At 42.2% G+C, this 72089-nt stretch overlaps 1 protein-coding gene across 1 annotated transcript; it reads left to right on the forward strand.

The window, feature by feature from the left end:
* The first annotated feature begins 26329 nt into the window (after window positions 1-26329).
* LOC139354406 (eukaryotic translation initiation factor 3 subunit J-like) lies at window positions 26330-28760 on the forward strand. Its single transcript, XM_070998634.1, has 2 exons — window positions 26330-26417; window positions 27624-28760. The coding sequence occupies exons 1-2, from the start codon at window positions 26330-26332 to the stop codon at window positions 28250-28252; spliced, it is 717 nt and encodes a 238-aa protein (XP_070854735.1). The 3' UTR covers window positions 28253-28760.
* Window positions 28761-72089: the final 43329 nt, after the last annotated feature.

Raw genomic sequence — 72089 nt, forward strand, 5'->3', positions numbered from 1 at the left:
TCTACCTAAAAATTCCAAAAGAATTTGAAACGATCCTAAGTAACGACGACCACAAAAAGTATGCTTCAAATAAAGTCTGCAAAATACGCAAGGCGCTGTATGGTCTCAAACAGTCTGGAAGGCAATGGTATCGAAAGCTTGACGAAAAGCTACAGAGCTTGGGACTACAGCCGCTAAGTTCTGATCCTTGTGTGTACTTCATAAATAAAACGAGCATGTCGTTTTTAATTAATCGTATTAATTTACGTAGATGACTTCGAATGACGTCGAATGACGAAAGTGCACTTACAGAATTAAAATCAAAGCTTGCAGGCATGTTCGATATGAAGGACATGGGATTGCTGAAGTATTGCCTTGGGATTGAGTTCGAACAGAACCTTGAGAAGCACGAAATCAAAATGCATCAGCAGTGTTATGCAAAAGAGGTCATCAAACGGTTTGGCGTGGAAAACTCCAATACAGTGTCAACACCATTGGCCGCAAATGAGAAATTATCAAAAGATATGGCGTCGAATGATCAAGAAGAGTCTCCTGAAATTAAGGACCTGCCGTATCAAAGGCTCATTGATGTATCTGGCTGTATGCACCAGGCCAGACATTTCCCATGCAGTAAGTTTACTAAGCCAATTTAACAGTAACTTTACTCAACAGCATTGGACAGCAGCAAAGAGGGTCCTCCGATATCTCAAGGTAAGTACAAAAAGAGGACTCACATTCAAAAAGACTGGCAAGAATCTTTTTGGCTATGCGGATGCCGATTGGGGATCAAACATCGACGACAGACGATCATTCACAGGCTTTGCATTTATGTTTGTCCTGGAAACAGCGCACAGTGATAATCTGAACGACCGAAGCCGAGTACATGGCTATATCCGATGTTGCGAAGGAAGTCGTTAATCTAAAGTTGTTCCTGAAGAAAACTTTAGGTACGCAGGACGTTGTCGTGATCTTTAACGATAATCAAGGCGCAGGTGACCTGACCCGAAATCCAGTATTCCACAACAGTACAAAGCTGTGGATATTCGTCACCACTTCATTAGAGAGCTGGTTGAAAACAATGAAGTAATCGTAGAATACATCCCGACTGAGAAGATGCGTGCCGATGAATTGACAATAGGTTTATCTACATCAAAACACAACGAATGTATAATTGGTTTGGGTATGACTACTATGTAAAATATGAAAATTGTTCAACATAATTATGAGGGGAAGTGTTAAAATATACCAAATTTAAGTTTACATATAGCGATAAGAACTCATTGTACTCATCCCTAATAGTGTAGTTCTCTAAGTCTTTGCCACCAGCGGTCGAATACTGAATAAAGTATATATATATCTTACTACTCGATCCCTCGTCTGATTTACATCAGATATCTTGCAGTGACTTTATTTATATTTCTGGTAATGTCTTTAAGCTCTTCGATGGTTATTCTCGATAACGCATTGTTGTACTTTTGTTACTTTCACCCTTTGTAAACGATCTTGATGCGTATGCAACTGGGAGTTGGAGTCGATTTTTGTTTTGAGTTTAAACTGCGTCACAAGCTTGCTTACTAGCATCTGTTATTATGCAAAATTCTTTGCTGAAATCTGGGTATTGTAACAATGTTGGTTCTATTAAAGCCGATTAAAGACGTTCGAACGCATGCTGGCAGTCAGCTGTCCATTCAAAGTTTACATTTTTTTTTGCATAACTTAGTTATGTGACGAGAATAGTCGGCAAAGTGGTTTATGAAACGTCTGTAATAATTGCAGAATGCAACAAATCTTCTAGCGCTGTCCGCACCGTGTGGGACTGGATAATTTTTTATGACGTCGTATTTTTTGTCATCGGGTAAGATTCCTTTATCAGTGCCTTTATGTCCTAGAAATGTGACTTCATGCGTGAAAAATTATAATTTTTTAGGATGTAGCTTGAGGTTGAATTTCCTAATTTTTTCAAAAACATCGGTTAAGTTTTTAAGCATATGTTTTTCGGAACAACTAGACTATTAGATCATACATGTAAAGGAATGCTTGAAAAGGATCTAGTCCAGAGAATACTATAGTCATCATTCTCTGAAAACAGTTTGGCGCTATTTTTAAGCCGAATGGTAATCGCCATTGCTTGTTGAGAAGGACGTTATATCTCTAGAGCTTTTTTCAAGCTCGATTTAGTGAAAACCTGACATAAGGTCGAGGCATGAAAAATATTTTGCTCTACCTAGTTGGTCTAAAACGTCATTAATTCTAGGTAGTTATCAGAACTTATAAGACAATAGTTTTTTATTGATCTGACGATAGTCAATTACTAATCGCCATTTATTTTTATCTGAGTCCAGGATGGACTTTTTCGGAACCAATAAGAGTGGGCTGTTATATGCAGATACAGATGGTTCCACAATTTTATCTTTTATTAATTTTTGTACCTGGGCTTGGACTTTTGCTTTTTGACTGTGGGGACTTCTGTAGTTCTTGATATAAACCGGTTCTTTATCCTTCAATCTTAGCTTTTGTTTATAAAAATTATTTGTACTCAACGAGTACAATCCAAATACTTCGCTATGTTGTGTGCAAGTTATCCAGCTCATGATCCCAATCCTTACCCAATTTATAAACAAACTCTTCATATACAATTCTTAGCTGAGAGCGCCTTCCAGCTCGAGCGCCCATCCGCCTTACCCAAGTCTTAAACAATTTCTTATAAACAATTCTTAGCTGGGAACCCCTTACTCAGCGTTCCCACAGAGTCCCAATTAGCTCCCCCACTTCAATCGAAGTTCATTATTATGATTCAAACTAAGCTGGGTCCAGCTAATGTAAACACAAGCATCCGGTCAACACCCGGCGAGCCCCAAAACTGCAGCGTAAACCGTTTAGCAATCGAGCAGATAATTTGATTTGAGTCCAACCCTTGTCCAACTCTTAATGAGTTCCCCAATTATTTTAAACCGAGGTTTGTTTATCAGATAATCGGCCCTTGGCCAGGCAGTCCGTTCTTGCATCCGAGAAGATCGGTTCAATAGAAGAAATATTGTGATCAGTAGAGTAAAAGTCGGTATTAAGGAAAAGTTGTAAAGTTGTAACTTATTAAATAAAAAATAAAAATATTTTTTTTTTAAATATTCGCAAGTGAAAAAATTAAGTGGCGCCCAACGTGGGGCCACGCTTAAATTGTTCTAATCAAAAGCTCTAAAATAAATCACTAACTGTTTTAAAGTAAAAAGGAACTTGCGTGGTCAAATAAAAACCTAACCATCCGAAAAGAAAAAAGTTCGCGTTGAAAACAAAGGAGGAAATCAATAAATGAAATAATCCCCTTTGCCTACAACAATCCGCTAATTAGTAATCGACATAATAAACCTGCTGTTCAACAAAAAAACTAAACGGTCTCAAAAAATACTTCACAAAATTAAACAAAAATTGTAAAACTGTGAAATTGAAAGTTGATACAAAAAATTTCAACTGAGAAATAAAAGGCAAATACAATTACAAATCCAAGAAGGAAGAGCTGAGGGCAATCCCTCGCTAAATAGTGACGATCAGAAAACAAACCGAAGGAAGAGCTGAGGGCAATCCCTCGCTCAAAATTAACAACCAACAAAAATAAATTGAAGGAAGAGCTGAGGGCCAGCCCTCGCCAAAACAACCACGAAGGACGACCACAGCAGGATCATCAAGGAAGACAGAAGACCTCATATTAAACCCAGGAAAAAAAGAAGACAATTAGTGAGCGTATACTGTTTATTTTTTTATATTTTATTTAAGTACTATAAGAAAAAATTTTAAATAAAATCAAACAAGGTGGAAGACCTAACTAACGATTTTGAAGGAATTCTCACCATGCCTCTACCCCAACCTGCAATGGTTTCTAGCAGGCAAGCTAATAACCAAGTGAGCGATTTTATTGCACATATTGTAAATAATGAGTTGAGTCCTTTAAGGAATGAGATCGTGAGTTTAAAAGCACAACTAAATCAATATATAAAAAAGGTTGAAGATTTTCTAGTAGAAGTCATTGACCCAAATTTTAAATGTGAAACTTCATTCGAAATTATCAAATAGGCCAGGGAATTTAAAGGCGAAGAAGAGGGAATCAGCAGATAGCGAAGGATTCCATAATGGATTGTTATGGGTTAGTTAAAAAAAAACTAACTCTTCTAATAAATAAAACCATTATGACTTACGGCAGATATAAACCATTGACTGCTGAAATTAACGAAAAACACAAAGAGACAGCACTAAAGGTATTCATAACTGGCCTCAACGGCCATATCTCAGACGTAATATTTTCTATGAATCCACCAGACTTACCGAACGCTATGGTAATAGTACAAGAACTAGAAAGCAATAATTTGAGGTCTCAATTCACAAACTATTTTACATCATCACAGCGCAAGAATTATGAGTCAAATTTATTCGGGTGCCAAAACTCAAATAAAAATCCCAGGCAAGGTAACCATTATAACTATAATAGCAATCAGAGGAATACTAACAACTTGAGGTTCAACCAACCCGATAGCCAAAATAGAAACAATTATAATCAGAATAAAAATCAAAATTTAAATCAGGGCAGACAGTATAGTCCTCAATATAATTCCCATAATCAATGGAATTCTAATAAAGCTCAACAAAACAAGCCAGAACCGATGGAAGTAGATGTATCTTTACAGATTCAGAATAGGCCCAAGTACAATCAGGGTTATAACAGTTAGAGGAACAACAACTATAACCAGAATAAATGGTATCAAAATAAAAAGCAGGAGACACAAACAACTCCGCAAAATAGTGCGCAGAACAAAAGAGAACCAACCGGCTAATAAAACTATGCTATTAAATAATATCGAAGAGGACCATTTTTTAGGCCAGAATCCGGAGTAGGACTACCCTACTTAACAAGATATGATAGCAAGATAAATACAAAACTTAAAATTTTAATTGACACAGGAGCAAGCTCCTGCTATATCAGAATAGGGATATATAAAAACAAAAACGAGCTTCCTATATATAAAAGAGTATCTACGGTCAATGGATATTCTATAATTAAATATTATCACATGGTAACGATCTTTGATACTCGTTACACATTATATGAAATAGATGGGTTAAAATCAGACTTTCTAATAGGGTATAACCTATTGAAAAAAATAGGAGCTGTAATAGACACAGAAAAAGGAGTAATAAGATATGGGGGCAAAGAAGAAAAATTAATTTATGATAATGACAGCTCTTTTAACCAACTTTCCTTATCCGAAGAAAAAACCATTCTTCCATTAAAGAAATTTATTATACGAATATACTTTGATGAAAAGGCCAAGGTCTGAAGAGGCAAATCAAAGCAAAACAAGTTTGTGATTTAAATATCCTGAGCACGCCGTCGTTGAAGTATCTGACAAAACTACAAGCTTGGGATCCAAAAATCCTGAGCACGCCATCGTTGAAGTATCAGACAAAATTTCAAGTTTGGGATTGAAAAATCCTGAACAAGCCGTCGTTGAATTATCCGACACCAATCAACCAAAGAATGGATTCGGAAAATGAGATAATAAATATTATCAATAAAGAGCACTCGAAAATAAACATGCAAGTCCCTTTCAGGACTTATATTCGCGGTGAAATAAACACCGAAAACGACAGAGCTATTTATAGAAAACAGTATCCGTATGCTCTATCGGCTTCAGATTTTGTAAACTCTGAAGTTAATCGCATGTTAAAAGAAGGAATTATAAGACCAAGAAAAAGCCCTTATAATTCTCCAGTTTTAGTAGTACCAAAAAAGGGTTTTAATGAAGATGGTACTGCAAAGCTCAGATTACTTATAGACTATAAGAACCTAAATGAAACAAGGAAGAACGCTATAGTCGAGTACCTCGACTATCAGATACCGGTAACTCAGCTAAATGGAGATATGCAAGCAGCAAAGCGAGATTAAAATGCGCCACCTACCGGCGGTATACAGATTTAAGCGTTATGGGCGTTAGAGTGGGCGTGGCAAATTTTAAAAATTTTAAAATTTTTTATCTAGCATGAAAATTGTGGGCGTGAGAGGTTTAGGTTTGTGGGCGTTAAAGTGGGCGTAACAAACTTTTTTTTAAGTCAATCGATAGGTATTGATGAGAACAATACATTTCAGCTAAAATTTGTATTCTAGCATCAAAAGTGTAGGAGCCACAGTTTTGGGCGGTTTGTGGGCGTTAGAGTGGGCGTGGCACTCTGCTGAAACAAACTTGCGCTGCGTAAGAAGCTCAGGAATCTGCACGCCAAATATCAATAGCCTAGCTCCCATAGTTTCCGAGATCTCAGCGTTCATCCGGACGGACAGACAGACGGACAGACGGACATGGCTAGATCGACTCGGCTAGTGATCCTGATCAAGAATATATATACTTTGTGGGGTCGGAAACGCTTCCTTCTGCCTGTTACATACTTTCCGACGAATCTAGTATACCCTTTTACTCTACGAGTAACGGGTATAAACACCGGACAGATATCCAATGCAAGATCCTTCGGTGATTTTGTCAAACCTTGGAAAAGCAAAATACTTTTCCACGATCAACTTGGAGTCTGGGTTTCACCAGGTTCTCATGAAAGAGACAGACATTGAAAAAACTTCATTTTCTATATACAACGGAAAATATGAATTCTTGAGAATGCCATTTGGGCTATCGAACGCTCCCAGAATATTCCAAGGTGCAATGAATGACATTTTGTATGTATATATGGATGACATTATTATATTTTCTAAAACAATAGAACAACACTACAAGGACATAATCGTCATAATTAATATATTGCTGAACGCAAATATGAAAATTTCAATTGAAAAATCAAAGTTCTTCAAATTAGAAACCACATTTTTGGGTTAGGTTGTTTCTCACAATGTAATCAAAACAGACCCCGAAAAAATATCTACAATTTGTAACAGGCTGGCTATTATATATTGTAACAGGCGTGCTAGTTTAGATGCAATACACTAGTTCTAAGTATTATATTGTTATACTCAAAGTTATATGAACAGGGCAGAGTATATGAGTCTGCTCTGGTCACACTATTCGATCCTCGGGAGAGGAGAGGCTCTCTCAAGAGAACCTGAAAACGGGGGTTGAAAAGAGAGTTGCCTGCGAGCAGCGAGTTAGTTCAAAACGAGAGTGCGAATAAAGAAGACGTGGAACTACAAACCGTTTGTGAACTTAATCCTGATACAATCTCAGAAGTGGGATACCGGAAAAAAATCTATAAAAACTTAAACAGTGAAATGGATACCCAAATTAGTGACGTGTCTGTGACACAACTAAAAAGGTGGTTGGAACTCCTTAAGTTGCCGACAACTGGATCCAAGGCCGAACTTTTTTCGCGACAGCAGTGTTCCGCCGGAAAATCGGGGAGTCGTCCCTCAAGTCGATCAGGAAGTCGGAGAAATTGTGGACACGGTGACTACAGACTCGGAAGACGAAAATATCGAGTCACAAGGTCCGATGGAGCCGATTTGTGGCTTAGAAACCATGGACAAGTTGCGCTTGGAAATCGAGAAGGCCCAGAAATTTCTAGAATTTCTGCATAAGCAAGTCGACAGCGTTAGTTCAGCCAGTGGAGCCAAAAGCCACAATTCACAGAATTTTACGAAGTCGGACGGCGGCGCAAGCAAGAGTTCGGAGAATTCCAAGAACGGGCATGAACGAGATGGCAAGTCAAGCAGCGGTTCGGAGAATTCCGAGAACGGGCAAGAACGAGATGGCAAGGCAAGCAGCGGTTCGAAGAATTCCGAGAACGGGCAAGAACGAGTTGGCATGGCAACCAACAGTTCGGAGAATTCCGAGAACAGGCGAGAGCGAGTTGGCGAGCGAAGCAGCGGTTCTACGAAAATTGGACAAGGAAATTTCGAGAAGGGCTGAGTTTTCGTCAGCTGGATTTAATCTAGCCAAGGAAATTTTGATGGACTTTGCCGAGAAGATTCCTGTACGATCCTGGATCTCCCAATGGGACAACATATCCTCGTTGTATGACCTATCGGACACCCAGCGAAGAGTGTTGCTGATCAGCAAACTAAAAGGCAGCGCTTTGGAGTGGATGCATGCGGATCCTTCTCGTTTTGTTAAACCAACGAATGAGTTGCTGCAGCAATTACAACATGCTTTTGGTGGTAACGAGTCGAAGGCAGACATAAGGCGAAAATTTGAAGCGCGTCTGTGGCAACCGAATGAAAAATTTGCGATGTACTTTGAAGAGAAGAGAAGGCTGGCCCGAGATGTCAACATGGAGGAGGACGAGCTACTGGATGGACTAATTGTTGGCATACCGACGATTAACTTACGCACGCAGGCCAAGTTACAGTGCTTTGAGAATCCTGGAAGGATGCTTAGAGCTTTCGCTGACATAATGCTGCCAACAAGGGCTGCTGGGAGCAACAAGATGCAGTCTTCGAAAGCCGATCAGGCGAGCAAGGAGACGCGTTGCTACAACTGCAACGGAAAGGGGCATTGAGCTCGAGAGTGCGCCAAACCGAAGAGAACACCAGGGACGTGCTACGGATCATTTCATCAACGGATGTCCTCAAAATAAGAAGCAAGATGTCAATTACTATGTAAGGTTGTTTAAAATTTTTTGTTTTGAAAACCCTAACCAGCCAATTATTACAGAATGTCTAATAGATTCAGGAAGCCCAGTATCGCTAATCAAACATTCGGTTGTGCCGAAAAATATTAAATTAGATCCACAAAATGAGACTTACTTCGGATTAAACAAAAGCTTATTGAAAAGCGAAGGAAAAATATTATGTTTTAAATTGAAAAAAGAAATAAACATTTTTTTTAATTTAATTGTTGTGGCTGATGAATCTATGGGTTGTAATATTGTGCTGGGTAGAGATTTTATGAAAGCCTGCGATTTGGAAATTAATTTAGAAACTTTAAATATAATAACTGTAGAGAGTACTGAGACCCAAGATAATAGAAAAATTGGGTCAATTTATAAGGTGCCTTGCAATTTAAGAAAAGATTTGGAGTGTGAAGGAAATGAAAAGTTAGGAAATGAGATCTTAGAGGATAAAATGTTAGATAGTGAAATATTAGGAAGTGAAAAGTTAGGGAATGAGATGTTAGAGGATAAATTGTTAGGCAGTGAAATATTAGGAAGTGAAAAGTTAGGAAATGAGATGTTAGGGTATGAAATGATAGGTGGTGAAAAATTAGAAAGCAAAATTTTAGAAGAAACTTTAGAAAGTAAAATTTTAAAAGTAGAAAAGCAAACAATTTTTGATAGTTTTGAGCAACAGATGATGGAAATAATTGTGGTAGAAGATTCGGAAAAGGAAAGTGTCTATAATATTGGTGAACAAGTTAGCTATATAGACCAAAAGAAATTAATTGAATTAGTGGAAAAAAGGTATGTCCAGGTAAAGCGACCTGAAAATCCAAATATTAAATGTGAAATGAACATCGTGTTAGAAAATTCTAAGCCATTTAGTTGTGTACCTAGAAGACTTTCGTACAGTGAAAAGGATGTGTTGCAGAAAATGTTAGATGAATATATTAAGGATGGCATTATTCAAGCTAGTAGATCGGAGTATGCCTCTCCGATTGTATTAGTTAAAAAGAAGTCGGGAGATCTTAGACTGTGCATAGATTTTAGACGCTTAAATAATATCATGGCCAAGGATAATTATCCGATTCCCTTAATTGATGACCTGTTAGATAAATTAGATCTTAAAAATGGTTACTTTCATGTGTTTGTTAACAAAGAGTCGGTAAAATACACATCGTTTACTACGCCGTTGGGCCAATTTGAGTTTTTACGTATGCCGATGGGGCTTAAGACTTCTCCACAAGTATTTCAAAGATTCGTCAACGATATATTTTCGGATATGATAAGACAGGACAAGGTTGTTGTGTATATGGACGACATTTTGGTCGCCAGTAGGAACATGGAAGAACACTTCGAAATATTAGCAGAAGTATTTAAAAGGTTAATGGAAAATAAGTTAGAATTGAGAATGGACATATGCAAATTTTTACAAGACAAGGTCAAATATTTGGGGATTTTGATTTCATGCGATGGAATCAAAGCTGATGATAGGGGCTTAGAAGCCATACAAAATTTTCCAGTTCCGACTAAAGTACAAGCAGTCCAAAGTTTTTTGGGGCTCTGCTCTTATTTCCGCCGATTTATTAAAGACTTTTCAATAATAGCGAAACCTTTATACGATTTAGTGAAAAAAGATAGGGTATTTAAGTTTGAGGAAGATGAATTAAATTGTTTTTCACAATTGAAAGCGAAATTGATGGAAGCGCCCGTTTTAGCTATATACGATCACAGAGACGAAGTTGAGTTACACTGCGATGCCAGTGCTTTAGGGTTTGGGGCGGTACTTCTTCAACGAAAAGCAGACAAGAAGTTGCATCCCATATTCTATTTTTCAAAAAGGTCAACAACTACAGAAGCGAAATACCACAGCTTTGAGCTGGAGACTTTAGCCATTATTTACGCATTAAGAAGATTTAGGATATACTTACAAGGCAAGCGGTTCAAAATTGTAACGGACTGCAACTCCCTTACGTTAACATTTAATAAAATTGATTTGAATCCAAGAATAGCAAGGTGGGCTTTAGAGCTTCAGGAGTTTGATTACGACTTAAAGCATAGGGCAGGTAGTCAAATGCAACACGTGGATGCACTGAGTCGTTGCAATAACATAATGGTAATAGAATCGAACACGTTTGAAACTAATTTAATAATTTGCCAATCAAAGGATGATAAAATACAAGAGATTAGGACAATTTTAGAAAATAGTGAGCACAAATGGTTTGAAATGAGGAATGGTGTTATATACAGGAAAAGTAATGACAAGAGGATCTTATTTTATGTGCCGAACCGGATGGAGGATGAATTAGGCCACATAGGAAGGAAAAAATGATAGAAGCAATTGGCAAAAGCTACTGGTTTCCAAACATGAAGAGTAAAGTTTCTGATCATGTTCAAAATTGTTTGAAATGTATAGCATATTCTCCAAAGGTAGGCAAAGGTGATGGATACTTGCACAGTATCCCAAAGGGCAATAAGCCTTTCGAAATCATTCATATAGATCATTATGGCCCTGTGGATAAGAGTAGATCGAAGATGCACATATTAGCTGTTGTTGATGCGTTCACAAAACTTGTTAGGCTGTATACGACCAAAACAACGAATACGAAAGAGGCAGTAAATGCAATGACAGATTACTTTCGAGCTTATAGCAGGCCCAAATGTGTTATTTCAGATCGCGGAAGCTGCTTTACTTCGACAGATTTTGCTAAATTTATGGAGGAAAATAACATAAAGCATATTAAAATTGCAACGGGATCGGACCAACGGCCAAGTTGAGCGAATCAATAGAAGCCTAGGACCTATGATAGCGAAGTTATTGGGATAATGTCATTGAAAAAGTAGAGTATTCTATGAATAATACAATTCACAATAGTATTAAGCAGCGGCCTAGTGAAACGCTGTTTGGCATAACTCAAAGGGGGAAAGTTTGTGATGAGTTAAGGGAAAGATTAGAGGAGAGTAGTTATGAAATAGAGGGTAGGAAAACGTTAGAAGATATTAGGAAAGAAGCTGAAGAAACACAAGTACATTCGCAGAGGAAAAATGAAGCATACTACAATGCGAGAAGAAAAAACGCAACCGAATTCAGAGAAGGTGATTATGTCATGGTTAAGAACTTTGATAGTACGGCGGGTGTAGCGAGAAAACTTATTCCGAAGAACAAGGGACCTTATGTAATTGAGAAGATTTTGAAAAATGACAGATATTTGATCAAAGATGTTGATGGGTTTCAGTTATCTCGAAACCCATATCAGGGTGTTTGGAGTGTTAATAACATTCGACATTGGATGAAAAATAGTAGTATAGTATAATAATGAATTGTATACATATGTATATGTACTAGATTGTAAGCAATAGATAACCAAATATTTCAATTGTAACAAGGAAGAACGCTATAGTCGAGTACCTCGACTATCAGATACCCGTTACTCAAAGGGAAATGGAGATATGCAAGCAGCAAAGCGAGATTAAAATGCGCCACCTACCGGCGGTAGACAGATTTAAGCGTTATGGGCGTTAGAGTGGGCGTGGCAAATTTATTTTTGGATCAATCGATAGGTATTGACGACAGCAATACATTTCAGTTAATTTTTTATCTAGCATGCAAATTGCGGGCGTCACAGGTTTTCGCGGTTTGTGGGCGTTTAAGTGGGCGTGGCAACTTTTTTTTAGGTCAATCGATAGGTATTGATGAGAACAATAGATTTCAGTTAAAATTTTCTATCTAGCATCAAAACTGTAGGAGTTACAGTTTTGGGCGGTTTGTGGGCGTTAGAGTGGGCGTGGCAGTCTACTGAAACAAACTTGCGCTGCGTAAGAAGCTCATGAATCTGTACGCCAAATCTCAATAGCCTAGCTCTCATAGTTTCCGAGATCTCAGCGTTCATCCGGACAGACAGACGGACAGACGGACAGACGGACATGGCTAGATCGACTCGGCTAGTGATCCTGATCAATAATATATATACTTTATGGGGTCGGAAACGCTTCCTTCTGCCTGTTACATACTTTCCGACGAATCTAGTATACCCTTTTACTCTACGAGTAACGGGTATAAAAAGTAAATTATAAAATATCCGACCGCTGAAGAGAGTGGACGTGTCTTGTGCGAGCTCCGCGAAAAGTGCAAGAAAGTTGATAAATTAAATGCAAACAAAACACAAAAACTAAACAGGTTAATTTCGAATAAGAGAAAAGACGCTAAAACCCAAAGAAATTTAGGTTTCAACCCACAAAATCGGTGTAATGTCTTAAACTAGCACATAATTATTTTATCTTATAATAATAAATAAGTGCCACGCTAATAAAAGCTCAATGAGCTACGAACAGAATAAAGAGCGACTCAGCTCCGCGAGCCGAAGAGACGGTTACTTTTCGTATGTCTCAACGCGTGATAGCGAAGTGCAAAAAACGACCCTACTGTCGGTCGATAGCCAAAGAGCACGATCTTGCTCACCATGCTTACTTACGGCTACCCCTACTCCGACGGCGTGGAGTCAACAATGCAAAACCCCCCCACCATCAGTTTCGACCCATCCGCACTAAATTTGTCAGCAACAACTACAGCTACGGCAAAAAAACCAACGACAACCACAGCTACGACTATTATTTCGGAATCGACTGCAACCGCAGCTCTTAATACAACGGCAACAAAAACAACGACAACAAATCAAAACCAAAACAAAATTCAGCAAGCGGGTCCGGCCATACAGACCGGACTAGATCGGTACATCCAAATCAAGCGTAAGCTTAGCCCGCAGAACACCGCGGTAGGTAACAAGTCAAAAATAAACCGTGTCCAAGTAGAAGATACATTACCCGGGAGATCCGACAGCAATCGATTTGCGCTTCTAGCAGAAAATGAATAAGGACGGGCTCAGGAGACCCAACCGAAACCTAAGCCCCCACCAATTTACATTAGGGAGAAAATCTCGAACGCCCTGGTCAACAAAATTGTTGCGCTGACCGGAGACGGAAACTTTCATGTTGTTCCGGTCACAAAAGGGGATATCCATGAAACCAAGCTTCAGACCAAATCTGAAGAACATTTCCGAGCAGTATCCAAATACCTGGAGGAAGCTAGGAAAAGCTACTACACGTACCAACTTAAAAGCAGCAAGGGCCTGCAAGTGGTAATAAAAGGAATCGAGCCCGACGTAACCGCCAAGGAAGTTATCGATGCTCTCAAGGAAAAAGGGTTTTCTGCAAAGAACGTCAGTAACATTATAAACAGGAAAAAAGAGCCGCAACCACTCTTCAGGGTCGAGCTGGAGCCAGACAGCAGAGTCTTGAAGAAAAATGAAGTGCACCCCATTTATAACCTGCAATACTTATTGCACCGAAGAATTAACGTGGAAGAGCCACATAAAAGGAACGGCCCAGTGCAATGCACAAATTGTCAGGAGTATGGACACACCAGGGCATACTGTTCGCTTCGAACAGTCTGTGTAGCTTGTGGAGACTTCCACAATTCGGCTAACTGCCCTGCCAACAAAGAAGACCCCAAAAAGAAAAAATGCGTTAACTGCCAAGGTAACCACACGGCAAACTACAGGGGCTGTCCGGTTTACAAGGAGATGAAGGACCGCATGCGAGAAGTGATAGCAACGCGTCATCAGAATACCCAAAATGCGTACACTTACTCGCGTACGACGCCGGAAGTATTTTTCGGCACGGCTGCAAGATCCTCCTTTGGTCAACTAAATACCCAGAAAGGATTCTCATACGCCGATGCCCTTCGATCGGGGACGGAAAACCCACTCCAGTCTAATCTATTAAAAGCTCAGCAGATCCAAGAACAGTCGCAAAGCACTCTGGAAACTATGATGGTCACCATGCAACAAAGTATGATGGAATTCATGTCATTCATGAAAACGACCATGCAAACACTGGTTCAAAACCAGAACATGGTGTTACAGCTACTTGCAGCTAAGCAGTCCAAATAATCAGATGGCAAATCTACGAACAACAATGTGGAACGCCAATGGCGTTTCACGGCACAACCTTGAAGTAACACAGTTCCTGAATGAAAATCATATCGACATTATGCTACTGGTAGAGACGCACCTCACAAACAAATACAACTTCCAAATAAGAGGCTACACTTTCTACCGCACAGACCATCCAGATGGTAAAGCCCACGGCGGAACCGGCATCCTAATCAGGGAACGCATCAAGCACCACTTTCACCAAAGGTTTTCAACAAATTACCTGCAAGCCACGTCTATCAAAGTGCAGTCAGGCAACGGAAACCTCACCATAGCCGCTGTCTACTGCCCGCCTCGCTTTACAATTTCTGAAGGACAATTCATGGACTTCTACAACTTGCTTGGAGACCGCTTTATAACTGCAGGGGACTATAATGCCAAACACACGTACTGGGGATCACGCCTTGTGACTCCCAAAGGAAGGCAATTATACAATGCAATCATAAAACCGAACAACAAATTAGATTATGTTTCCCCTGGCAGCCCCACATACTGGCCAACAGACCCCAGGAAAGTTCCAGACCTAATAGACTTTGCGGTGGCAAAAAACATTCCCATTCCAAACATATAATAAGCGCCAAAGCGCTTTCGGACCTGTCGTCAGACCATTCGCCAGTGCTAATAACTCTTCTTCAAAGCACAAGAACCACAGATCACCCCCTCAGGCTGACGTCGCACAGAACCAACTGGTTAAAATATAAAAAGTATGTAAGCTCACACATCAATTTAACCCCTCACTTCAACATCGAAGCGGACATCGACTGCTCTACCGATGCTCTTGAAGAAGTATTCGTGGAGGCAGCCACTATCTCAACACCACATGGCAGGGACGCGCAAACCAACCACTTCAAAACTAATCTGCAAATTGAACGGTTAGTCCTAGAAAAGAGGCGCCTGCGACGTGCCTATCAAACCAACAGATCGCCGTCATCAAAACAACGTCTTAAGGAAGCCACTCGCTCACTAAATCGAGCTCTAAAGCAAGAAACAGAAAATGCACAGCTGCAGTACATTAAAAAACTATCGCCAACCAGTACAAAACATCCTCTGTGGAGGGCTCACCCAAATCTGAGCTCTCCAATCGAAACAGTCACTCCGATAAGAAACTCATCTGGCATCTGGGCCCGCAGCGACGAAGATAGAGCCGAAACTTTTGCGTTACATCTAAGAAACGTCTTCCAGCCGAACCCTGCCACTGGTTCATTTTTCCTACCACAAATCGTATCTGAATCTATTTCTCTACCACCATTGTTTCAGCCAAAGGAGATCGCGAAAGTCATTGGGGAACTGAAACCAAAAAAGGCCCCTGGCGGTGACCAAATAACCCCAAAAATGTTAATTGAACTTCCAAACTCTGCCATTGAGGTTATTTGTAAGCTCTTCAATGGGATTATAACTCTCGGCTACTATCCAAAAAAATGGAAAAATCTATTATCATCATGATACCGAAGCCCGGAAAAGACCACACAATTCCGTCATCCTACAGACCAATTAGTCTATTATCGTGTCTGTCTAAGCTGTTCGAAAAATGCCTCCTAACTCGCATAACACCATATCTAGGAGCACACAATGTTATCCCTGCTCATCAATTTGGATTTCGTCAAAACCATGGAACAATCGAACAAGTTAACAGAATAACATCAGAAATACGCACAGCCTTTGAGCATCGGGAATACTGCAGCGCAATATTCCTCGATGTATCTCAAGCATTCGATCGAGTATGGCTAGATGGCCTCATGCACAAAATCAAAACACACTTACCTGATTACACTCACAAGCTTCTTTCCGCCAGCTGGCACCACACACTAAATGCACTGAGCAACTTAAATGTACCAGTGTATATACAGAGAGTAATAGCGAGCTACTTTGAAGGCCGCCTGCTCCTGTACGATACTGATTCCGGGCAATCGACCCACAGGGTCACCGGGGGAGTTCCCCAAGGATCAGTCCTAGGCCCTTTGTTATGGAATGTCATGTACGATGGGATACTTAGGATCACGATGCCCGAAGGGGCACGACTCATTGGTTTCGCGGATGACGTGGCCATAGTGGTTACGGCAAAGAAACTCCCAGATGCGGAAGGAATCTGCAATGAAGCGGGGAAACGAGCAAGCGCATGGCTCGACTCCAAGGGACTCGCCTTGGCAGCGCACAAGACTGAAGCAGTCCTGATAAGTAGCAGGCAGAAAGTGGAGGCAGCTACTATCAAAATTGGAGAAGCCACAATTACATCGCGTCCAAGCCTAAAATACTTGGGCGTCATGATCGACCACCGGCTTTCTTTCAAAGAACATCTAGCGTGCGCTAGTGGCAAGGCAAGTAGGACCGCGGCCGCGATATCGCGAATTATGGCGAACACTCGGGGACCAAGGCAACCAGGACGTAGATTACTGGTTAGTGCTGTCACATCGACGCTGATGTACGCTGCTCCCATATGGGCTCGAGCCACAAAAAATGGAAGTTATATGCAAGACGGCGACTCCGTGCAGAGATTGTGTGCACTACGGGTATGCTGTGCGTTCCGCACGGTATCCCATGACGCGGCGCTGGTAATATCGGGAGGCATACCGATTGATCTGCTGGCAGTGGAATCAGCCAACATCCGCGCGGGCAGCACAGGGGTCGCAACTGCAGAATCCGTACGGAAAAGGTGCAGAGAACTCACCATTGCTAAGTGGCAAGAGAGGTGGGTAAATAGTAGCAAAGGACGATGGACGTATAAGCTTATCCCAGAACTGCAGAGATGGCTGGGACGGAAGCATGGACATGTGGACTACTACTTAACGCAACTGTTGACGGGACATGGATGCTTTAAATACTATCTGAATAGGTTTAAGCATGAACGTTATCCGCACTGCCCACTCTGCGAGTCGGATAATGAAGACGCAGAACACGTGTTTTTTGTCTGTCCGAGATTCGAAAATGAACGAAGAGATCTGAGCATAAGGGTTGGGAGGACGCCAGCCGCTTGTAACCTGGTGGACATTATGCTTGAATCAGAAGTAAATTGGTCTGCGGTTTGCAACATGGCCACAATAGTACTCAAAAAACTGCGCATCGCAGAAAGACTGCGAAATTCCAATAGGATAGAATCCTAGAGAGCCCTAAGGGCATTCCCCCCCCGGCGAAGTAATACCTAACGGCAGTACCGCCGGGGAAGCGGGGAAGGGGTGGAGTTTTTACTGGGTTAGAGTCCCAGACTTCGGCAAGCTAGTTCAGCTCCGAGTTGGCTTTCGATGCTTTAAACCACCACTAACACAAAAAAAAAAAAAAAAAACTCACAAGCTTCTTGAGTCGTATCTATACAACAGGACCTTCGCAGTAAGGTGCAATACAACAACATCCGACGACTACATTATCAAAGCTGGAGTCCCGCAAGGAAGCGCACTAGGGCCTAGGGCCAGCGGATATTCCCACGAACGAGCAGCTAACAACATCTACGTTCGCTGACGACACCGCAATTTTAAGTCGCTCGAGGTGCCCAGGCCGAGCCACAACACAGCTAGCAAACCACCTCCTCGTAGTAGAGAGGTGGCTATCTGATTGGCGGATTAAAATAAATGAACAAAAATGTAAACACATAACGTTTACTCTCAACAGGCAAACATGCCCTCCACTATTATTGAATAATAAGCAGATTCCCCAAGTCAACGATGTAACGTATCTCGGCGTCCACCTTGACAGACGACTAACCTGGAGAAGACACATCGAACGCAAGAAAGTACATCTAAAACTAAAGGCCAGCAGCTTCCACTGGATTCTTAACGCTCGTTCGCCCCTGCGTCTGGACTACAGCTCTACAACTCCACTCTCAAGCCCATCTGGACATATGGCTCCCAGCTATGGGGGAACGCCAGCAGAAGCAACATAGACATTATACAGCGCGCTCAATCGAAAATCCTGCGAACTATCACTGGGGCGCCATGGTACATTCGCAACCAAAACATCCACAGGGACCTAAGCAAAATATCACAAATAAATTCCTATATACAAAAATATTTGTCCAAGATGTAGAAAACCCTGAAGACAGAGCATTAATAATCGAAGAAACTCGTTGTAGAGCACACAGGGGACTGGACGAAAATTACAAAAAAATTAAATTAAAAAAACTACAGGAGTATATAAAGAACTCTACAATTTGTAATAGTAACAAATATAATAGACACCCTGTGAACAGCGAAATCAGTAAAATGTTAGCAGAGGAAATTATAAGGCCTAGTCGAAGCCCTTATAATTCACCAGTTCTGGTAGTACCAAAGAAAGGAGAAAATCAAGACGGAAGCCGTAAATTAAGACTCGTCATTGACTATAAAAAATTAAATGAAAATACCATACCTGACAGGTACCCAATGCAAGACCCATCAGTAATTCTATCTAATTTGGGAAAGCAAGATATTTTTCAACAATAGATTTAGAATCAGGTTTTCATCAGATATTAATGAAAGAATCTGATGTAGAAAAAACATCCTTTTCAATAAATAATGGAAAATACGAATTTTTAAGAATGCCATTAGAACTAACAAATGCACCAAGAATTTTTCAGAGAGCAATGTACGACGTCTTAACAGAACAAATAGGGAAAACATGTCATGTCTACATGGACGACATTATAATATTCTCAAACTCGATTGAACAACATTATAAAGACTTAAACAAAATTATAAATATATTATTAAAGGCAAACATGAAAATCTCTTTAGGAAAATCAATGTTTTTTAAACGCGAAACCAGTTTTCTAGGATACATCGTATCTTATAACGTCATCAAGACAGACCCAGAAAAAATTGACACCATAATTAAATATCCGATTCCAAAAAATATTCGGGAACTAAGAAGTAAGAAAATTTGTTTTAAATTACGCCTCTATAGCCAAACCTCTAACAAAATATCATAACGGCAAAATTTCAAAAAGAATGTCAACAAAAATGTTAATTCAGCTGGATGACCCATTAAAGCTTTTAACGAGCTGAAAGAAAATCTCATTGCTCAAGTAGAATTAGTTCAACCGGATTATAATAAAAAATTTACCCTGACCACCGACGCTTCGGACGTCGCAATTGGTGCAGTATTATCTCAAGAAGGTAAACCAATTACTTTTATTTCAAAAACCTTGACTAAAACGGAACAAGTTTATGCAACTAATAAGAAGGAACTTTTAGCCATAGTATGGGCTCTTAAAAATCTAAGAAACTACTTGGAATTGAAATCCAAACCGATCATCAACCATTATCTTTCGCAATCTCTGATAAAAATCATAATATTGAAATGAAACGCTGGTACTCCTTCATAGAAAGTTTCACTCCTAAAGTCATTTATAAGCTAGGTACAACTAATGTAGTTGCAGACGCCTTATCAAGAATTCAGGTCAACAACTTAACTGACAGTAACGAATCGGTCTCAGATCAAAACACTCAGCATTCTACAGAGAGTAGTTTTGAGAATGTTATACAAGAAACCCGCAAACCCTTAAACCAGTTTAAGCAACAATTGCTAATAGCAACGGGGAGGTAAACAATACATGAGATGGTCAATATATTCGGAAATACCAGACATATAATAGAATTTGATACCTCTGAAAATTTGGTATCAATTTTAAGGGAATATATCCCTCCTAACATAACAATAGGTATTCACTGTACACCCTGTACTAATTCCTATTGCTCAAGCACCCATCCCAAATAAAGAAAGAGAAAATTTGCATATCGACAGTTTTTATGCTCAGAATTTAACGTTCATTACTTGTATTGACTCATATTCAAAATACTTAGTTGTAAAGGAGATCCAAAATAAACTCAACATAGAAACCAAAATTGCAGAAATATTGCAACAATTTCCACATGCCAAAACATTAATGATGGATACCGAGCCTAGTTTTCCTTCGCACAAAGATGCGGTATTAATTTATACGAGTATTTCGCGGATTCTCGTCCAATGGACAAATAGAAAGGCCTCATTCTACCCTTACAGAAATTGCTCGTTGCATCAAAGATTAACTTAATTTAGTTGATTATTCTGAAATTATAATTAAAGCAGCTCAGAAATATAACATGACCATACATTCCATTATCAACCAACGACCATACGATATATTATACAATAAAATCGAACACAATTAAAACAGGCACAAGAGAAAATTAAAAAAATTAAAAAAAAAAAAAAATAAAATTAAATTAAATTCTCACAACAAAGGCAGAAAGGAAAAGGACTTTCTCGTTGGGGAAGTCATTTATGAGAAAAAGCACGGGGAAAGAAATAAGCTGAACTCTAGATATAAAAAACAAGTAGTTAAGGAGAATTTACATAATAAGGTTATCATAAACAATAGAAATCGAACGATTCATAAAGATAACATCAAATCTTAAACTCAGTTTGTCTTAAATTACAGAAAATGAATTCAATAATATTTTTAATATTGATAGTAGCAGTCACCAATTCCGAAATAATGGATTGTGAGGAGTTGAATAACTCCCCACAAATAGAAGCAGCAGCAGATGGCCGGCCGCTTACCAGTTACGCGGCGAATTCGCGTAGTAACGGCGCGGCGGGGAGAACGAGAGAGTTTGGAGACCAATGAAGGAGAGCGAGAGAGATTGGAGACAAACGAAGGAGAGCGAGAGAGTTTGGAGACCAATGAAGGAGAGCGAGAGAGATTGGAGACCAAGGATGGAGAGCGAGAGGGTTTGGAGACCAATGAAGGAGAGCGAGAGAGATTGGAGACCAAGGATGGAGATCGAGAGAGAGTGGAGACTTCGCGGGCAGAGCAAGAGTGCCGTATGCAGAAGGGGATAACGGAACTCCTCTGGACTTTGGACTCTCCCGTGAACTTTGGACCGGGAGAGGAAGGGCCACATCTCGACAGTGGAGCGGCACACAAGCGTGCCACAAGCGGCACGGGAATCAGCGGAACGGCAGCAGTGGGCGGAACATCCATTGGAAGCGGTACATAAAGGACAAGTGGGTCATCCAGGAGGCACGGACTTTGGACCCAAAGTGGAGAGATCCAGCGGGCCGTGCGCAAAAGGGAAATAACGGTGCTTGGAGGCCCTATATAAGGCCGCAGAGCGCTGGCAGCTGGATCAGTCGATCACAAGGAGTCAAACCGTCAAGATCACTCAGATACCAAAGTGAACAATCAAACAACCAGATAACCTACAAGGGAGCAGCAGCAAGTCGAGTCGCCAGAGAAGCAGCGCCGTGGGAGCCTACAAGGAGCGAGCTTGCTACGTCGAGACGTTCGGGATTGGGATACCAGGAATCTCCGAATTGAGACGCAGGTAGCTGAGATCCAGAGGGCATCACACGGCTAGGTCAAGGCGGTCGATTAATCCTGTCCACAAAGTCCTGGCGTTACGCCTGGAAAGAGTATAACAAGCCAGAAGGGAGAGCGGTCGATCAGTAAGGTCTCGAGTGGAATTGTCCAGGAGAGCCCTACGGATTCGACTTGCGAGGTCCCGGAGCGGCGTGCCCGAACCACGAATATAACAAGCCAGAAGGGAGAGCGGTCGATCGGTACGGTCTCGAGTGGAATTATCCAGGAGAGCCCTACGGATTCGACTTGCGAGGTCCCGGAGCGGCGTGCCCGAACCCCGAGTACCACAAGCCACACGGGAACGTCCCGGACAAAAAGCAAAGGGTGAGGCTAGGGTGGAACGTTCGTTTACACTAGGCGTGGAAGCGAAGTAAGGCGCGAGGCAGCTTCCTGGCGTTACCGCCTTGACTGTCCGCGCGGGCTGAGCAGAAACCCCAGTGGGACCATCCGGGACAGAGCAAGGGACAGGCGGCGGTGTGTCGAAAGGAGCGATCCTGGAGAGCGCAGCTTCTGTTTACCCTAGTCTGAGAACGGTGACGCTTCCCTAAGCCCGTACGGCCGATACCCCTCGCGAGTCCGAGTCGTTACCAGCAGTCACCAAGTCACGCGTGAGAAGCGAACCGCGAGCGAGCATCTTCAGGGAGCTGCGAGGATCTTCAGAGAGCGGCGAGGATCTTCAGGGAGCTGCGAGTATCTTCAGGGAGCTACAGGACGGGAGCACCGAGTCATCAAGGCGAGAGGTCGTAGAGTCATCCAGGACCGGCGGGAGCACCGAAGATCACAAGCAACGAGTCAAAGCCAACCAAGCGACTAAGACACTTGTAATAATATACCCGCAATAAAACCCAATACGAACCCGAGAATTCTGTGCTTTCTCACTGAGCTACTGGGCGGTCACGTTAATATAAATTTGGTGGGACGAACACACAATATACTGAGCTAGCCGCACGAATCTCGTAGCGAGCAGACAATAAAAATCAGTTCGTTACATCTGGCGCCCAACGTGATTGTCCCAACAGTGAGAACAGCACAGTAAAAATGGGAAAGAAGTGGATTTACCGCCTCAAGAAGGAAGACTTCGCCCATGTCGCACAGAGGCTCAACGTCGCCCTGGAGGGCAGGCTAGACGACATGAGGAAGGCACTATCGGAATACTACTCCGAAACAGAGAACGATCCACAACTCGTCGACATCTGGGCCGAGCTAGAGGCGACATACTACGACAGAGCCGGCCCAAGCATTACGTTAACGAACGCTGAAGGGGACAACCTGGTGGCAAGCCTGAGCGTTGACAACATACAGAAAGAGGCCCACAGGAGAGAGTCAAGCCAAGAAAAGAAAGCAGCAGCGCTGATCCCGAGACCAAGCCAGTCGGACTATGCAAAGGTCGCTAAGCAGGTCCGCGAATGGTCGTTCAGGTTCGACGGGGCGGAAAAACCATTCGAGTTCCTGGAGCAGGTAGAATGGTCCGCCAACACGTACGGTTTGGAGCTTGATATGATCCCTCGAGCGATGCCGGAGTTGCTAAAAGGAAGGGCCTTGAAATGGTTCATCGCCAACAATAAGCAATGGAGAACATGGGCAGAATTCATTGAAAGCTTCCACACATATTTCCTGCCAAGAGACTTCTTCACCAGGCTGGCGGACCAGGTCCGGCAAAGGAAGCAAGGCTTCAGCGAGTCGTTCAAGGACTACATGATCGACATGCAGACGATGGTGAGGCCACTTAACTATTCTACGAAAGAGACGTTAAGGGTCATTAAAGAGAACTGCACCCCCAGTCTAAGGATCTTCCTAAGGGCATACAAAGTGTCGGACCTGGACACGCTGATGATATTAGCAGACGAGTATGAAGAACTGGAAAAGGAGCGGGAAGCGTTCGCGCAAGAAAACAAATTCTCGAAGAACAAGTCGTCATCGCCAGCGCAGGTAACATGCAGAAGATGCGAAGAGACAGGAATCCAGGAGACGCGGGGAAACGACCAATGGTCGCCACCTAACCGAGTACCACGGCAGCAGGCAACAGGAGCACCACGCGGAGGCCAATGGACACCACCACAACAGCAACAGATGCAACCAGCAAACAATGTTTGGAGGCCACCAAGTACAACACAAAGGCCTCGTGAAACGACACACATCACAGACCCCCAGGAGGCCTGCCGAAAGTGCGGCGGTCATGGACACTGGGCGCGGGGATGTCGGCACCAACGCCTGTTGTTCTGCTGGGTGTGCGGGAGAGTAGGCGTCAGGAGCGTTGAATGCTGCCAGCAGGCGGGAAATGCCCAGCGATCTCAGCCGCAGAGAGGCGAGCGGGGGTCGCAAGATGCTACCTCTCCAAACTAACGGGAAAGCTGATCGAGGAAGAGCAGCAGTTGTCCGCAGCGGTGACGATTGGTGGGGGCACATACAAGGCCACAATCGACACCGGGGCAACAGCAAGCTTTATAAGCAAAGAGCTGGCGGACGACCTGGCTGCCCTCGGAAAGATTACGAGGATACGACGGCAAGTTAGGTTGGCAGACGGAAGATGTGGCGGAATCGATGAGCAGCTGGAGGTGGAAATTGCGTTCGGGAACAAGCGACTGAGCATGAGCCTGCTGATACTACCAGGAGTAGTGGATTCATTGGTGTTGGGATGGAACTTTCTAACACAAGTCGGTACCGAAATTAAGTGCGCTGGACACGAAGTGATAATACCGGCCAGGAATCGTCACAAGGGATGGCTCGAGGAAAAGTTGTCGGTGGCAGTCGTACAACGGGCAAGCGAAGATGACGACACCACGAAATTCCTGGAGGCAGAGCTATCGACTTTTAGCAGCATGAAGGGAACATCAAACATGGCAGAGCATCAGATCACGATGAAAGACGACAAACCAATAAAGCAGCGATACTATCCCAAGAATCCGAAAGTTCAAGGGGAGATCAATGCGAAGGTGGACGAGCTTCTCCAAATGGGATACATAGAACACTCAACAAGCCCATACAGTTCTCCCATCGTGATGGTTAAAAAAAAGACGGGCAAATGGAGACTGTGCGTCGACTTTAGGCAAATAAACGCTAAATCTGTAAAGGATGCCTACCCGATGCCCCGAATAAATTATATTCTCGACCAATTGAGGGAAGCACGGTACATCAGCAGCTTGGACCTAAAGGATGGGTACTGGCAAATCCCACTGAAAGCGGACAGCAGGCAGTTTACGGCATTTACAGTGCCGGGGAAAGGTTTATTCCAATGGAAAGTAATGCCATTCGGACTTCATTCGGCGTCTGCGACTTTTCAACGGGTGCTGGACCGGGTGATCGGCCCAGAAATGTCGCCGCACGCATTTGCTTACCAGGACGACATCATAGTGATCGGGCGCTCGCTGGAAGAACATAAGGCCAACCTAAAGGAAGTTTTCCGACGACTAAAGGAGGCAAATCTGAGATTAAACCCGGAGAAGTGTCAATTTTTCAAGAAAGAGCTGTTATATCTCGGTCATCGAGTGACTAGCGAAGGAATAGGCACGGATCCGGAAAAGGTAGCAGCCATCGCCGAACTAGAACCACCATCGACAGTAAGAGAGCTCCGACAGTACCTGGGCGTAGCATCATGGTACCGCCGGTTTGTACCTGACTTCGCAAAAATAGTCAAACCTCTGAACGATCTGCTACGCAAGGGCAATAAATGGGTGTGGACACAGGAACATCAGACGGCGTTCGAAGAGGTGAAGGCAAGACTCGTCGCAGACCCCGTACTGGCATGCCCGGACTTCGACAAACCATTCATCTTGCAAACTGACGCAAGCGACTACGGCATCGGGGCAATCTTGACCCAGGAAACTGAACGAGGCGAAAAGGTAATCTCTTACTCAAGCCGAACGCTCAACGGCGCTGAGAAGAATTACTCAACAACCGAGAAGGAGTGCTTGGCAATCGTCTGGGCAATCCGAAAGCTCAAGCCATATCTGGAAGGTTACCACTTTAAAGTAGTAACCGACCATATGGCGCTGAAGTGGCTCAACAGCATAGAGAGCCCTTCAGGGAGGATCGCCAGATGGGCCCTGGAGTTGCAGCAGTACGACTTCGAAATAGCGTACAGGAAAGGGCAACTCAACGTGGTGGCAGACGCTTTGTCAAGGCAGCCACTGCCGGAAACGCTTCGAGGGATCAAGGAGACGTCGGCGGCGGAAGCTTCTGCAGCATGCAGCTGGATTCTGGAAATGCGCGAAAAGATAAGGACCCAACTGCAAAAGTATCCAGACTACGTGATGGAGGGTAACACCCTGTACAGGAATATACCTCATAGAGCGGGCAGCGAAGATGTTGAAACATGGAAGATGTGCGTCCCGAAAGCGCTGCGGGAAACGGTGCTGAAGGAGAACCACGACTCACCGGCGGCTGGCCATGTAGGAAGCCGAAAGACAATAGCACGTCTGGCAGCCCGGTACTACTGGCCAGGAATGCACAGAGACGCCCGAGCCCACGTGCGAGTATGCGGGACATGCATGAGGTTCAAGCCGAATCAGATGCAAATGGCTGGGAAAATGCTTACGCAGGTGCCAGAGGAACCATGGGCTACGGTATGTGCGGACTTCGTCGGACCCCTGCCGCGTTCGAAACACGGCAACCAAATGCTGCTGGTATTGATAGACAGGTTCTCCAAGTGGACTGAGTTGGTGCCGCTGCGAAGCGCGACGGCCGAATCCCTAAAGAAAGAACGCATAATCGCGAGGTATGGGGTCCCCAAAATAGTCATAACGGACAACGGAGTCCAGTTTACCAGCAAAACCTTCAAGAGTTTCCTGGCCGAAATGGGAGCCAGGCAACAGTTCACAGCTCCATACACCCCACAGGAGAACCCGACTGAGAGAGCCAATAGGACGGTGAAAACAATGATTGCGCAGTTCGCAGGGCAGAACCAAAGAGACTGGGACGAAAAATGGCCAGAAATCATGCTGGCAGTAAACACGAGCGTTTCAGAATCCACAGGTTACACACCGTCGTTCATTACCCAAGGCAGAGAACCAAGACTACCGAGCGCCCTATACGACAGAGAAACCGTAGGGACCGGACGACCGACAGAGACCCCGGAAGAGAATGCTAACAAACTCAGGGAAATCTTCGAGATTGTAAGGCGGAACCTGGAGAAAGCATCCCAGGACCAGGCTAGGCATTATAACCTAAGGAGGAGGCAATGGACGCCAAAGGTGGGTGACGTCGTGTGGGCCAAGGAACACCATTTATCAAAAGCGGCCGAGGGGTTCGCAGCAAAATTGGCCCCAAGATACGACGGACCTTACCAAGTCATAGGTTTTGCGTCACCAGTAATCTGCAAAATAAGACACATAAACACAAAGAAAGAGCGGACCATCCACGTAAGCGAGCTGAAACAGCAACAAACGGAAAACACAGGCGAGCGGCTACAGCAAGCAGACACAACAGATGCAAAACAACATTAAAAGTCCAAGGATACCTCCAAGGATGACCAAAGGACACTACGAAAGGATCCCAAGGATACCTCCAAGGATGCCCAAAGGATACTACGAAGGGTGTCCAAGGATACCTCCAAGGATGACCAAAGGACACTACGAAAGGAGTCAAAGGATACGTCCAAGGATTCCCAAAGGGTACTACGGAAAGAGTCCAAGGATACCTGCAAAGATTCCCAAAGGATACTACGAACAAATTCCAAGGATACCTCCAAGGATACTACAGGTCATCTACAAAGGCGCAATGAAACACATAAAGGACATCAGGAGAACGTTAAGAACACAAAGGGAGCGAACCAGAGCGTCTAAGGTCTCGATTGGGACTGATCGGAGGAAAAGAAAAAACACGCATCAAAAGTCTGCCGAAGGAAGAGGGAAGACGGCACAGAGCAGAGAGCTGTACCGTAGATCTGGGTAGTAAGAAGGACGAGGAGAAGCCCACGAAAACAGAAGCCCCAGCCAAAACCAAGCCAAGCAAGGCACTAAATGCCAAATTGGAGCAGCAAGCGCGGCTGGAAGAGGAGGCGGAGGCGGAACGACTGGCTAACTTATCACCCGAGGATAAACTGGCCGAGAAGCTGCGCCTGCAAAAGATCCAGGAGGCCTCAGACCTTAAACACGCCCAAGACGCCTTCGGCGTGACGAGTACGAGCGGCGGCCTCGATGCCTTCAATCCGGAAAGCAAGGAGGAGTTCAAGGAGCTCGGCGCCACGATCAGCTGGAAGGTGGCCCAGTTCCGGGGATCGGAGCACTTTCCCCAGTTCGTCGAAGATCTGGTGCGCAGCCTATGCGTGAACCTGAGCGCCGCTGACATCAAAAGGGTCGAAATGACCGTGGAGATATTGCACTCGGAAAAGCTGAAACAGGGGCCAGAAGTAAGGGGCATACATGGCAGCTGCAGCGTCCTGAAATCAATATTGGGTTAATACAGGAAGCAGCCAAGCGACACCAAAATACTTACCTGCAGCGAAGCAAATGCGAAGTCCTCTCCGCACCAGCGTTCGAGTGTTGCCAGCGTGAAGCCAGGCTCAGCCGGCTGAAGACGATTGAAGGGCGAGAGAGAGAGACGAGAGGCGAGAGAGGTCGTGTGGAGAGAGAAAGGATGAAATAGAAAGGAGTGAGGAAATGCGAAAACTTACCTAGAAAGTTGCAAAATCACCATGAGCCAGGGAAGGGGGCGCCTCGATAGGCGATCGATTGGCACTGGACGATAGTGCGATCGATGGGCACACGACAATGGAAATATCGGCCAAGGTGGAAGTATCGCAACGAGCAGGTGGCAACGCCGCACCGTCGATAGCGAATAAATATCGATCACGCACGAATGGTGTGACCAGGCGGAGGAAACACGGAAAGGAGTGAGACGCAGCAATGAGCAGCGAGCTGGGGATCGATAGCCTAGGAGTATCGATGTCCCAGTGGGAACACAGGAAATATCGGCGCGGGAGATTTAAAGTTGCTACGAGGAGGATGAACCCCGCTGTAGAAACTCAAGGGAGTTAAGAGCGTCGAGGGAGCATCGAGGGAGCAACGAGGGAGCGCCGCGGGAATCACAAGGACTCAAAGGCTAGGATAAGCAAGGAAACGCCGGAGAGTAGGAACCAGTCTTAAATGTTTCCCGAAGTAAGGGGGGAATGTGAGGAGTTGAATAACTCCCCACAAATAGAAGCAGCAGCAGATGGCCGGCCGCTTACCAGTTACGCGGCGAATTCGCGTAGTAACGGCGCGGCGGGGAGAACGAGAGAGTTTGGAGACCAATGAAGGAGAGCGAGAGAGATTGGAGACCAACGAAGGAGAGCGAGAGAGTTTGGAGACCAATGAAGGAGAGCGAGAGAGATTGGAGACCAAGGATGGAGAGCGAGAGGGTTTGGAGACCAATGAAGGAGAGCGAGAGAGATTGGAGACCAAGGATGGAGATCGAGAGAGAGTGGAGACTTCGCGGGCAGAGCAAGAGTGCCGTATGCAGAAGGGGATAACGGAACTCCTCTGGACTTTGGACTCTCCCGTGAACTTTGGACCGGGAGAGGAAGGGCCACATCTCGACAGTGGAGCGGCACACAAGCGTGCCACAAGCGGCACGGGAATCAGCGGAACGGCAGCAGTGGGCGGAACATCCATTGGAAGCGGTACATAAAGGACAAGTGGGTCATCCAGGAGGCACGGACTTTGGACCCAAAGTGGAGAGATCCAGCGGGCCGTGCGCAAAAGGGAAATAACGGTGCTTGGAGGCCCTATATAAGGCCGCAGAGCGCTGGCAGCTGGATCAGTCGATCACAAGGAGTCAAACCGTCAAGATCACTCAGATACCAAAGTGAACAATCAAACAACCAGATAACCTACAAGGGAGCAGCAGCAAGTCGAGTCGCCAGAGAAGCAGCGCCGTGGGAGCCTACAAGGAGCGAGCTTGCTACGTCGAGACGTTCGGGATTGGGATACCAGGAATCTCCGAATTGAGACGCAGGTAGCTGAGATCCAGAGGGCATCACACGGCTAGGTCAAGGCGGTCGATTAATCCTGTCCACAAAGTCCTGGCGTTACGCCTGGAAAGAGTATAACAAGCCAGAAGGGAGAGCGGTCGATCAGTAAGGTCTCGAGTGGAATTGTCCAGGAGAGCCCTACGGATTCGACTTGCGAGGTCCCGGAGCGGCGTGCCCGAACCACGAATATAACAAGCCAGAAGGGAGAGCGGTCGATCGGTACGGTCTCGAGTGGAATTATCCAGGAGAGCCCTACGGATTCGACTTGCGAGGTCCCGGAGCGGCGTGCCCGAACCCCGAGTACCACAAGCCACACGGGAACGTCCCGGACAAAAAGCAAAGGGTGAGGCTAGGGTGGAACGTTCGTTTACACTAGGCGTGGAAGCGAAGTAAGGCGCGAGGCAGCTTCCTGGCGTTACCGCCTTGACTGTCCGCGCGGGCTGAGCAGAAACCCCAGTGGGACCATCCGGGACAGAGCAAGGGACAGGCGGCGGTGTGTCGAAAGGAGCGATCCTGGAGAGCGCAGCTTCTGTTTACCCTAGTCTGAGAACGGTGACGCTTCCCTAAGCCCGTACGGCCGATACCCCTCGCGAGTCCGAGTCGTTACCAGCAGTCACCAAGTCACGCGTGAGAAGCGAACCGCGAGCGAGCATCTTCAGGGAGCTGCGAGGATCTTCAGAGAGCGGCGAGGATCTTCAGGGAGCTGCGAGTATCTTCAGGGAGCTACAGGACGGGAGCACCGAGTCATCAAGGCGAGAGGTCGTAGAGTCATCCAGGACCGGCGGGAGCACCGAAGATCACAAGCAACGAGTCAAAGCCAACCAAGCGACTAAGACACTTGTAATAATATACCCGCAATAAAACCCAATACGAACCCGAGAATTCTGTGCTTTCTCACTGAGCTACTGGGCGGTCACGTTAATATAAATTTGGTGGGACGAACACACAATATACTGAGCTAGCCGCACGAATCTCGTAGCGAGCAGACAATAAAAATCAGTTCGTTACAGGATTACACGAACCATGATTTTTTCCTCTACAAGGATACAAAAGACATTCTTATTTATGATTCATACGCTGACCTATTTCATATAACTAATTTAAGTTTATATAAAGACATAATCAAACTCGAATCAACACACATAAACAAAAGTAATCATTTACAGTGGGAAATTTCCTATGATTTAGATATTATTAAAATGCTTCTCTCATAAATTTTACCAAGAAGGACAAAATGAGAATTCAATGAAATAGGCACCCTTTGGAAATGGATAGCAGGGACTCCCGATCATGATGGTTTTATAACAGTCCAAAATAAAATTGATGATTTAATCCAAAATAATAACAATTAATTTGTTATTAATTCTAAATTATTTAAAGAAATAAAAACCCTATCTGAGAATCTTCAAAGAGTTATTTCAAATCAAGAATTTCCATTCAGAAAACACCGGCTTCGCTTGCTCATTTACGATCTGATGAATTTAATGGATACAATTGCATTAGCAAAAATAGATGTTTTCAACACTAAAATTCTAAACGCTGAAGAAATCCAAGAAATATATAAACACGAACAGAAACCTGTAGTAATTACTGACATTTTATTTATATCTAAATTTAAAATCGGCATACACCAAGAATTAATGGTAATATATATAAAAACTCCATCATAACAAACCGTTGCGAAGTGTATAACGCAAGATCCATCTCACACAATGATGGAAAACTGTTAATTGATAATTATGTCACTAAATGTAACAATAGATGTTATGTAATTTCTAATTTTCAGACAGAAATATTTAATAATTATGGCACTTTAAGCCCAGAAAATACTTGTTTTACTAGGCTACTAAATGGAGAAAAATCCCTTTGCAATAAAATCAGGGAATATAATAAAAAAATTTGTGTAATCCAAGAAGGAGCCATATTTATAAATGGTTATAATACTGTTAATGATACTCTTTCAAATGGGTAATTTTTAATAACTTTTAATAGTACTACTACAATAAATAATATACCCTACTCTAATCTGGACCATAAGATAATAGATTATATCACTGCTTAACAGTATATTGATTTTTTAGTATCCGAATATCTTATGTCAAATGATTCGGAACTTTCATTCGATAACATTAACTTATTAAACCCATTTATTCAAATTAAACAAACACAAATTCCAAAAGTGTTAATACTGATCATATTAACTTTACTATATGTAATTATCACGCTTGTATTTAAATTCAAAAAATATCTAATATTCAAACCACGGCCAATTCATATTGAAATAGCACCCGAAAATAATATGTCCGAAAATGAAAATACCACTGAGGATGAAATTATAGTCGAATTGACAAATCATCTAAATTCAGTTTATCCAACACTTCCAATGAATCAGGACGATTCACTTTAGAAGGGGGAGAGTTATCCAGCTCATGATCCCAGCCTCCTTACTCAATTTATAAACAAACTCTTCATAAACAATTTTTAGCTGAGAACGCCTTCCAGCTCGAGCGCCCAGCCGCCTTACCCAAGTCTTAAACAATTTCTTATAAACAATTCTTAGCTGGGAACCCCTTACTCAGCGTTCCCACAGAGTCCCAATTAGCTCCCCCACTTCAATCGAAGTTCATTATTATGATTCAATTGCGCCGCGTTCCTCAGAGTCGGTATTAAGGAAAAGTTGTAACTTATTGAATAAAAAAATAAAAATAAATTTTTTTAAAATTATTTGCAAGTGAAATAATTAATTTGCATAGGGTTGAAAATTGTGTCCGGAGTTGTGGAGGAAAATGTTTGGAAAGTTGAGATTATACAGGCTTTTCTCTATTTTCTTTGTTTGATTGAACTACGTCGTAGTTCGAAAGTGATTCATAATTTAATATGCTGACTACTGTATCTGTATTTGTTGTGTTAAGTAGTCTAATAAATGCATTTTCAGGGGATGCTATGGTATTTGCTATGTATATACCATGCTGAATTTCTTGGTTTGGAATCAAAACACTGTCTTCTATTGAATCTATTTTAATTTTTCGGACAACTTTGCATCTTGCTGGCAGAATTATGGAGTTATTGCCAAAACTGTATGTTATCACTGTGGACGGCAGTACACGTAGTGGCGAAGCGCGCAAGAGAGCGTGCGAAGACAACTACTATATATAGCCGCAGAATTGAAAATCTGCCATTATGGTCCGATCGTAACGAGTGATACACCAATCGAAAGGTATCGCACTAACTAAGATCACTGTGGACGGCAGTACACGTAGTGGCGAAGCGCGCAAGAGAGCGTGCGAAGACAACTACTATATATGGCAGAAGAATTGAAAATCTGCCATTATGGTCCGATCGTAACGAGTGATACACCAATCGAAAGGTATCGCACTAACTAAGAAGATTGCATACCAAGACTTTCGAAATATAGATATGTTGGGAAGAAAAAGCGGTGAAAGTGTAAAAGTAAAAGTTTAGAAAATTGGAGCTGCTGGATACGGTGGGGATAAGAGCCGCCGACTGTTTAGCTAGTTTCTTAGCTAGATTCTTACTGAGAACACGCGTCGAATGACACCTCATTTGTTGAAATACGATGTCCCGTTCAAAAGTAATTCAAAAAACAAGATTTGCTTCTTCTTCCCAAAATGAAAATGTTTATCCCTTTGTTTGTGGGTTTGTATGCATCCCATCTTAGTTTTAGGGTTTTGGAAACCCTATGGGTGTATATAGTAGCTTCAATTAGAAAACGTTTGTTCTACGACTTTTGGGAAAACCCGATAGTTTAGCGGAAAATCCAAAAAAAAGCCAGATTTAAAATGCTTATAGTATCTAACTCGTTTCAGCTCCGTATGCGAAATATTTCATACTTATTGGAATAAACAAGAAAAAAACCAATTTGATGAAAAATATTCTTTTTAGATTTTTTCAAACGAAAAATCTGTTATGGTTTTATGGTCCTTTACTTGCATGAAGCTAATCGAAATAGGAAACTTTATCTATTTTGCTCTACCACTTTTGAAAAACCCGCTAGTTCGGCGGGAAATATAAGAAACGACAGGTTTCTCTTGGAATCTGAAACTATACAGCCCTGAGATTCTAAACTTGTGCTATTAAAATAGGTAATTGAAGCGATAAAATTTGTTATTAAAAAGTTTAATATTCATTGGGACGACTCCTAATCATGGTATTGGGGTACTTAAACTCTTGTACAAAATAAAACTTCTGATATCAAACAAAAACACCTCTTAACGAGGTAAAAAGTAGTGGCGAACGCGCCTTTAACAAAAATTTCTGATATCAACAATTGTGACGAAAAATTATATTACATTCGATAAAATAAATAAACTATATTAAATATATGTATTGGCGCGCTACAACCGAAAATTTACGTGTAGGTAAATAAATATTTACTGTTGCTGGCTGAAATCATAAATTTAATATAGTTGATTTATTTTATAGAATGTAATATAATTTTTCGTCACAATTGTTGATATCAGAAATTTTTGTTAAAGGCGCGTTCGCCACTACTTTTTACCTCGTTAAGAGGTGTTTTTGTTTGATTGGGACATAAAATGGGAGTTTTAAGTTATTTGGTCAAATAATAAGCCAATCTTCGAATGGCTTAAAGTCTAACTGACAGTTGTATTTTTTGAAAAAGTCGTTTCCCAATATTCCATCACAGGGAATGGCGAATTGTAAATTTACAATATGAAAATTATGTGGGATTATATGTTTAGTAGTCTGTATCTCAATAGGACAAATATCCTATAGATTTTGTAATTTCTTGACTAATTCCTTGTATGTTTATTACATAGTCGGATTGAATGTCAGGAAAAACATCTGAATTTTCTTTGAGTATCGATACATCTGCACCAGTGTCTATTAAAAATACAAGTTCTTTTCCGGTTGCGACATTTTTGAAAGTTACAAATATATTTAGGCTGAGATTGATTGTGTGAATTTTTGTGGTTCCTATTGCTGGGTATCTAAAGATTGTTGGGAGATTCCCGAAGCGTTTTGGGCTACCCTAACATTGTTGTTGATATTGCTGTTATATTTATTTTGGTGGTTATTTCCTCTATAACTTCTTCTATTTTGGCCTCGTCCACTATTATTGTTATAGTAACTACGGTTACTATTATTGTTGTTATAGGAGAGGAAATTACCTCTTCCGCTGTAATTTCCACGGTTGCTTCTATTGTACAACTGTTTACGAATTTGGACATGGCATCATCCAATATGTTGAATGTGCCAGCCTCCATGATAAGTTTAATCTTATCGATTGTACAGTTCTTAGTCATTGCCTTGACGGCATGTGTTTTGCTGTACTGAGTGGCTAATTCTGAGGACAGTCCGTCATTTATGTAGGCTCCTTCTAGTGCTCCTTCTCTACTTCTTCAACAAATTGATTGGCTGTTTTCTGTCTCTGTTGGAGATTTAATAGTTTGGCCAAAATGACATCTACTGATTCTCCTTTAACTTTATTTTTATACCCGTTACTCGTAGAGTAAGGGGGTATACTAGATTCGTCGGAAAGTATGTAACAGGCAGAAGGAAGCGTTTCCGACCCCATAAAGTATATATATTCTTGATCAGGATCACTAGCCGAGTCGATCTGGCCATGTCCGTCTGTCCGTCTGTCTGTCTGTCCGGATGAACGCTGAGATCTCGGAAACTATAAGAGCTAGGCTGTTGAGATATGGCGTGCAGATTCCTGAGCTTCTTACGCAGCGCAAGTTTGTTTCAGCAGAGTGCCACGCCCACTCTAACGCCCACAAACCGCCCAAAACTGTGGCTCCTACAGTTTTATGTTAGAATAAAAATTTTAACTGAAATGTATTGTTCTCATCAATACCTATCGATTGACTTAAAAAAAAGTTTGTTACGCCCACTTTAACGCCCACAAACCGACTAAACCTCTCACGCCCACAATTTTCATGCTAGAAAAAATTTTAACTGAAATGTATTGGTCTCTTCAATACCTATAGATTGATCCAACAAAAAATTTGCCACGCCAACTCTATCGCCCATAACGCTTAAATCTGTCTACCGCCGGTAGGTGGCGTGCATATCTCCATTAAGCTGAGTAACGGGTATCTGATAGTCGAGATACTCGACTATAGCGTTCTTCCTTGTTTTGGTTTATTATTATTATTTGTATTTTTTTAATTTCATTATTCAGAAAAGATGTTTCTTTGACAATCAATTCCTTTCTCATTACTAAGACCATTATTTAGAAAAAAATTTGTTTTCAATTTATATATATATTTGTTTCAACATTTTTGAATATATAATTTTATTATAATTATTATTATTGTTTGTCCGTATATGCAATAAGATCTTATCTAGATCGTTTGCTGGGTTTAGGGCCCTTTTTGTTATACACTTATTGTGTAATACACAGAGAGGAAAAACCAAGAACATTGTGATTGATTTGAGAACATTCGTTCTTAAAATCCGTGTAAGGACAAATGTTCTTATTTTGATCCGAATGTTCTTAGTTCTAGAACGAAATGGTAGGAACAATAGAAGTGAAATGAGTTGATTTCGTTCCATTTTCAAGTTGATTTCGGTTTTAATTTTAGAACATGTTTGGATCAATATGATAACATGTTGATATTGATTTTATCTGAATTTGGGATCAAAAGAAGAACATTTTAAACTTCTTAAAAAACGCAAAAATAAGTGTATTTAGTTTTTAATAGTTTTATATATTTGTTGCTGAAAGTTATTTAATTTATTTATTGTACTCTGTTGCCAAAAGTTTAAAACTTAAGGTACAGGGAGGAATCGGCCATAGTTGCTGAGACTTTCGGCCGGACTAAATTGTAATTACATGCTTACTTAATAACTAGAAATTTACATATGAATGGGAAGAGGAGGAGATTGACAATTTAAATGAGTTGAAGTAGGTTAGCTGATTTGAGAAAGTTAAGGATTTGTTGAAGATTTTCATATGAAGGGTTAATTAAGAGATCAGATAGTTTTATATTTGAGTTACTAGGTCTATGTGTTTGAAATGCGGTGCAGTCGTTAAGGATATGTGAGATCGATATGGCGTCTGTGGTGCAGAATCGGCATTGGCTGTTTATTGGCTGGGAGAATCGGTATTCGTGTGTCAGTTTTGTGTGTCCTAGTCGAAGCCTGATGATTTTAGTAGTTTCTTTCCTGGGCAAGCTGCAAAGTTGTGCGTATTCGTTGATGCTTATCATCTCTGTGTTAATGGCTAGGTACCAAGGAGATGCTTTCTGTTGTAGGTTTGTATTATATTTAAGTATATTCGTTTTTAACAGTTTGTTAATGTCCGTGCGGTTTAGATTTGGGATGGAAATAAGGGGTGATCTTGTTGCATCTTTCGCTGCTGTGTCGGCGCATTCATTTCCTTTGATCCCAATGTGACTAGGGACCCATAGCAACATGATTTTTGGGGCGAGTTTTATGATTAAGTCCCGGATCGATGTAGTGTAAAATGACAAGTTGTTACAATTAAGGACAGCTTCCAAGGTTGATAGTGAATCGGAGCAAATGCAGGTTTTACCTCTTTTCTTCTCGGCTATTCTAACAGCTTCCAGAATCGCGATTGCCTCTGCTGTGTATACTGAGGAGTAGGTTGGTAGGACAGCTTGCTTGACAATTTCTTCTTCTGTGATGACTGCTAGACCTATTATTTCTTTGTTTTTGGAGCCATCGGTATACAGGAAGGAAAATTTCTTCTTTAAAAGGTTGTCTTTGATGTCCAGGAACTTTTTAAGGTAAACATGTTTGTTGGTAGTCGATTTTTTGGCACAGCTTAATTGTATGTCTACTAAGCTTTCGTCCATAAGCCAGGGTAGTTTTATTGATTTGGTCTTCTTAGGAGCTTGGGTTGGGATATCAAGGTGTTGGCAGCTATTGTATACTCCGAACAATTAGATATCAGGAAGTCATTCAGGCTCCCGGACCACTGTAGCGTCTTTCAGGCGGAGGTCCACGCTATAACAGAAGCACTAATCTGTTTAAGGAACCTTAGCCTCCAGAGAGGACACCTAAACATATATAGTGACAGCCAAGCGGCTATTAAGTCGATCTACTCGACAAACACCAACTCTCGTACAATAGCAGACTGTCGCAGATCTCTCCACGAGATGGAAAATCAGTTTACTATCAGCCTAATATGGGTTCCGGGTCACCGGGACATCGTAGGCAACTGCATAGCGGACGAATTAGCCAGGCAGGGCACCACCAAGCCTCTCCTACCAGGAGAGAAAAATGTCGGTATGCCCATGGCTACTTGCAAGCTAAACATAAAAAACCACTTCAACACACTAGCCAACACCCATTGGCAAAACGCACCACAGTGTCGCATCTCTCACCAGACATGGCCTGTGATAAACAAAAATAAATCCTCGGAGTTACTCAAGCTCAGCCGCACAGAGTGTGGCATGCTGATCCGAGCTCTTACAGGCCACTGGCTTGTTGGCGCGCGTGCCGGCAGGTTAAAAGCCCCGCAAAATGATTTCTGCAGAAGCTGTAGGGATGAGGAAGAAGTGGAAACGGTAGAACACCTTCTCTGCTTCTGCCCAGCCCTATACAGACTCAGACTGAAACACTTAGGAAGCCCCTTCATCGACGATCTTACCGAAATATCGGAGATTAATCTCAAAAGCATAAGTGCCTTTATTAAATCTTCTGGGTGGAAGACATGCTGATCAGCTTAACACAAACTGAAACTACTAGAAACGGGACCCTAGAGAAGGAAGAAACGAGATCATGCGGTATCACAACGGACCCATTGAGGTCTATGTGTGTCGGACTATAGTCCGACAGCCGCCCTAACCTAACCTAACCGAACCTATCGTTCGGGATTTTCTTTTATAGTTTCGTAAAAGTCTACTTCTGAAGATAAAATGAATAAATCTGTACTCATGTAGTTTATTTTCGAGGAAGGACTTTTACGTAATGAAAAATTATGATAAAATTCATACATTAACCATTTGGATACTTCTAAAACAGCAACTCCTATATATATTGGTTTATCATTCATAATTTGATGGTGTTGATTTATCGCAGCAAGATCTGTCCCGAATATCTCAACGCTATGGAAGTCATGTCTAGCTACGCGTTGCCTATTTATTGGCCGATTTTTTTCTTGATTTATAATGTTTTACTAATACTATATTTTTACGCTTGGCGACATTTTCTATTGTTCTACCGTACACTGCATTATTCATTAACTTTGAAAAATTGGTTTCATTTAAACTTTCGGCTAGTTTTCTTTGATCACTATTTAAATCAATATAAGGCTTTAATCAGCATGATTGTGTAAAAGATAAAACTTTATGTATTTTTTTACAATTAAAATGGATAATGTATTCGCTCCTGTTTGTTAAATCACCTTTACGTTTTTTCTGTTTACCTCCAGGAGGAACTTTGTTTTCTGGACAGAAAGGCAAGTATTTATGTAAGTCTTGCCGATCAGTAGGGTATTCTAAATCAACTTTCATTATATTTCCTACATTTCCCTTAACAGAAATATTTTTATAATCGAAGTATTCTATTTGTTCAATATTTAAAAATATAAACCGTGATAGCGGTAAGGGTTGACTCATTGCCCAACCATATAAACTATTTGCATCAGTATAACCCTGAAAGTTTCTTGCTTTACTTGAATTAATGTTATTTTAGTATTTCACATTAGCTATAGAAATTCTTGGGAAAATTGTGTTAACCCACCCCGTACTGCTCCTTCTAAAAAATTGTATATGTCTCCGTCGCTTATAAGTTATATAAGTATATTAGTATCTTGAGCATAGCACCCCAAAATATTGCCGGTAATATAATATAGTTAATGGGGTCTAACTTATAATGTCTTTGACAAATTTTTCTAAAATTTTCGAAAACATCGGTCAAAATTAATACATAACTTCTAAATAAAGTTTTATATAATCTCGTATGGTGTAACAATTAAATGTCTTCCAAAACCTTTTTGACAAATTGTTATCATAGATACTACAATTTTCTTCACTGAGAGAACTATAAAAACTATCAATAGTCGTAAAGGAAAACAGCCTTCCTACGCATTTGCTTAAATTTTTCTCCCTGAAATTTAGTACTTAGAATTTAAACATCTTTGTCCTTCATGTAGCTCGAAAAAACTTGAATTTAAAAATCTAATTGAATCGATGTACCTTATTATACCCGTTACTCTTAGTAGGGGTTTACTAGATTCGTCGGAAAGTATGTAACAGGCAGAAGGAAGCGACACCAATGTAGTGTAAAACCTCTTTGATTCGTTTTAATAATCTTTTTATTTAAGTTTGGAGCAACAACAACGTCCAGTTGTATCTGATTTTACATTTTTCCTTATGTTCTAAGTAAGCCTAAGTCTCGTAGCTGCGCTGCCCACAGTTGGACGGCAGAGAGACGGCTATGTTTATCTTATATATTATGTGTAGCTAATTATGCTCTCTTAGGCTGGAGCGAGAGGGTGTATGCATGTACTTGAGTTCGGCCTGCGCGTGTAACAGAATGCTGACACTTGCACTTTCTGTAAGCGCGCCGATCGACTCATGTTTCGACCACATAGGTTTTTGACCGGGCCTTTGTTTATGTAAACACTGCAACAAAGTGTTACAGTGTGTTTACTTCAAGTACTCTTGGTACAGTATATATTCAATATATATGCATTCTACACCATAAAGTATTTATGTTCTTGATCAGGATCACTAGCCGAGTCGATCTGGCCATGTCCGTCTGTCCGTCCGTCCGGATGAACGCTGAGATCTCGGAAACTATAAAAGCGAGGCTGTTGAGATTTGGCATGCAGATTCCTGAGCTTCTTACGCAGCGCAAGTTTTTTTCAACGAAGTGCCACGCCCACTCTAACGCCCACTAACCGCCCAAAACTGTGGCTCCTACATTTTTGATGCTAGAATAAAAATTTTAACTGAAATGTATTGTTCTCATCAATACCTATAGATTGACCCAAAAAAAAGTTTGCCACGCCCTCTTTAACGCCCACAAACCGCCCAAACCTGTGACGCCCACAATTGTCATGCTAGATAACAAATTTTAACTGAAATGTATTGGCCTCGTCAATTCCTATCGATTGATCAAAAAAAAGTTTGCCACGCCCACTCTAACGCCCATATCGCTTAAATCTGTCTACCGCCGGAAGGTGGCGCATTTTAACCTCGCTTTGCTGCTTTCCCTTTCGTTCCTTTAGCTGAGTAACGGGTATCTGATAGTCGAGGTACTCGACTATAGCGTTCTTCCTTGTTTTTATTTATATTATATCGAAAAAAAAAAAATTAAAGATGGGTTGGTGGATCTCTGAAGAGGCCGAAATGAAGAAAGTACGGCCAACACACCCCTTTTCAACTCAATGCAATTGAGGAATTATATTAGCAACAGTTCCTAGTGTGCAAGTCGTTTCCGTGATTGATAGCCAAGTAATAGGAAAAATTGTAACATTAATTGAATAACAGATGATTCCAAAGACATGGGGATTCCAAGATGGGGACTTTATTTTCCAATGCCGTCATGTACTGAGATTCTGTTCCAACAAAAATATTTAAGAAAAGTCCAATAACACCAGTTAATAAAAAAAAAATTTATGAAATACGCCTTCAAGGAAACCTTTGTTTTTCGGTAAGGTACATCTTTCTGATTAAGAAAAGGCACTTAAAATTTTTTCTATGGTACCAACTTTTTTTAAAGTGTTAAAAACGTTTTTCGCACTTTTTTATTTTCTAACTTGAGTTCTGATAAACTGAATTCGGTCATCAAAGACTCATTATACCCGTTACTCGTAGAGTAAAAGGGTATACTAGATTCGTCGGAAAGTATGTAACAGGCAGAAGGAAGCGTTTCCGACCCCACAAAGTATATATATTCTTGATCAGGATCACTAGCCGAGTCGATCTAGCCATGTCCGTCTCTCCGTCTGTCTGTCCGGATGAACGCTGAGATCTCGGAAACTATAAGAGCTATGCTATGCTGAGCTTCTTACGCAGCGCAAGTTTGTTTCAGCAGAATGCCACACCCACAAACCGCCCAAGCCTGGGGCGCCCACAATTTTCATGCTATTGTAGATAAAATATTTTAACTGAAATGTATTGGTCCCGTCAATACCTATCGATTGATTCAAAAAAAAGTTGCCACGCCCACTCTAACGCCCATAACACTTAAATCTGTCTACCGCCGGTAGGTGGCGCATTTCAATGTCGGTTTGCTGCTTGCATATCTCCATTTCCCTTTGGTCCCATTAGCTGAGTAACGGGTATCTGATTGTCGAGGTACTCGACTATAGCGTTCTTCCGTGTTTATACCCGTTACTCGTAGAGTAAAAGGGTATACTAGATTCGTCGGAAAGTATGTAACAGGCAGAAGGAAGCGTTTCCGACCCCACAAAGTATATATATTCTTGATCAGGATCACTAGCCGAGTCGATCTAGCCATGTCCGTCTGTCCGTCTGTCCGTCTGTCCGTCTGTCCGGATGAACGCTGAGATCTCGGAAACTATGGGAGCTAGGCTATTGAGATTTGGCGTGCAGATTCCTGAGCTTCTTACGCAGCGCAAGTTTGTTTCGGCACAGTGCCACGCCCACTCTAATGCCCACAAACCGCCCAAAACTGTGGCTCCTACAGTTTTGATGCTAGAATAAAAATTTTAACTGAAATGTATTGTTCTCATCAATACCTATCGATTGACCCAAAAAAAAGTTTGCCACGCCCACTCTAACGCCCATAACGCTTAAATCTGTATACCGCCGGTAGGTGGCGCATTTTAATCTCGCTTTGCTGCTTGCATATCTCCATATAGCTGAGTAACGGGTATCTGATAATCGAGGTACTCGACTATAGCGTTCTTCCTTGTTTATATTTGAGTTACTAGATCTGTGTGTTTGAAATGCGGTGCAGTCGTTAAGGATATGTGAGATCGATATGGCGTCTGTGGTGCAGAATCGGCATTGGCTGTTTATTGGCTGGGAGAATCGGTATTCGTGTGTCAGTTTTGTGTGTCCTAGTCGAAGCCTGATGATTTTAGTAGTTTCTTTCCTGGGCAAGCTGCAAAGTTGTGCGTTTTTGGCGTATTCGTTGATGCTTATCATCTCTGTGTTAATGGCTAGGTACCAAGGAGATGCTTTCTGTTGTAGGTTTGTATTATTTTTAAGTATATTCGTTTTTAACAGTTTGTTAATGTCCGTGCGGTTTAGATTTGGGATGGAAATAAGGGGTGATCTTGTTGCATCTTTCGCTGCTGTGTCGGCGCATTCATTTCCTTTGATCCCAATGTGACTAGGGACCCATAGCAACATGATTTTTGGGGCGAGTTTTATGATTAAGTCCCGGATCGATGTAGTGTAAAATGACATGTTGTTACAATTAAGGACAGCTTCCAAGGTTGACAGGGAATCGGAGCAAATGCAGGTTTTACCTCTTTTCTTCTCGGCTATTCTAACAGCTTCCAGAATTGCGATTGCCTCTGCTGTGTATAGAGAGGAGTAAATTGGTAGGACAGCTTGCTTGACAATTTCTTCTTCTGTGGTGACTGCTAGACCTATTATTTCTTTGTTTTTGGAGCCATCGGTATACAGGAAGGAAAATTTCTTCTTTAAAAGGTTGTCTTTGATGTCCAGGAACTTTTTTAGGTAAACATGTTTGTTGGTAGTCGATTTTTTTGCACAGCTTAATTGTATGTCTACTAAGCTTTCGTCCATAAGCCAGGGTGGTTTTATTGATTTGGTCTTCTGAGGAGCTTGGGTTGGGATATCAAGGTGTTGGCAGCTATTAATGCATTGGTTGATGGTAGAGTTTCTGTATTTTTTATTTTTGTTTTTGGAGATCCGATGTATGATTTGGTTGAGCGGGGTGTCTTTGGCCTGAAGGATAGTGTGGATTGATTTTGCTTTTAGGTCTTCGGTTCTATTTTCTATTGATTGGATGTTTGCTTCAAGGTAGAGGTTATTTGTTGGCGTATGATGTTCGCAGTGCGGAATTTAGTAGGGTTCTGATTGGTTTTATAGTAGATTTCTTTGACGTGCCGTATATAGAAAGGGCGTAATCTATCTTGGAAATGCATAGGCTTTTTACAATTTCGATTAAGGTATGTGGGTGGCTATTGTATTTTCCGCTGGATAAGCATTTTATTATGTTTAGGGACTTGTCTATTGATTTTTGTAGTTTCTTAATGTGGGGCTTAAATTTATATGTGCTTGCATTTTGAAACAGAGAGCATTGCTCCTGATTTTTGGCACCAGGCGTTAATTTCGTTAAATAGAGTGTTCAAGTTGATCGACACATTTTTGTCTCGTTTTAAATTGATAAATATGTTAAAGTCATCGGCGTATGCTGTGTGGGAGAGGTTTTTGTGATTGTCTATAATATCGGAGAGGCTGTTGAATGCGATAAGAAAAAGTATAACCGAGAGTGGGGATCCTTGCGGTATGCCGTTGTGTAATGGTTGTACCGTTGAAGCGGTATTGTTGGCTCTAACTCGGATTTTCCTATTAGACATAAAATGTGACACGTAGGTGGTTATAATTGGACCACAGCCCCATGCCGAGAGTTGGTTAATGATTGTGTGTAGCCCTATTTTTTCAAAGGCTTTGGCAAAGTCTAGGGATATGATTGAGAGGTGTCTCTTTTCGTTGAGGGCTCTGTTGATAAGAGCGTCTGCGTAAAGCAGACAGTCCTTAGCAGATTTACCTTTTTTAAATCCGAGTTGTCGGCTATTTAGTAGTTTATTGGATTTTGCAAACCACCATAGCCGTTTCGATATTATTTTATCAAGTGTTTTTGACAAGCAGGGATAGTGGGAAATAGGTCTGTAGGATTCTGTTAAAGTTTTGTCCGTACCTGGTTTGTGTATTGGGATATTTATGCTAGATTTGTAGGTTTGAGGAATGTGTGACTTCAGGGTGCTATTGAAGAAATTTATGATTCTCATTTTGACCGGGTTTGCAACGTGTTGGATCATTGGATATTTTTTTTTGTCCTGTCCTGGTGTTTGACCTTTTAGGCTGTTTAGGGCGGTAGAGAATTCTAGAAAGTTTATATCTTGTTCCATAAATAGTGCTGTTCTGTGTGTGGTGTTTCCTTGGTTGAGTGTGAGTAATTTTTGTTTTTCTTCGATGAAGCTTGTGGAAAATTGTGTGTCCTCTGAGCGAAGAGACCAAAATTTTGCAAATGTGTCGGCAATTTGTTCCGGGCAAGTAAGGAGATTGTTACTATGGTTGTCTTTAATAGCATGGATATTTGTGGCTTTGTGGAGTCCGCAGAGCTTTCTTATTTTGTTCCAAATTGTTTCCGGCTTGCATTGTGGCGTGATTTTGGATTTGAGCTCAAAGAGGCTGTCTGCTTTTCTCGATCTTATTTCTCTTCTGTATTGGGCGTTCAGTTTTTTGTAGTTAATTAGATTATTTGTCGACATGTCTCTATTGAAGGTCCTCCAGGCCTTGATTTTTTCCCTTTTTAAATTTTCCAGTTTTTTATTCCACCAGGGGACATTGGGGTGTGATCTTGGAGGTTTTGTATGCGGAATACTTTGGTATGCACTTTGAAGAATAATTTTGTTTATATGTATTACTTGCTTCTTGGTTTATATTTTTTGACGTTGGGATGGAATTACTAAGGATGTTTGTGAGTGTTTCAAATTTGTTCCAATCTGCGTTTTTTGTCTCAAAGCGTTGACTGAAGTTGTCTTTCTTTCTTCTGCTGCTTGGAAACATGTCGATAGTAATTGGGAAGTGGTCACTCCGTTGGAGAGAGTCGCTGATCTTGAAGTCAAAATAAATTCTGAGGTCGGGTGAACAAAATGCTAAGTCGATGTGTGTGAGTGATCTATGGGTCAAGAAGTGAGTTGGTTGGCCGTTGTTTAGAATGATGAAGCCCTTGCTCAGGATGAATTTGCCTAGTATTCGTCCCCTACGGTTAGTTGTGGGAGAACCCCAGTAACTATTCCAGCTGTTGAAGTCTCCTGTAAATAATGCTGGAGAGTTTCCTAAAGGGACTATTGATTCCAGGTCTGCTTCGGTAAATTTTCTGTTCGGTGGGATGCAGGAAGAAACGATGTTGAGTTTTTTGAAAGACTTAATTTCCAGTGCAATGGTGTCGAATGAGTTTTGAAGTGGAATTATGGTGTGTTCTATTGATTTGTGAATCAAAATTGCTGCACCGCCATCTGGACTGTGGGAGGATGTGTAGTGAAATTCAAAATTAACTGGGATAGGTAAGTTTTGGTAGTAAGTGATGTGGGTCTCCTGGAGGGAAACGATTTTGGGATTAAGGTGCTTTAGTAGAATTAGCAGTTCGTTGTAGTTGTTAAGGTAACCATTTATATTCCATTGGAGGATCTTTAGAGTCATTTTTATACCCGCTACTCGTAGAGTAAAAGGGTATACTAGATTCGTCGGAAAGTATGTAACAGGCAGAAGGAAGCGTTTCCGACCCCATAAAGTATATATATTCTTGATCAGGATCACTAGCCGAGTCGATCTAGCCATGTCCGTCTGTCCGTCTGTCCGTCTGTCTGTCCGGATGAACGCTGAGATCTCGGAAACTAAGGGAGCTAGGCTATTGAGATTTGGCGTGCAGGTTCCTGAGCTTCTTACGCAGCGCAAGTTTGTTTCAGTACAGTGCCACGCCCACTCTAACGCCCACAATCCGCCCAAAACTGTGGCTCCTACAGTTTTGATGCTAGAATAAAAATTTTAACTGAAATGTAATGTTCTTATCAATACCTATCGATTGACCCAAAAAAAAGTTTGCCACGCCCACCCTAACGCCCATAAACCGCCCACAAACTTCAAAAAATCGTAAATATGAACGCGGATATCTCGGAAACTATCAAAGATAGAGAATTGGGATTTCAGATTTAGATTCCGTAGCCTTATACGCAGCGCAAGTTTGTCACGCGCATATGCCACGCCCACTCTAACGCCCACAAACCGCGAAAACCTGTGATACCCACAATTTTTATGCTGAATAAAAAATTTTAACTGAAATGTATTGGTCTCGTCAATACCTATCGATTGGTCCAAAAATTTGCCACGCCCACTCTAACGCCCAAAACGCTTAAATCTGTATACCGCCGGTAGGTGGCGCATTTTAATCTCGCTTTGCTACTTGCATATCTCTATTTAGCTGAGTAACGGGTATCTGATAGTCGAGGTACTCGACTATAGCGTTCTTCCTTGTTAGATTTGGCTTGGTGTTGGATTTGTATCAGAAGAGGAAATGGCTTTAAGTTTTGCTCTAGTCATGACAGAGTTTTGATCGTTTTTCAGCAGTCTTTTCGTTTTATTTTGAGAGGTAGGATTTTGGCTTTTCTTTTTGTTGTGTGATCCTGATTGGCGTCTTGTATTTCGGAACCAGATGACATGGGTTCATCTGGGTCAAAATTGGACGCGTTCGGGAGGGTAAACTCATCAGATTCGTAGCTTACCGTTTTGCGCTGCATAGGTGTTATTGTAGTTTTTGGTGGCTGCATTTGGTTAGATTGAGAGGAGGAAGCTTTGGCTGCTGAGGAGTACAGGGAGCCATCGTGGTGGCGGTTTTTGTAGATGGACCAGGCTGTCCTGTTGTCTACTTTATTTAAGGTCTTAGTCGCTTGAACTTCCTTGTGTGACAAGAAAACTGGGCAGTTTCTGTCGCGGGCGTGGTGATCAGTGAGTGGTAGTTTTTTCTCTGTGCAGTTGATGCAGTTGGATTTGTTTGAGCATATTATACCTTGATCTGTGTTTTCATGAGCTGCAAGGCCACAGTTTGAGCAGATTGCTGAATTTTTGCAAAACTTTGCGGTATGTCCCATTCGCGAGCAGGTGATGCAGCGCATTGGAGGAGGAATGTGTGGGCGGACCTGGACTCTTTCGTATCCAATGTATATATGTTCTGGGAGATTGGTTAGTTTGAATGTTAGTTTAATTAGACCTGTTTCATTTCTTTCAGTTTTTTGTGTTATTTGGCCAGGGGTATATTTGTAAATTTTTTCAACTTCATCAACCTTTTGAGATCTAAGGTTCTCTAATATAATTTGCTCGTCAATTCCTCGTAGATCGTTTGAGTAAATAACTCCTTTAGTGCAATTAAGGCTTCGGTGTTCTGTTATTTTAATTGGGAGAGTGATGTAGGGAGTATTTGAAGGTAGACTGAAGAGATTTTTTAGTTTTTCGGCTTGTAATAGGTTTTTGGTTAGAATTAGTAGTTTTCCGTCTTTGGTTTTTTTACAACTTGTGACTTCTCCTTGGATTGTGTTGTCTATTGTTTTTTTGATGATGAATGGTGAGACTTCAGCTAGAGACTTGGAGTCGTCATCTGTCCTAGTCGCTATTAGGAATACTCCGTCTGGCGGGTGCCTTCTCCAGATGTCCGGAGGGTCGGGCATGATGAGGTCAACAAACTTTAAGGCTTCTTTAAAGCTGCCAAAATTGTTAGTTGCTTTGATCGGGAAGTAGATAAGCGGGGGCAATCTTTGCGTTTGTTTTGATTATGCGTTGGGATGCTGCGGTACTTTAATGGTACGCGGAAGAACACGTCCGATGGCTTAGGCTGTCGAGAGTGAACTGAGTTATTTAATATTTGATTATTTAAAGGCTTATAATATGACATTATGGTACATAAAAATGCATATAAAAAATATTAATCTAAGTTAATGTAATGTAAGGGTGCGCTGGAAATAAAAGAATAAATGTGAGAGTAATTAAACGTTTTTTTATGATATTCTGATAATTATAAGTGTTTTTGTTTACATGTTTTTATATTTACATACAGATATGTAGAACACAAAAACACACGTCGAGACGAACGAATTTGTCTTTACCAAGTTCTTAAGAAAAACACACTCAATGCAGCAAATCTTTAAAAACAATTCAGCAAACACTTGCATGTGTATGTACATTCCATACATACATACATCGATTTTACTGCAATGAAAAGTAAAAAAGAGATGTAAAAGCGTATTTTATTTTAAAGCTAAGTACTAAGGAATTAATACTAACCTTCATGGAATTTTCTTACGGACTCCATTTCAATATCTTTCAGCAACTTTAATAACTACTTGCCACTTTCACTTTCCATCACTTTAAACTTTTTGAAATATATACGGCACAAACAATCGAAACGCAGATAAAATGGGCCAGCCGAATGGTTCAGATGAAGAAGAGCAAAGAAGAAGGGTCTAACGCGTGCTAAGTGTTAACCGAAAGATACTAACGCGTTATAAAAAGTCCTCAACACAGCATTTCAAGTCGAAATGCAACTCACTTTTCGTTCTATTTTAAGTGCTTTCCGTTCTTACTTTAAGAACATTTTGAGATTATTGGATTTCTGAGAACAAATTGAATTTGATTTAAGAAAAAAATTGCAAGAGAACTTTCAGTGAACGGTCGTGTTTTTGTCTTGCGCTCCGAATTTTTGTTCTTTTTGTCCATAAACCATCGGGGTTTAATTTATATTTTCATACGTCTATATAACTTTTTATGTCCCTAACAACATCCGTTCGCTTCGCGAGTGCATAGTGATTGTTTTGTGTTTAAATTAACAAAATTAGTTTGCACGTCTAATCTCTGTGCAGTGTTTGTTGTTATTGTTTTTTTCTAATTGCCTTCTTCTTTTCTTCCAAACGCTGTTTGGAGCGGTAAGTGTCTAAACGGTAGTTACCCGCTCTCCCGCACTCCCGCTTATAACTTTGTTTTTGGAACATCTAAAACTTACGCTCCCCCAGCTTACTTACTCCCGCTCATTCTCTCCCGCTCTCTAACTCTCTCTTTTACTTGCGTAGCTTTATTCTCTTGGCACTGTGGTTCGGAATATCGCGATAATGGCTGTCTGCAACTTAAAGAAATGCAAGTCGTTAATTTCGGCTGGACAACAGAGCATTCCGTGCCATTCGTGTGAGAATATTTTTCATGCAAAATGCCTTGACTATTCGGGCCTGGTACGCGATGCAATCGACATGAGAAGTGGCTTGCGCTACTATTGTGATGAATGCATTGCTTATGAAACCCAGGCACTCTCTATAAGGCGGCTTACAAAAAGCACTGTTACGGAATTAATCCGGAACAGCCGTAAAAATACGGATCTGCTTGTGGCGCTTGAGTCGCAGCTCACTAGCCGTATGCTATCTGAGCCCGATTCTCCTAAGCGTAAAAAGATCGCGGTCGATAGACAACCCACGGTAGCCGCTAGTGTAACTCTCTCTGGCGATCCGGGGTCTGCAGCACAGCAGTCGATCTCAGCCGCCGCACAAATGGTACTGAGATCGAAAGCTAAAAAAGATTCGGTTTCCGAATGCAAAGGACGCGAGATTTTGCCGCATGAGACGCCCGAAAAATCTGCTATAAACAATACTTTAATAATTCCAACGCCGCATGTTGACTTAACGTCCGGAGTACCGAATGAAACTGGTAGTGCAGCCGTAAATGCCGTAGTACCAAAACCTGTCACATGCGTGGTACCTAAAACAGTCACCTGTGTACCGCAGCGGAAACAAATTTTTGTTTCTCGGCTAAATCCTGACCTTTCATCGCTGGACATTACGGCCTATATCCGTAACAAAGTTCAGATTGATGATCTAAAGGTTGAACGATTTAATTTTCCATATGCTAGGAAAGTATCATCTTTTAAGATCGGTGTTCCCTGTGCTCATTTTGCAACTATGTGCTCAGCCAATTTTTGGCCTGTTGGCATTTTTGTTAAAGAGTACGAAGCTAAAAAAAAGAAAATTCGTTCAAAGGAAGTTGGAAATCCCTTTAAAGAGCCATCCACATCTACATCCTCATCTATCTCAAAAAACTAGATTCTTTTCTTCAGCTTTATTATCAGAATACAAGAGGTTTACAAAGTAAGTTGACCAAATTGTATACTGATAGTTTTTCCTTGTCTTCCCATGTTATTGTTTTTACTGAAACCTGGTTAAAACCGGAAGTTCTAAGTTCCGAAGTTTTTCCAAGTAAATACACAACTTACAGGCTTGATCGTCCGTCCCGACGTGGAGGTGGAGTTTTAATTGCAGTTGACTCAGAATTAACGTCTGAAGTAATAACGTCCGACGAAATAAATGACATTGAATTTCTGTGTATAAAACTATCCCTTCCGGGTATTTCTATATACATAACATGTTCATATATTCCGCCATCATCGGAATTCCCGACATATGCGAATCATCTGTCCGCTATCCAGTTTATTTCAAGTAAACTATCAAATAGGGATCAGTTAATAGTTTTAGGTGACTTTAATATACCTAGGGCGACATGGTCCACCGTCGAAACCTCAAATATATTGTTACCTTCAACGCAGCATGATTTTCTTGACGGTTTGCTTGATATTTCATTGTCTCAAGTAAATCATGTATTAAATTTCTTAGGACGATTACTGGATCTATGCTTTGTTTCCAGTCCAGATTGTGTCTGCATAGCTAGAACCTCTGCAATTACTTTACCAGAAGACCCTTATCACCCAACGCTAGAGCTGACTATTGACACGGGTACAAAAGTGTATGAAGTATCTGAAAAAATAGCTAAACGCATCCCCTGCTTTCGTAAAGCGAACTTTGCACTCATTAATAGCCTTATAGCTTGCTCGGATTGGTCCAATCTGTACTTAAGTACTAATATAAATGAAGCGGTTAATATATTTTATAACATATTAAACGAAGTTTTTGATACATGCGTTCCTACGTATTATCCTAAAATTTCAAACCAACCTCCGTGGTTTAACAAAGAGCTGGCACGACTTAAAAATGTAAAGTCTAGACTCTACAAAAAGTTTAGAGCTTCAGGTTCACAAGCTGCCTTTTCCCGATACTTAAGTGCTCGGTCTGGTTTCACCGTGCTTAACGCCCAGTGTTATAAAAACTATTTACTATAGCTCGTTGCAAGACCCAGTTTACACTGGATCCAAAACAGTTTTATAATTTTGTTAACACAAAGCGTAAATCTTCTAGTTACCCATCATCACTTAAATTTGAAAATTCGGCTGCTAGCACTGATCAAGCTATAGCCGATCTTTTTGCACAGTTTTTTCAAACCACCTATTCAACATCAAGTCCTCCAGATCAGTCTTACCCATATGTCATTCCTAAATCAAACTTTATTTGTTGTCCTGTTATAAGTAAAAGCTCACTTCTTTTAGAATTGCAAAGGGTCAAACCAGTCTACTCTCCGGGTCCTGACGGAGTCCCTGGATGTGTGCTTAGGTATTGCGCTGAGACTTTGTGTAGATCATTGCACAAACTGTTTACTTTGTCTTTAGAAACATCCGATTTCCCACACAGATGGAAGGAATCGTTTGTTATCCCGCTTCATAAAAAAGGGAGTAAATTGAACGCATGTAATTACAGAGGTATTTCAAAGCTATCAGCTATACCGAAGCTCTTTGAGAACATTATTACGCCTCATTTACAACACAGTTGTAGGTCCCTTATTTCCTCTTGTCAACACGGATTTATAAAACGTAGGTCAACGACAACCAACCTTTTGGAGTTTACTTCATTTGTTATAGGAGGTTTTAGAAAGAATCGTCAGACTGATGTGGTCTACACTGATTTTAGTAAGGCGTTTGATTCTGTAAGTCACCCGATTTTAGTCCGGAAATTGGACCTTTTAGGGTTTTCAGGTGATCTTCTTAGGTGGATTTTAAGTTATTTGAATGGTAGGACTCAAAGGGTCATTTTTAAAAACTCTTTGTCATCCCTAATCCGAGTTACTTCCGGTGTACCACAAGGAAGTCATCTCGGTCCGCTCCTGTTTACATTATTTATAAATGACCTTCCATTAGTCTTAACGAAGTCACGGGTTCTTATGTACGCAGATGACGTTAAGTTGTGCCTGCAATATATAAAGACCCCGCACAAAGTTTAGCTTTACAATCGGATCTAAATGCATTTCAAACATGGTGCATGGATAATGAATTGAATTTAAATGGTTCTAAGTGTAAACTAATGACCTTTTTTCGTGTCAGCCCCCACTACTCAACGTATACTTTGAGTGGTTGTGCGTTAGATAGGATAACGCATGCTGACGACCTTGGAGTCTACATGGATCCTAGACTTAAATTTTCCGATCACATTACTACTATGGTAAATAAAGCCAAGGGCGTGCTTGCATTTATCAAAAGGTGGTCGAAGGAATTCGATGATCCCTATGTCACAAAGACCTTGTTTATTTCATTAGTCCGACCAATTCTTGAGTACTGCGCTCCTGTTTGGAGTCCCCAATATGGGGTGCATATAGACCGGATTGAGTCTGTGCAAAAAAACTTCTTAGTATTTGCCTTACGGAGACTTAACTGAGATACAAGCCTAATACTACCATCCTACTCTAGTAGACTACTTCTAATTAACTTACCATCGTTAGCTAACCGTAGAACTATGCTTGGTATTACGTTTATTAGAAATCTTATTCATGGTGATGTAGAGAGTCCCGAGTTACTGGGTCGCCTGCATTTTAATGTGCCAAATAGATTCACTAGAAACTATATTCCTTTAGTATTAAATCACTGTATCTCTAATTACGCAATGCATGAACCTTTTAGAGTACTTTGCAATGATTATAATAGACTATGTCATCTAATATCTACTACTGACTCACTTCCTATCTTTAAATCAATAATACTATCCTCCCTAGTAACTAATTAGTTTTACTTGATGTATTTTGTCTATTCGTATATTGACCTGTATTTTTAATTGTCTATTGTTACATTGTCTTTTTCTTTGTCCGCGATTATGTTTACTCGCCCAAAACGGTGATGGGCTCCGCGCGTAACAAGCTTTGCTTGGTGTCGTAGGGCTACTTGTTTGTACTGACCATAGTGCATCAACGTCCAAAGAACCACGTGACAAATGTATAACATTTCGCTCTTGTTTTGAGAACAATTTTGGTTTAACCAAATTTTAAGTACAAACTCAACTTGATTCAATCACAAAGAGAACATTTTGAGCTCAAAAAATGCCGTTCTCATTTTAAGAACATTTTCTACTCAGATCAGAACGTCAGAATTCTCTCTGTGTAGGTATGCTTTATAAAGTATAAGTTATTTCGCACCGGCTGTATTAGTTGTTTTGGATTACTTTATTATTATTTATCCATTTATCCAAGCCTTTTTAGGCAAGTTCAATAAGAAGGAAAGTTATAATTATAATTGTATTTATTTATTTTACCTAAGCTTGTTAAGGCAAAGGGCAATATAAAGATAAATTACAATATTTCTTCAATATTTCTATAAACACAGATATGGCTGCGGAGTATGATTTTTATACTTGGTATCCGGCGATCATTCGCTGAGCGAGTGTTCCCAGCGCTGCCGCTAAAGCGACGGGTCAGCACCTAGCACCTGGCCAGCGACGATCACTTGCTGGGTGAGTGTTTTTGGCCGGACTCCGGGCGATGGCACCCAGAGTGTGGAGTCGGCAGTTTCCTTACTGCGCGTGTTTGCCACCGGATATGGCCTGCAACTCGACAATTTCTCCTTATGGGAACCGGGTGTGTACCTCCTCCCCCTTTTAAGTGGTCGCCGTCCCGGTGACCTGTTAGTTCTACGTCACCGTTAGTTCTTGGGTTGTCGTGTCTTCTGGTCCTTAGAACGTTGTAGCCGAGCCAAACTGTAGAGCACAATAGGATGGAGACGAGTAGGGCGAAGGAGTAGGTGAGGAAGGAACCAATGGTAAGTTTTTCTCTAAGGGTCTTCACGAGCTGGAGATTGCTCAGACTCAGCTCGTGAAGAAATGGAAGACTTAATTGGTTTTGGTGAGTCGTGCTGTTGACCATGGTCATGGTTTTTTCATCGAGCTTCCCAGCTGATTTACGAACCAAGTCCCGTTGAGGCTTATTTTGTCGGAATATATTACCAGGTAGGCTCGAGATATTTTTTAGTCCCGTCTTTGATCATCGGTTAGGGTCATGTTGGCTTCATTCACTATGAGGGTGCCGTGAGCTACTACAGTAACCGGATCCAAATGGCCTGGGAGTGTGCTGTGCGCAAGTGTCATTTTTGAGATCCCTGCAGAAGGTGGCGCCGACCGTCGTCTTGCAATGCCCGATGTTAAGGTTTCGTCCTGGGCACTCAGCGACTAGGTTTCCGTTTTCGAAGTCCAGTATCTTGTTGTGGTGCTGGACCGGATATTCCGTTATCTTTTTACATACGAGTTTAGGACTAGGGAATTTAATGAGAAAATGGAGGATATCGGAATTTTGAAAAACACTTATACTAGATACTTCTAATATTTCTATCAAACATATGTTAGTAGGCTGTCTGTCCTTAAATTCGCCAATGGATTGCCATCTAGGATTGCTGGGCTTACAATGTTTAATTTTGCTAGGGTTAAGCCCATTAGAATATTTTCCAAATCTGTGATGCTTATTCTATTTTTAGCCGTTATCCGTAAGATTCCCAGACTACAATTCCCAGACCGTTGTGACAGCCATTAAAGGCCAAATTTAAATGCATTTTCCTAGCCTTGAAAATATAAAAGAATAAAGGAAGAAAATTTTATTTTTTAAATATTGAAAGTTTAAAATGTATAAAAAAGGTCAGGAGTCTAGCGAAGATGGTCAGCGTAGATTGTCCTTGTGGACCACCCTCCCCTTAATTAGGACCATGATCCCCAGGTCTTCTTTAATAACTTCTTCAGAACATAGTGGTGAGAGCTTGTTTACTAATCGAATATTTGCTTTTAGGAGAACCTTTTCGCTGACCGGACAGTCTTTATAAGTCCGATCTTTGTTTACATGGTCGAGGGACTTTTCCTGGGCCTGTTGAATTTTCCTAATAATTCCTCTTTCGAATTCTGCCGACTTTAAGTGAACTATTTCCATGGGTTTTTTATTAGTTACCAAGTGAATTTAATTTTTATATTTGTTAGTAGCCAAAAGAATTAACTGAACGGAATCGTTTAGCTTGATTTCTAGTTTCAGGCATCTCTACTTGACCATTTGAGATGCTATGTAAAGGAGGGGCGTTGGAGATGGTGATATTGAAATAATTTAGGAGAATTGATTTAAGGGACTCGGAGCTAAGTGATCTTTCGCAATAGGTTGTTTTGGTTTTTGGTATTGTATTATGTGTACTAAAGGGGCTTTTATATCCACAATAGCCCTCGATGCGATGGCTTCCACTGTGGCAAGTTTCGGGAATTTATCAACGCATGTTAGAAAAAGGGTCCCATCTGTTGAGAAAATATCAACGTGTAGAATTTCTCCCACAAATGAAGGTGTAGGTCTTTCTGCTGCCGCCTGCCTCGATGGATGTCGTTTGTATTTTGCCATTGAACACGTTTTGCAGTTCGAGGTTATTTCCGTTGCTAAGCGAAGCATTTTTTGGAAAAAGTGAACCCTAAGGATTTGTTTCACGTTCTCTTGTGCTGCTCTATGAGCCCTGTTGTGTTCTGTTATAACGATTTTCCACTGCTCGGATGTGTCCGTTATGTCCTGTATAAAGCTTTTCGTGTTCTTGAATGAGGTGCTAGGGAACAACTCGACTAGTCGGTGTTAGATAAACGCCAAGGTTGGTAGGGAACAATAGTTTGCGTTTACTACTTCAGCGTTTACTACATCTTGTAATGCATTTAGCAGATTTTCCCGGTTGGGGGCTCTAATTATGTGCCTCACTTTGCTCTTAAGCAAGATGAATGTGTCCACCAAGATTATTATTATTATTATTCGATTTCGGAAACACTTTACTGGTCTGTCAGTTGTATCGATAATACAAGTTAGCGACTGTTCGCTATGTATGGTGGCTGCATCTGATTCTTGTACGTCCTCTAGGGCGTTTATGTTCTGGCGAGCCAACGCGTCCGCCACGAGATTTTCTTTGATTGGATTATAAACCAGTTTTGCGCGATGATCGTCAATAATCCCCTTCCAGCGCTTCAGCTTTGCGCTAGGATTTTTGTCCGAGACGGGAAATATAAGTGGCTGATCGGTAAAGATCTGCAAGCCCTTTACTCCGTATAAATATTTCCGGACGTTTTTCAGTGCCCAATCAATGGCGAGGAGCTCTTGCTCGTTGGATGCGTAATTCTTTTCGCTGTCACGCAGGGCACGTTATATCGTTGTGATTGGGCGGCCATGTTGAGATAGAACCGCCCTAGACCAAAGCCTGACGCATTTATTGTAAAATCTAATGGCCTCTTAAAGTCTGGGTATGAGAGCCAAACGACCTCTGATGCCAAGATTTCTCTCAGTCTGTCAAACGTTTTTCTCTGTTCTTTGTTCATATTGATGTCAATTTTTCTTGACTGATATTGGCTGGTTTTCCCATTTTCTCCCTTTAGAATATTCGTTAGAGGTCTTGCGATTGTCGCGAAGTTTTTTATGAAACACCTGTAGTAGCTTGCTAGCCCCAGAAAGGATCTGAGGTCGAAAAGCGTCTTTGGTGGGGGAAATTCTTTTATGGTTTTTACCTTTTCAGGTGAAGTTCGAAGCCCCCCTTGTGTATTCAACGCTCTTTTTAAAGAACTTTGATTTCCCTTGGGATACTCTCATGCCTACTTGTAAGAGTTTCGCTAAGACCCAATCCACGTCCCTAACGTGGTCCTCCTTTGTTTTTGAGAAAATTATAACGTCATCTACGTACTCGTAGCATAACTTAGAGATTCTTTCTCTTAGGACGTCGTCAATGGCCCTTTGGAAGACGCTGTAACGCCCTTAATGAAGGGCCCACAAATCCTATTCATTCATATTTAGTATATTGTAATCATAGTCATTTTTTCGCTATTAGCTTTAAGATCGGACATGAAGTTCAACGTTAAGAATTAAATTGGAACTAAGGAAACTAATTAAACTAGTATTAATTTTGAGCCAAGACACGCACCCTAGACAAGGCCCCCTAACGCGTTATCGCACTCGTGAGGCCCGCAATCGATAGCACCACCTATAGCGGGGAACTGGGGACTGAAGTGCGATCTCTGATTGCAAAGCTCGGCCTCTTCCGTTTTGACTTTTCGGCGAGAGTGGACGTGTGTCCGAGCATCCCTCCGGCCCGGCACAACCGACACACACGTGACATGATATGCGCTGATCCGCCGGGGACTCAATTCAACCCGCGCCCGACGCCGCACCTTTTTGTTAAGTGTTTTAGGCTCTTGTCGATCTGCGCAACCCCGACCAGCGACCAAAATACACGTAAGCAAGCATACCCATTGTGAGGGCAGAAGCCAGGGCCCCCCTATTCTTATCAATTGCGAATGCAAACCTGAAACTTAAAAACCCCGTGTGTTATTTCTACCCCTACACCCCCCTCCTCCTTCTCCTACCCTTTCTCGACCCAGATCAACGGCGCGTCTCGAGATATTTTTTAGTCCCGTCTTTGATCATCGGTTAGGGTCATGTTGGCTTCATTCACTATGAGGGTGCCGTGAGCTACTACAGTAACCGGATCCAAATGGCCTGGGAGTGTGCTGTGCGCAAGTGTCATTTTTGAGATCCCTGCAGAAGGTGGCGCCGACCGTCGTCTTGCAATGCCCGATGTTAAGGTTTCGTCCTGGGCACTCAGCGACTAGGTTTCCGTTTTCGAAGTCCAGTATCTTGTTGTGGTGCTGGACCGGATATTCCGTTATCTTTTTACATACGAGTTTAGGACTAGGGAATTTAATGAGAAAATGGAGGATATCGGAATTTTGAAAAACACTTATACTAGATACTTCTAATATTTCTATCAAACATATGTTAGTAGGCTGTCTGTCCTTAAATTCGCCAATGGATTGCCATCTAGGATTGCTGGGCTTACAATGTTTAATTTTGCTAGGGTTAAGCCCATTAGAATATTTTCCAAATCTGTGATGCTTATTCTATTTTTAGCCGTTATCCGTAAGATTCCCAGACTACAATTCCCAGACCGTTGTGACAGCCATTAAAGGCCAAATTTAAATGCATTTTCCTAGCCTTGAAAATATAAAAGAATAAAGGAAGAAAATTTTATTTTTTAAATATTGAAAGTTTAAAATGTATAAAAAAGGTCAGGAGTCTAGCGAAGATGGTCAGCGTAGATTGTCCTTGTGGACCACCCTCCCCTTAATTAGGACCATGATCCCCAGGTCTTCTTTAATAACTTCTTCAGAACATAGTGGTGAGAGCTTGTTTACTAATCGAATATTTGCTTTTAGGAGAACCTTTTCGCTGACCGGACAGTCTTTATAAGTCCGATCTTTGTTTACATGGTCGAGGGACTTTTCCTGGGCCTGTTGAATTTTCCTAATAATTCCTCTTTCGAATTCTGCCGACTTTAAGTGAACTATTTCCATGGGTTTTTTATTAGTTACCAAGTGAATTTAATTTTTATATTTGTTAGTAGCCAAAAGAATTAACTGAACGGAATCGTTTAGCTTGATTTCTAGTTTCAGGCATCTCTACTTGACCATTTGAGATGCTATGTAAAGGAGGGGCGTTGGAGATGGTGATATTGAAATAATTTAGGAGAATTGATTTAAGGGACTCGGAGCTAAGTGATCTTTCGCAATAGGTTGTTTTGGTTTTTGGTATTGTATTATGTGTACTAAAGGGGCTTTTATATCCACAATAGCCCTCGATGCGATGGCTTCCACTGTGGCAAATTTCGAGAATTTATCAACGCATGTTAGAAAAAGGGTTCCATCTGTTGAGAAAATATCAACGTGTAGAATTTCTCCCACAAATGAAGGTGTAGGTCTTTCTGCTGCCGCCTGCCTCGATGGATGTCGTTTGTATTTTGCCATTGAACACGTTTTGCAGTTCGAGGTTATTTCCGTTGCTAAGCGAAGCATTTTTTGGAAAAAGTGAACCCTAAGGATTTGTTTCACGTTCTCTTGTGCTGCTCTATGAGCCCTGTTGTGTTCTGTTATAACGATTTTCCACTGCTCGGATGTGTCCGTTATGTCCTGTATAAAGCTTTTCGTGTTCTTGAATGAGGTGCTAGGGAACAACTCGACTAGTCGGTGTTAGATAAACGCCAAGGTTGGTAGGGAACAATAGTTTGCGTTTACTACTTCAGCGTTTACTACATCTTGTAATGCATTTAGCAGATTTTCCCGGTTGGGGGCTCTAATTATGTGCCTCACTTTGCTCTTAAGCAAGATGAATGTGTCCACCAAGATTATTATTATTATTATTCGATTTCGGAAACACTTTACTGGTCTGTCAGTTGTATCGATAATACAAGTTAGCGACTGTTCGCTATGTATGGTGGCTGCATCTGATTCTTGTACGTCCTCTAGGGCGTTTATGTTCTGGCGAGCCAACGCGTCCGCCACGAGATTTTCTTTGATTGGATTATAAACCAGTTTTGCGCGATGATCGTCAATAATCCCCTTCCAGCGCTTCAGCTTTGCGCTAGGATTTTTGTCCGAGACGGGAAATATAAGTGGCTGATCGGTAAAGATCTGCAAGCCCTTTACTCCGTATAAATATTTCCGGACGTTTTTCAGTGCCCAATCAATGGCGAGGAGCTCTTGCTCGTTGGATGCGTAATTCTTTTCGCTGTCACGCAGGGCACGTTATATCGTTGTGATTGGGCGGCCATGTTGAGATAGAACCGCCCTAGACCAAAGCCTGACACATTTATTGTAAAATCTAATGGCCTCTTAAAGTCTGGGTATGAGAGCCAAACGACCTCTGATGCCAAGATTTCTCTCAGTCTGTCAAACGTTTTTCTCTGTTCTTTGTTCATATTGATGTCAATTTTTCTTGACTGATATTGGCTGGTTTTCCCATTTTCTCCCTTTAGAATATTCGTTAGAGGTCTTGCGATTGTCGCAAAGTTTTTTATGAAACACCTGTAGTAGCTTGCTAGCCCCAGAAAGGATCTGAGGTCGAAAAGCGTCTTTGGTGGGGGAAATTCTTTTATGGTTTTTACCTTTTCAGGTGAAGTTCGAAGCCCCCCTTGTGTATTCAACGCTCTTTTTAAAGAACTTTGATTTCCCTTGGGATACTCTCATGCCTACTTGTAAGAGTTTCGCTAAGACCCAATCCACGTCCCTAACGTGGTCCTCCTTTGTTTTTGAGAAAATTATAACGTCATCTACGTACTCGTAGCATAACTTAGAGATTCTTTCTCTTAGGACGTCGTCAATGGCCCTTTGGAAGACGCTGTAACGCCCTTAATGAAGGGCCCACAAATCCTATTCATTCATATTTAGTATATTGTAATCATAGTCATTTTTTCGCTATTAGCTTTAAGATCGGACATGAAGTTCAACGTTAAGAATTAAATTGGAACTAAGGAAACTAATTAAACTAGTATTAATTTTGAGCCAAGACACGCACCCTAGACAAGGCCCCCTAACGCGTTATCGCACTCGTGAGGCCCGCAATCGATAGCACCACCTATAGCGGGGAACTGGGGACTGAAGTGCGATCTCTGATTGCAAAGCTCGGCCTCTTCCGTTTTGACTTTTCGGCGAGAGTGGACGTGTGTCCGAGCATCCCTCCGGCCCGGCACAACCGACACACACGTGACGTGATATGCGCTGATCCGCCGGGGACTCAATTCAACCCGCGCCCGACGCCGCACCTTTTTGTTAAGTGTTTTAGGCTCTTGTCGATCTGCGCAACCCCGACCAGCGACCAAAATACACGTAAGCAAGCATACCCATTGTGAGGGCAGAAGCCAGGGCCCCCCTATTCTTATCAATTGCGAATGCAAACCTGAAACTTAAAAACCCCGTGTGTTATTTCTACCCCTACACCCCCCTCCTCCTTCTCCTACCCTTTCTCGACCCAGATCAACGGCGCGTCTTTTGGTTTCGCATCCACGCGGCGCATCTCGGCCGAGAGCTCCCACCATAGAATCCTCGTAGTTTCCGAGAACATCCGGAGTGTAGAATCCTCGTAGACTCCGAGAACATCCGGAGTACAGAATCCCCGTAGTCTCCGAGAATATCCGGAGTGTAGAATCCCCGTAGTCTCCGGGAACATCCGGAGTGTAGAATCCTCGTAGACTCCGAGAACATCCGGAGTGTAGAATCCTCGTAGACTCCGAGAACATCCGGAGTGCAGAATCCTCGTAGACTCCGAGAATACCCGGAGTGTAGAAACCTCGTAGACTTCGAGAACATCCGGAGTATAGAATCCCCGTAGTCTCCGAAAATATCCGGAGTGTAGAATCCTCGTAGACTTCGAGAACATCCGGAGTGTAGAAACCCCGTAGACTCCGATAACATCCGGAGTGTAGAAGCCGAGTAGACTCCGAGAATATCCGGAGTGTAGAAACCCCGTAGCCTCCGAGAACATCCGGAGTGTAGAAATAGAGTAGACTCCGAGATTATCCGGAGTGTAGGACCCCCCGTAGACTCCCAGTTTACCCGGAGTAGATAAACCCCGCCGTTCACGCCCGGCGGAATCCCCGTAGCCAACTCCAGTCGGAGTCATCCAAGTTCACCACCAAGCGGTGCTGCCACCTCCCATACAAATTCCTACTACAGGTTCCACCCTTCTATACAAATTTCTTGTATAGGTTCCTTGGCCCCGACTTAGGTTTTTACCCCGGCCAGAGAACTACGTGACAATGCTTGGGGCATTTTTAAGTCCGAATGGCAGTCTACAAAATTTGCCGTTGTTTATAGAAAATGCTGTCTTTTCCCTGTCTTTTTCTGCCCGCTCTATCTGGTGAAAACACGATTTGTGGTCGAGCGTCGTAAAAAATTGTGACTCGCCCATGATTGACAGTATTGTCGATATTGTAGGGATAGGATATTTATCATCTACGGTTCTTTGATTTTACTTCCTGGAGTCGATAACTAATTGCTTCTACTTTACCCCATTTTGGTCTGTCCCTTTTTTATCCACAACCCAGGTAGGGTTGTCATATGGGGACCTGGATGGCCTTATCACGCCGTCCGCAAGAAGTTGTTTATTGTGGCGATTGTGCTTATGTTAAATGGCAGTGCTTCGTCTGGATCGTCGAAGGCTTTATGATTTTTTACAATTATTTTATCAAAAGTGGCTTTAATCGCCAAGGGACGTTTTCTGCCTTAGTGAACCTGATCTTTTCATTTCCGATTCTTGTGTTTAGGACATTGCCGGTAAAATCGAGTTTCGCATTCACTTGTTTAATCAAGTCGACCCCGATAATACCGTCAAAGTCTCTAAGGTTATTTAAAATGAAAAAGGGTGTGTATGTAACAGGCAGAAGGAAGCGTTTCCGACCCCATAAAGTATATATATTCTTGATCAGGATCACTAGCCGAGTCGATCTAGCCATGTCCGTCTGTCTGTCCGGATAAACGCTGAGATCTCGGAAACTATAAGAGCTAGCGCAAGTTTGTTTCAGCAGAGTGCCACGCCCACTTTAACGCCCATAACGCTTAAATCTGTCTACCGCCGGCAGGTGGCGCATTTTAATCTCGCTTTGCTGCTTGCATATCTCCATTTAGCTAAGTAACGGGTATCTGATAGTCGAGGTACTCGACTATAGCGTTCTTCCTTGTTTTATTTATTCACCTGCTACCGTACGTGTTATGTAAGGGAGCAGGGATTTTTTCCTAAAAAATTAAAGGAGTCTTCTGTGTCCAGCTCATCTTCTATTTCGGTGGCACAGGCCTGAGCAACGAAGTCATAATCTTTGTCGTCGGGTTTTTCTTCCGGCATGAAGTTTTTTGTTGAAACCGCGCTGACTGTCCTTTTTGCCATGAGCTGCGGTGGCGGCTTGCCTCCAGGAGACGTAATTTTCCTGTTTGCCGTCAAACTCTGGGACTGACTTGACCATGTCATTACACTGTATCTCTGGTTTCAGTTCGATTTCTTGAAATGTCTGAATTTGTGAGATGTTATCTTTAACCTTAAGTGAGTTCAACTTCCCTATAACTGCGGCTAATTTTTTATCAAATAGCTCCTGTTGTTTTTGGAGTGCACCGTCTATGGCGGTCTCCATACTCGCAATTTGTTCTGCCTGCATTTTTAGTGTTTATGGATTAGTGACGTTGAGAACACTTTCTCGAATAAGTGGTAGATGGGTTACAATCTGCCTCAGTTACCTGACCTTGCTGAGGTTTTTCTTTCGCTACTTTTGCTTCCAAAATCTTCATATATTCCTCAAGAATTTCTTCGTCCGTTGAAACGTCTCCGTTATTTCTGTACATTTATTTTCAATACAAATTATTTTTTCCCAACGGCAATAAAACAAAAACAAAAAGAATCGTATCAGAGAGTTTTCATGGGTGCTAAAAAATTCAATTAAGAGCTTGTTGATATTTTTGTCTTTGAAAATTATCGTTCTTTTTTTTTGACAACTAAACACCAAAGCTAAACATTTTATTATAATAAATTTTAATTTTTCATGGAAAATATATCTTTCTTAATTATTATTTAATTTTAAAAATTAAAAGGTAAAAATATCATGCGAGGGAATTAATAATGTTCCCACTGTTGAACACCGGCGAATTTATTTCCCGAATACCTTTTTGTATTGGCGAACAGTTCAGACAAAAAGCATACTCACATTTCTTATATTTATGCTGTCGTCGTTGGCTTTCGTTGTTGTTGCCGCGCCGTCGCCGCTATTCCGCCTGCTGACGCTGCTACCGCCGCTGCCGTCGTTGCTACCGTTGCAGCTCTCTCGGGTGGCGGGAGAGGTGTAGCCTATAGCTCCCTTGCTGTTTTGACTTGTTCTAATTTTGTAAGTTTTTATTTCTCCGTTTTTATGCGGCTAATTTGCGGTGCACTGCACTTCCTCTATAGTTTGACCCTGCAGATTTAACTGCCATTTATATATTTTATTAACAATTCATTTTTCAACTACACTCAACTACTTCGCGCGAGTATTTCGAATTGCAAATTACTTTTGTAAATGCACTGTACCGAATATCGCGTGAGTCGGTAACGTTGAGCGGCAGTTATTTCGGATTCTGTATTAATTGTTTTGGATTACTTTATTATTATTTATTCATTTATCCAAGCTTGTCTAGGCAAGTTCAATAAGAAGGAAAGTTATAATTATAGTTGTATTTATTTATTTCACCAAATTACAATATTTCTTCAATTTTTCTATAAACACAGTTATGGCTGCGGAGTATGATTTTTAATTAACTGAAGAGTCTGTTCCGGCCACAGCTTGAGGCCTTTGCCTGGTCGCAGCGCTGGCGTCAAAGTGCAGGGTCAACACTTGGTATCCGGCGATCAATCGCTGAGCGAGAGTTACGAGCACCTGGCCAGCGACGATCACTTGCTGCGTAAGTGTTTTTGGCCGGACTCCGGGCGATGCACTATGGGGAATTTGCTCACTTTTTGTGGCATTAATTAATATCTTAAGAACAAAGCAACATTTAAAAGTTTTGTTTTTAGAATTAAGTATATAAAATTTAAAGGAAGTAAATTAAAAAAAGATGGGCGTGGTCCCGCCTTTTTTTTAAGAAAAAAAAATTTTTTTTTCTTGTCAATAAAATAAAAAAAATTTTTTTTCTTGAATTTTTTTTTAAGAGACCAAACTGATTTAAAAAAAAAATTTTGCCTTTTTTTATTTCCCATTTTTTTAGTGAAATTGTAATTTTTTGTATTGTGATCACTATAATTCTTAACAAAAATACTAAAATCCTATATATCAACGTTAAGTAAGTGAAATGATGTTGTAAAATAATTTTTAAATAATCGTTATTTAATAAGAAATATAACTGCACACTGTTTTTCTTAAGATAACATCGAAACTGGCATTTACCAGACAAAAATGAGGAAAATATACCATATTAGGTAGAGGTCTTTAAAGCTAAATTTTAGAGAAAGTGCGCAAAAGTGCACTTTTATACTAACCGAGCTCAATGAGAATTAAATTCTCTACAAGATAAAAAAGGTTTCAGAGGTGGAAACTGCTGGAATCACTTTGTAGCTCTATTTAAAAATACAAATTAACTTAAAGATTTTGATTTTTTTGAGGTTAGAACTAGAACACGAATATACGAGCACCACAATCAATAAATACAATATTAAGGTCACAAACACAAGTTACAAGTCCCTCTGATTGGATGGTATTTCAAAAACCTCAGAGCTATGTTTAATTTTACACTTTTTGACAATTTAAACTATTAAGAATAATAGACGCTTTACCAGCGCTGCCACCTCGTTGAAATAAAAACAGGCTTTAACAGCTGATAACTTAACAGTGGTGCGTACTGTTAAACTTTTCTGTTAGTAACATTAGATATTGATGTTATCGTGATGCATTCTGATAAACAAAACCTATTTTTAACGACTTTTAAAAAATGGGTTTTGGCCAAAAAAAGTGGTCAAATTCCCCATAGTGCGATGGCCCCCAGAGTGTGAAGTCGGCAGTTTCCTTACTGCGCGTGTTGGCCACCGGATATGGCCTACAACTCGACAATTTCTCCTCATGGAGACCGGGGGTGTTAACTTATATAACCACAACATTATGACAATTATCAATAACAATATAATTGTTATATGGGGATCGATATTTGTCGATTATATTTTATTAATGACGTTTGCAGTGGAGTCCACTGTTTTCGTATCGATCAATCCCAATGTGTTTATCTAATTAAGTCTTTCATCGGATTTACTTATGCTAGTACTATTCATTAGTACTAAATCATTTTTTTTTTTTATTAAGTTTAATTTTTTTTTTTTTTGTTTTTGGTTTGAACATTTGTATTATGCGAAAAACAATTTTATCTCTTTTACAGTGCTCTGCCTATTTGTTTGTATAGCTTTACGGGCTATCCTGCTATGGGGCGGAAAGGGTGACGCTTAATTTTACAATATTTTCATTTTATATATTTATTTTAAATTATGTCTATCTTATGTTCCTCCATGTAGTATTGTGTTTCTTCTATGCTCCATCAGCTGCTCGTCGCCGGTCCGTGGCACGCTGATGCTCCATCGACGACGGAGCGGTGGTGGTTTGCCCCCACACTTGTAGTTTCTGCTGCTGCTGTCCGGAGCCTGTGGGCTCAGGCGGTACCGGTGCCGGTCATCGCACACGTTTTTCCTTTTGGGTTTCCCCCGCGGGTCTGTTGCCAGAAGGGGCTTTCTAGCGGTCCAGGGCAGTCCTTCGGGCACGTTTTCTCTCTTTCTTTGGGAGCGGCTTCGGAAGAGGGGGTGTTATTGTCGTATTTATAATTTTTATGGCTGAGTGAGCTGAAGCAAAGATATATAAACTACAAGGTGAGTAACGGCCATACAACGGAATGTACACCAAAATCTTTGGTGTGGATTTTCAATGTGGATTTTCGATCTTGCTAGTGTGCGCTGTCTGTGTAAAGCTCTTTGGTTGTGTTGGTGTATCATTTCGTGTGGTCTGATGCAATAAGAGCTCAATGTCGCATTTGTCCAATGCTAGGTGTCAATGGCCTTTCGGCCAGGGGTATAGTCGCTCAACCGCGGGAATTGCAGGCCGGAGTTCAACTCCGACTGGGAACAATTTTTATACCCGTTACTCGTAGAGTAAAAGGGTATACTAGATTCGTCGGAAAGTACGTAACAGGCAGAAGGAAGCGTTTCCGACGGTAGTTTAGTTTTAATAAGTGTTTTTAAAATAGTCTTCCTCGTGGCATTTTTCTATTACAACAAAGGCAGCAGATTTGGGTGTTTAATTCTTGAGCTCTCTTTATTGAATAATTCTGAACTCTATTACAATTCTTCGTACAGCTCGTGAGACTGTAGCTGCGCCGCCAGAGACGCCGGCAGAGCAGCGTTCAATGCTTATGTATAGACGTATGTATTAGTAGCTGCTGGCGGAGAGTCGCCGCGGCAGAGGAGAGGTCTTATGTTCACATGGTGACAGAGCGGTCGCGCATGTCTAATGTGCAGACTCAGCACTGTCCAGTCCCAGTGCACTCAACGGCGATCATATTATTTCGGTTAACTCGCTGGGCTCCATAAAGTGTTTTTTTATATTTCATACACTCTATATAATCCTATTCGTTCAGTTTGTTAATAACTTAATTTTTTTTATACATTCGTTTTCATTTTCTTCCTTATCAACTAAACAAGAGTATACCTTAGCCTTAAGTCCTGCAAAAGAAGTCATAACCCCCCCAGCGTGTTCATCCTTAATTTTTCCAGGCCCCGTGTTATTAGCTTATCGTTTATAATTTGAGGTATCGAATCGTTCGGGATCTCGGCTGAGGAACTTGTGAGATGGTTCCAAAGTCGCCTAGCTGGGGCAACCGAGCGGGTCGCAGGTTGCGGATAGCGGACGACCTCTCTCGAGGTCAACTGTGAATAAGCTGGTGGGATAAGTCAAACACGGTACCGTGGACGGAAACCCCAGTAAATAAACAGTCCCGGACAGCCAGCGGGTGTTTTGCAACGAAGCAATACCGACGATGCGAGTTGTTCAGCCGCATCTAAATAGTTGCTTTACACAAACCCACTCCCAACACAACACAACACCTACCCAACTCCCCTCCCAAACAACATCTCACTCCGGGCCGGACTACGGTGTAATACGGACCGTGCCAAGAGTCAGCCTGGCTGGGGGCCCGGATCAAAAATAGCCCAGTCTCAAACGGTGTGCTCAGGGACATGGCAACCCCCTGTTCTAACTATCGCCTTACCCGGGCATCGCGGATCTCTGCCCGGGCGGACTTTTCCCCTTCTCCGCAACTCGTGGGACCAAATTATGGATCAAAAAACAGAAGACAAAAAAACAAAAAACATAGAGACGGGTACTCTTAAAAAACCCATGGATAAGACGAACACTGGTTCCACCTTCCATACCAGCACGGCCCAGAAAGGGCCGCATCCCAAACTGGGGATGATGGGTGGCAGAAAGCCAACCGCAAACGCCTCCGCTACGTGCGCATCTGCGGCGAAAGCAACGGTAGGCACTGCCAAGGCGCTCGGACCACCCGCTGGTGCTAAATAAACATACGCAGAAAGGCGGACTGCCGCCCAGACTCTGCGCTCACACACCAGGAGCACCGTTGCCACGCCTTCGCCTGAATGGCTAAAGAAGGTAGAGTGGGCAAGGAAGGTGCTCCCAAACTACGGGCAGGAAAAGCCCACTCAAGAGGCGACTCAGGCGAAAAGGCAGCGATCCCTCGAACTACCCGGGCCATCGGCGAAGAGATCTAAGATCCAGCCATCGGTCTCTTTCGCCGAAATCACGAAGAATCGTGTATTACTTGGCCTGATTGACAGGGGAAATCCGGAGGGCAGGATCCCCAGAAACAAGTGGAAGGCAGTGGAGTCCCACCTTTCCCTCACTTGCCTGCGCATGGTACGAGAGAAGCCAGGCACCTCGCCGTGCTGCATGGACGCGGGCTGGTACCAGGGCAGCGTCAAGGTGGTAGCATGAGACAGTCAGCGGTCGGCTGATATGTACAAAGAGGCGACAAGCAAGCTCGGTGAGGTTTACGAAGGGGCGAACATCGTTGCGCTTGACTGGTGCGATGTCCCCAGTAGACCCCGAGCCTGGATCTGGCTTCCAGCAGCGATCAAGGCGCCGGAGGACATCCTCTTCATGTTGCAAGAATGCAACCCGCACCTCCCCACGAAGGACTGGAAAGTCGTCAAGGTGGAGGAGCATGAAGGGGATGTCAACCAGGCGGGTTTGGTCCTGAACATGGAGTCAGTAGCCCCGATCGAGACTGCTTGAGGAGTGCTGAACTTCGGGTTCAGTGCGATACACATCAAAGTGTATAAGGGCGACTCCAACGCCGCTAGCAGCTCTGCCGGCAACCCAGGCGAGCAGGTGCTTGCTGAGGAGTTGGAGGCACCTGGTGGGCCGGAGGACGGCTACTCTACCGATTCGTCGCTAAGCAGAGAGATGCGAGCGCTCGGACCGGCAATCGAGGACGCAGACCTCAGCGACACAGAGGAGGCCGACGTCACTGTGGTGGAGGTTGAAGCTGTAGATGTCATTAAGACTTCTACAAATAAACCTTCACCACAGTAAAGCAGCGTCTGCTGCACTTCTGCTTCGCCTGACAGAAGGCGGAGCCGACCTAGTCCTCGTACAGGAACCTTGGGTTGTAGGAGGCAAGGTTGCTGGACTAGGAACAAAGGAATACAAGCTTATGCTTGACCCCAAAGAAGGTTAAATTCGAACCTGCATATTAGCCAAAGGGCATCTTAGTATATTTCTACTTGGCAATTACAGCAACGGAGACAACACCGCAGTAAGCCTGGAGCTGCAAAGTGGCTCTATAAGGGTTCTATCGGCCTATTTGGCCTTTGAGAAGGAAAACCCCCCAGATGCGCTGGTCAGAGGACTAGCAGAGGAATGCGAAAAGCTCAAGAACGGATTGGTAATAGGCTGTGACGCCAACGCCCATCACACCCAGTGGGGTTGCCCGAACAACAACGACAGAGGTGAGTCTCTTTTTGATTTTATTCTAAATTCGAACCTATTCTTATGCAATAGGGGCAATGCCCCTACTTTCATAACTAAAGCTTGCCAAACGATCATAGATCTAACTTTGGTATCAGACTCACATCACAAACCCACATGAGCTGGACGAAACAGTATACAAATTCACAGAGGCATGCAACACTGCCTTCAAAGTGGCATGCCCCACAGAGAAACCAAGAGGAAGGAAAAAACCCCCCTGGTGGACCCAACAACTATCAATCCTCAGAACCAACTGCAGATGCCTGTTTAACAGAGCAAAGGCGGGAAATGAGGACACCAATTGGCTGAACTACAAGTTTGAACTAGCCACCTACAAAAAGGCCACTAGAAAAGCAAAACGAACGGCATGGCAGACCTTCTGCTCTGACATAGCAGAAAATACTCTCTAAGACAGCCGCGCCCTTGGGCTATCTTCAAAAAGCAGATGGATCATGGTCAGACTCCAGTAAAGAGTCCTTGGACCTGCTCCTAGACGCTCACTTCCCGGGGAGCCAACAAGCAGGTCATCCACCTGAAAGAGGAGCAGGAGAGGGAATCGAAATAGATCCACTCCTATCAGACCGCAACATGAAATGGTCCATTCATAGTTTCAAACCATACAAATCGCCGGGACCGGACGGAATAACACCGGCTCACATCCAGCAAGCAGGACAAATAGCCCTAAACTGGTTGAAAAAAATCTTCCAATCCATCCTGGCGGTAGGAGAACTACCAACAGCATGGCAAGAAAGAAAGGTGGTTTTCATTCCCAAGGCAGGGAAGGCCACTCACACCACAGCAAAGGATTTTAGGCCAATAAGCCTAACATCATTCCTGCTTAAGAGCTTTGAAAGAATGATAAGCCTACAATACACACTGATCGCCTTCCTGGATATAGAGGGAGCCTTCAATAACGTGCTTCCCACCACTATAACAGAATCTCTCACAGAACTAGGGGTTGAGCCGCCAATGGTGAGGCTAATCCATAAATTGCTGATAAGCTGAATGGTCACAGCCACACTTGGGACCTCAACCCAGACTAGACTAGTGAACAGAGGCACCCCGCAAAGAGGTGTACTATCACCCCTCTTGGAGGGAGGAGGTTGTAAGGTCGTGGCATACGCAGACGACGTCGCCATCATCTTTAATGGAAAATATCCACAAACACTTTGCGATCTTATGACCGCTAAACTTAAAATACTATCAGAATGGACGATAGCGAACGGACTCGGGGTAAATCCCTCGAAAACAGAACTTGTTCTTTTTACGAATAGGTACAAAATTCCACAACTTAACCCACCCATTTTTAACAATTGTAATCTCTCCTTTATCGATCACGCCAGGTACTTGGGGTTAGTACTAGATAAACGCCTCAAATAGGGCTTAAACAACCAAGAGAGAACCAAAAAAGCGACCATTGCACTTTACTCCTGTAAAAAAGCAATCGGGCTAAGATGGGGCATGTCCCCAAGAATAGTTAACTGGATATACACAGCGGTAGTCAAGCCAATCCTACTGTACGGAGTGGCTCTGTGGTGGACCGCCTTACACAAACAATGCATACTGACTCCTCTAAACAAAGTACAGCGAATGGCGGCTTTGTGTATTAGTGGAGCCCTTCGAACCACCCCGAATGAAGCGCTTAATGCGATCTTGAACCTCCCTAGCCTGGACTTAGCAGGCATGGAAAGGGCCAAATCGGCAGCTATTCGACTGAGGGACACAGGGCAGTGGAAAGCCCAATTTTATGGCCATGCTAAAATTCTCCAGCATGATAAATCGATTCCGAAGATCACGGATCTATGCAAATCCATTGAATATAGTCACACACCCTTTGAGGCCCTGTCTCCTGATAGAGAGGAATGGGAACTGGGCCGACCGGGCACGACGGACGCAATCTGTTTCTATACAGATGGCTCCAAATTAGAAGGACACGTTGGCGGAGGTGTAGACTCCGAACAATTAGATATCAGGAAGTCATTCAGGCTCCCGGACCACTGTAGCGTCTTTCAGGCGGAGGTCCTCGCTATAAAAGAAGCACTAACCTGTTAAAGGAACCTTAGCCTCCAGAGAG

The sequence above is a fragment of the Drosophila suzukii genome (assembly GCF_043229965.1).
Source record: "Drosophila suzukii chromosome 2 unlocalized genomic scaffold, CBGP_Dsuzu_IsoJpt1.0 scf_2c, whole genome shotgun sequence".
Taxonomy (NCBI): Eukaryota; Metazoa; Arthropoda; class Insecta; order Diptera; family Drosophilidae; genus Drosophila; species Drosophila suzukii.

What these genes read in the sequence shown, in the direction of transcription:
- LOC139354406 (XM_070998634.1), top strand. Translation starts at nt 26,330, where the DNA reads ATGCGGGACATGCATGAGGTTCAAGCCGAATCAGATGCAAATGGCTGG. An exon ending in CAGAGGAACCATGGGCTACG is followed by an intron (nt 26,418 to 27,623) that starts GTATGTGCGGAC and finishes AAGGGAGCGAAC; the next exon opens with CAGAGCGTCTAAGGTCTCGA.